Below are 72,089 nucleotides of genomic sequence, written 5' to 3'. Positions count from 1 at the left end.
CACGGTGTTTGGTTTATGGGTTTTAGGGAAACCAGGAGAAATATAAATTTAGATGGTCGGATGGGGTTAGATACGCAGCACTCCCGAATGCGAGTCAGTCCAGGGTATTAAGCAAATCTCGCTCGGTGTGCCGGACAGGGAATTTAATCACGGTTTCTGCATGTTGTAGGCAGTACAATTATTTGCTGCAGCCGTCCACCAATCACTATTGGTGCTTTGTGGACAAACTAAATGGAGAAAAAATTCTAGAACGTACATTATATGATCAAAAATTTCTGGATGCCTATCAATAGACATTAATATGGGATGTGTCCATCCTTCGCTTTTATAGCGACTTCAACTCTGCTGGCAGCACTTTCTATGAGGTGTGTGAATATCTGTGGAGGAATGGCAGCCCATCCTTCCTCAGGCCCCGAAACCATAGAAGGTAGTCATGTATGGTGCATTTGAATGCTCAAAATAATAATAATAAAAAAAAAGAAAAAAACAGTCATCGTCACCGAAAAATTCCTCTACTATGCGCAGTACACAAGTTTGTAAAATGTTCTTATCTTTCTGAAATTAGCGTTTTCTTAAGTGCAATAAGGGGACCGCAACCTAATTACGAAAACAGCCCCAAGTCATAACGCAACCTCCTCTGTATTTCATTGTTGGCACCTAACATAATAGCGGGTAATTTTCTCCAAGTGTTTACAAAACCAAAACCCTTCCATATGATTTCCACAGACATAGTGCTCACCGATAGATCTGTACCTACAGATTGGAAAATTGCGCAGGTCGCACCAGTGTTTATGAAGGGTAGTAGGAGTAATCCATCTAACTACAGACCTATATCATTGACGTCGGTTTGCAGTAGGCTTTTGGAGCATATACGGTATTCAAACATTATGAATCACCTCGAAGGGAACGATCTATTGATACGTAATCAGCATGGTTTCAGAAAACAACGTTCTTGTGCAACGCAGCTAGCTCTTTATTCGCACGAAGTAATGGCTGTTATCGACAGGGGATCTCAAGTTGATTCCGTATTTCTAGATTTCCGGAAAGCTTTTGACACCGTTCCTCACAACCGACTTCTAATCAAGCTGCGGGCCTATGGGGTATCGTCTCAGTTGTGCGACTGGATTCGTGATTTCCTGTCAGGAAGGTCGCAGTTCGTAGTAATAAACGGCAAATCATTGAGTAAAACTGAAGTGATATCAGGTGTTCCCCAGGGAAGCGTCCTGGGACCTCTGCTGTTCCTGATCTATATAAATGACCTGGGTGACAATCTGAGCAGTTCTCTTAGGTTGTTCGCAGATGATGCTGTAATTTACCGTCTAGTAAGGTCATCCGAAGACCAGTATCAGTTGCAAAGCGATTTAGAAAAGATTGCTGTATGGTGTGGCAGGTGACAGTAGACGCTAAATAACGAAAAGTGTGAGGTGATCCAGATGAGTTCCAAAAGAAATCAGTTGGAATTCGATTACTCGATAAATAGTGCAATTCTCAAGCTGTCAATTCAACTAAGTACCTGGGTGTAAGAATTACGAACAACTTCAGTTGGAAAGACCACATAGATAATATTGTGGGGAAGGCGAGCCAAAGGTTGCGTTTCATTGGCAGGACACTTAGAAGATGCAACAAGTCCACTAAAGAGACAGCTTACACTACACTCGTTCGTCCTCTGTTAGAATATTGCTGCGCGGTGTGGGATCCTTACCAGGTGGGATTGACGGAGGACATCGAAAGGGTGCAAAAAAGGGCAGCTCGTTTTGTATTATCACGTAGTAGGGGAGAGAGTGTAGCAGATATGATACGCGAATTGGGATGGAAGTCATTACAGCAAAGACGTTTTTCGTCGCGGCGAGATCTATTTACGAAATTTCAGTCACCAACTTTCTCTTCCGAATGCGAAAATATTTTGTTGAGCCAAACCTATATAGGTAGGAATGATCATCAAAATAAAATAAGAAAAATCAGAGCTCGAACAGAAAGGTTTAGGTGTTCGTTTTTCCCGCGCGCTGTTCGGGAGTATGATAGTATGATTGTGGTTCGATGAACCCTCTGCCAAGCACTTAAATGTGAATTGCAGAGTAGTCATGTAGATGTAGATGTAGATCACTCCAAATCGCTCATCTCCAGTCACTCGCCGCCCAGTAGCATCGCCCTTCACACCGCCTCATACGTGGCCTAGCACTGGCTACTGAAATGTGTCGCTTATGAGGAGCTGCTCGCCCACTGGACCCCATTCTTTTTAACTCCCTCTACGGACACTATGGCAAGACGACTGCTTGTACCTCTTTGGAACTCCTGCGATTTTTTGCAACAATCCGTCGAAATATTCGATAGTCCACTTCTGTATCTAGATATAAATCTATATATACACTCCATTGGTCACATGATGGAGGGTACTTTGTATCAGTGTAGTCATTTCCTTTAGTTTCCACTCACAAACAGAACTTGCGAAAAACGAGTGTCTATCTGTCTCCGTATGATCCCTAATTTCTCTTATTTTCGTTGTCCTTACTTGAAAACTACGCCAGTGGCAGCAGAACCGTTCTGCAGCCAGCTTCAAACGCCGGTTGCCTAAATTTTCTCAAGAGTGTTTCGCGAAAGAAACGTCGCGATTTTCAGCTAAGTTCACGAAAAATCTCCGTAGCAATCTCTTGTTGATTGAACCTTGGAGTAACAAATCAATTGGGTCGCCTCCGATTTGCTTTAATGTGTTCGTTTAATTCGGCGTTGTAGGGGCACCAAACACTCGACCACTACTGAAGAATGGGTCACTCTAGCATTCTATACGCAGTGTCCTTTATAAATGACCTACACTTTCTTAAAATTCTCCCATCAGACCGAAGTCAACCATACAGCTTCCCTATTACCGCCCGTGCGTGCACGTTCCATTTCAGACAGCAATGCAATGTCACACACAGATATTTACTCGACGGTGTGGTGTCAAGCAGCACAACAGGAATGCTGTATTCAAACATTACTGGATAGTGTTTCCGAACTCATCTGCACTAACTTACGTTTTTCTACATTTAGAGCAAGCTGCCATTCATGATGCTAACTAGAAATTTTGTGAAAGTCATCTAATCAGTACATCAATACATGAGAACTGTGTGGTCTGGTTTAGCTGTGCTTATTCCCTCGTGTTTCCGGTTCAATGACATCACCAATAGTCGACTTGAACAGTTTTATACGGAATGAAAGGTCCCTGAGGGATCTGTTACTCCACTGACACCCAATGACTAGTAAACGTTCGAAGTCGGAGTGTTCTCCTGGCCGATCCATTCTGCTGTTACTGCTCCTCCACTGACAACATAATATTCCCCCTCGCCCCACTTTATACTGGTGGGTCGGCCTCTCAAGACATCTGGCGGTCAAATCAGGCTTGCATGGGGATGTCCGGATGCTTTGATCAGGTAGTCTATACTAGAAGGAAATAAGTAAATAAACACACTAAGAGCCAACGAAACTGGTACACCTGCCTAATATCGTGTAGGGCCCCCATGAGCACGCAAAAATGCCGCAATACGGCGTGGCATGGGCTAGAATAATGCCTGAAATAGTGCTGGATGGAACTGACACCATGAATCCTTAAGGAAGAATGTGAGGGGGTGGAGGTCTCTTCTGAACAGCTCGTTGCAAGGCATTCCAGATATGCTCAATAATGTTAACGTATGGGGACTTTGGTGGCCACCGGATGTGTTTAAACTCAGAAAAGAGTTCCCGGACCCACTGTGTAGCAATTCTGGACGTGTGTGGTGTCGCATTGTCCTGATGGAATTGCCCAAGTCCCTCGAAATGCACAAAGGATGCAAGAGATAAGACAGGATGGTTACATACGTGCCACCTGTCAGTCGCATCTAAACGTATCAGGTGGCCATATCGCTCCTACTGCAACGCCCCGCACTAGCACAGAGCCTAGACCAGCTTGGACAGTCACCTGATGACATGCAGTGTCCATGGATTTATGAGGTTGTCTCCATAACCGTACACGCCCATCCGCTCGATACAGTTTAAACCTAGACTCTTCCGATCAGGCAAAATGTTTCCAACTCAATTTCGGTGTTGACGGGCCCAGGCGAGACGTAAGGCTTTGTGTCGTGCAGTCATCAAGGGAGCATGAGTATACCTTCGGTTCCGAAAGCTCATATCGATGAAGTCACGTTGAATGGTTCGCACGCAGTCACTTGTTGATGTCCCAGCATTGAAACCTGCAGCAGTTTGCGGAACGGTTGCACTTCGGTCACATAGAACGATTCACTTCAGTCGTCGTTGATCCCGTTCTTGCAGGATCGTTTTCCGGCCGCGGTGATGTCAGAGATTTGATTATTCCTGATATACACGCTATACTCGTGAAATGGTCGTACGGGAAAATCCCCACTTCATCGCTACCTCGGAGATGCTGTGTCCCATGGCTCGTGCGTCGACTGTAACACCACGTTCAGACCGAGTTTAATCTTGATAACCTGCTATTGTAGGAGCAGTAACGGATCTAACAACTGCGCCAGTCACTTGTTGTCTTATATAGGAGTTGCCAACCGCAGCTCCATATTCTGCCTGTTTAGATATTTGAATACACATGCGCTTCAGTGTATAGTGAATTAATAACTTATATCGGCAGTAACAATTCAGAGTAGGACATGTATTATGGAATGCCTATCCCATCTGTTGCGAGTGAAGGGTTCAAGATCGCCATTACATTTTTGGCGATTGATCCGCAAGGTAAAAGATGTTTTGGATGAACAGAAAAAAATTTGTAAGGACGAAATGTAGCTGCAAGAGGCCGATCAAGGCCTAACACTTGACAGAAGAAGAAGTAGAAGGAGAAGAGGAAGAAGAAGAAGAGGAAGAATCAATAATCGTGATAGGGAAAGGCATGAGTCAAGCAGCAGTGGCTACACGATACAGTTTAAATTTAGCTGCCAATACACGTCAGCATTCCACTTTCTGCTGGCGTTACTTACGAGATGCAGGAGCGTAGAAACTCCCAGTTGAGTTCTGCGTGCTCGAAATAGGCCGCAGCGCAGCCACTGCGCAGCAACAAGCGGCAGCCTCCTCGAAAACCGCACGCGCAGTGCGCTTCTGAAACTCTGCCTAGCGGATTAGCTGAGACGTAAAGCACTCGCCATTGAACGGAGTGGCTGCCTGCAAAAATGGCGAACGCCGGGACGGCACTCTGTGTAATAACCGCTTAAATTTTTAACACGCGTGAATGAATTTAAGAGCGGACACTAATTAACGCGGCGCGTAATGGGGTTAAACAGCGCGTCGGGCTGTGAGTCGCCCCCTAATAAAGCCAGGCCGCTTTGCACAACAAAACAAAGGGAGAGAGAGAGGCGTGTAAGCGCGGGAGTGCAGGGCGCGGCTGCGGGGATGCACACGGCGCCCGCCGATGCACTGCGGGACGGCCGCGCTACGGCAGTTCCAGGGGCAGACCTGGTGCAGTAGGAAGGTCGAACCTGACCTAAGAACACACGTTGTTAACGTCAGAGTTGTTAAACTACTACCATAAGTAAACGTTGACTACGGCAGTTTTCTAGTAGCCTTGGTCAGTTAAGATTGTAACCGCGTTACCTGTAAGTTAAGTGTGTTGCTTACCTATTGGGCAATTCTCATTTTGATCGCTTTGTCTGCGTATTTCCTCTAGAAAACAGGAGTAGTGAACCATCTGGAAACTGAGTGAGGATATCTAAACGTCTGCGAAACCTACAGAACGTTTTCGTTCCACATAATTATCTTAGTGTCTTACTTAAAACTGAACAGTGTTTATAGCAAAATTGTCCGCCCCTGATAGCTGAGTGGTCACAGCGACGGAATGTCATATCTAACGGCCCGGGTTCGATCCCCGGCTGGGTCGGAGATTTTCTCCGCTGCCGGCACGATAGCTCAGCGTGTTCGGTCAGAGGGTTCACTGCCCTCTGTAATAAAAAAAAACTGTGTTAACCGATCAACGACGATCTTAAACGGGCGACTTACGACGTCCGCCCCGAACAGATGCAACGAACGAAAGCGAACAAAATGAGGTTACAAAAAATTAAATAAATAAATAAATCATCAACCTTTCATCCCCATCGACACGCAAGTCGCCGAAATGGCGCCAACTCGGCGGATTTGCATCAGGCGAACGGTCTACCCGACGGGAGGCCCTATCCACACGGCATTTCCACTTCCATAGTAAAATTGAAACTCTCAATTTTTAATTCTGACTTTACTCGAAAATGATTCATTAGTAACGTGAAACCGAGAATGTTGTAGTAAAAATAATAAGAAACGGTACAGATTTATCATAAAACGCTAGAAAACACAATTGTCTCAAAAATAAATAAGTATGTAAAACGCAAACCGCAAACATCAAACATTGCTTCAACACTTCGTCGAGCTTATATAGAACTTAAAGAAAAATTTTGTTCTTATCAATAAGAACAGGGAAGTCTTGCTTTGGTCATGATGAATAACGTTCCATTGAGTAAAAAATAATAAAAATTATATCGATATTTTTTGATTGCAAATACAAACTGCATTGTAGTCAAAAGTAATTGCTTTGGTTACATAAAAGCGCAGCAGATGGACTAGCAAATATTTTTTATTATTTATAAAATGCAGTTCATATTGTGTAAGCATGTAAACACACAACGGACCGGAATTGAACGATATGCGCTTTTAATTATATGCAAAACAAACAAACAAACAAAAAACAAAGAGAAGTTTTAGAGTCCAAGACTCTCTTTCACACATTCATTTTTTTCTTTCCCTACCAGTGCTACGAATACTACCAATAATCGTACCATTTACTACGTCATATGTGAGTTTTAACAAAGCTACCGAACCGTAGTTTTGGTTGACCGCAGATTTAGTCGCGCGATATCACGGGAGATTTAAGTGGCGGGGCACTTGATTTGTAAAGCCAATGACGTAACGGTGGTATGTTTTCTCTTGCGACTGCAGGAAAAATAAGTATTTGTTTTTAATGTAACAACAACCTTGTTCTGACTGGGAGATCTGCCCATTACATTTATGCATTGTGAGGAAACACCACCCGTCTGCTGCAAGATTAACACTCAGAAATTAAGTGGTTTTGCGTTCTATGGTAAGGAAATTGATACTGGACTCGTCAAATTGAGGAAACCTTTGAGAAAAGTCAGTTCTCAAGGAACCAAGTTTAGTAGTTCGTATTTTCCGTGTTTGAACATATGCAGCTGTACAAAAAATACGTTGGTGATGCAGAGGGACTGCACAAAAACTTCAAGTCCTACGAGAGGTAAGGAGCTACAAGTGCTTACTATGGAGAGGTCGGTAAACGACAATCATGAGGAGACTACTGTGTCACTTCTCCGTCTTCCCCTGAGGCAGTCTTTCAGGTATGACGGATTACGAAGAGCACTGCGGAGCTGTCCAAAGTGCGCTCGTCTCTTTTCATGTGTTGCCGCGAGGGAAGGATCCTTGCATTTATTGGCACAAGTAATACTAAAAGTAAGTAGTCCCCTGTATGCGTATTGTATGTGGGCGGCTGGCATTACTTAATTCTCCTTTGTCGGCGTGTGTCCTCGCTTGAATTCCTTCGTGCAGCGTCCCCAACCCTAGGAGAATGCTGGGCTAGGAGTTCACACAAGTGGAAGATAGCATCCTCGGGGTATCAGCAGACCTGCTATGACTATCACTGAAAATGTAAATATAAATGAATGTTCGTTCTCTGGAGTAAATAGACATAAACACCTATTAAATGATTCAACACTGAGCTTTCAACAAAAAAACGACAATTGAATCAAAAACACTGTTTTATTGAGGAGTACAAGCGCTGACCACTGATTTCCCAAATATAAAACAGTTCCGTGTCTCCATTCTACCCCTTTCTCCTAATATACACGAATAGGTAACTATCAAACATGCCTGTATACTGTTGGGTACTATGTACAGACCTTTCTATCGTGAACTAGAGACTTTCAGTTGTATTGGTATGCGAAATTGTTTAGGATCTTCAATGTAACATTATGGTTTATACTCAGATGCTTGAAATCTCCAACTTTGAAGCAATTATACTAACTCAAGCAGTTTCTAATGACTGTTATCCCTCAAAACAAAAATTCCTTATTGATATGAAGTATTTGCACCACAGAGAACGATGCAGGCATTCGAAGTTGCGGGAAGCGAACTTCGCCTGAGAACCGTTTCAAAAATATCGTATCCGTGGGTGTAGCGACGCAAGAATTATTTCATCACAGATGAGCTGAGTCTATCGCTGCAAACTAGCGGCTGGAAAAGTTTGTTTAGAGAGCTGTGCACCCAAAAGGCCTTGCACATTCATCACTACATGTGACCCGACGTTGTTTTGCAAAATGTGGCAAGCGAATGTCCTCAGTGTGGGTCAGAACCTCTTGCTGTAAGACTTTCGTCACTTAGCCGTTACTGCTCTTATGTCCCCAGATCTGAGGGTATACTGCACCGCTTGTGGTACGCTATACACCCTCGTAACGTCACACTTGGCACTTGATCCCTATGGTGTCCAACTCTGCCAGACAGTGGCCACCACTTAACAGTCTAAAACATAAGACAGGCTGAAAAGGATTTCATTCGTAATTACTAGGTGCCGCCAAAGAGCAAGCAACCTACGACATTCTCTGCCCTTTGTGTTTGAAGAGTTTGTGATTCTAGACAACAGAAGCCGACTCAGCGATACATGGGCCATCATTCAAACCGAGAGTAAATAACGCGGCAAAGTTATCGTACACACGTCCAATCACGTTAAAAGTGTTGCAACCTCGAGCTAACATTGGATGAAGCTGTATAATTAATTGTGATTACATAACCGAGGTAGCAATAATGTATTTTACACATAGATGAAATGGGTGCAACTCTTGGAGGCAGCTTCCCTTTTAACGTTGCCAAACCTGTCTGCAACATAACTCGCAATTGAATATTTTCGGACCTGGTAGTTGGTCACGTAGAGTACCTCATCAATACAGTAGCTGTACTGATTAGGTAGGTATACCTACATATGAAAATCCGACTTACATTGGATAAAAAATCATAAAAGAAACGATGAAGACCCATCCTTGTGTGGAAGTGGACAAGCTCTCCAGTCTCTCGTACCAAGCAACAGTTTCCTACGTTGGAGACACCGCCACAAACACCCCGCAATGAATTGCAGTCCAGATGTGAGCTAAGGCTTACAGTCTTAGAGTCTGCTTTAAATTGAATGAGGTGCCCCCTCCTGTGCACTTAGACAGTTGGCCGACTCTAAATGCTGCAATGTCATGAGGCGGTGAGAGAATCGCTGGAAGTGAAGTGCTCGTTTGGTTTGTGGAAAATTTACCCTGTTTCCAGACAGACCACGACATAGCTGTTGTAACGTAGGTGTAAATCTTCCCTCGCCCATTTCCCCTCCACCCCTTCATGCATAATGAAAGAAGTCCTTCAGCAGGACAATGACATGAAGAAAATAAACTATTTGTTTGATTATTTCCGTTCTTTTTATTGTCTCGATACCTGTATGTCCATAATTTAATATATTTCTTTGACTCTCTGCCAACATGATAAATAATAAGTTTTCACATCGTAATGTTCTCCAGTCCTACAGTTCAAAAGCATCTTTATGAATTCAGTGTAAATAACTTATACCAGCAGAGATCTTTTTACCGAGGATGTAATTCATGTAAGTAGACACAATGACTACAAGGGACAGTGTTACGCCACGCCCATTTACTGACGAGCCACTAAACTGTGTCGAAAAGTAAGGTGAAGAAAGAAACAACTGAGGCCTAAGCCCCAGGGGCATGCACTGGATATACACCACAGTGATTAGAACTAGGATTTCCTATGGGGCCATAGTGTGGTGGAAGAAAGTAGAACAGCAGGTTGCTGCCAAAGAGCTTGCTAAGGTGCAGAGATTGGCCTGCTTAGTCATAACAGGCGGAATTAGCAGCATACCAACCGCTAGAACGGAAGCCATGCTGGATATGCCTCCACTTCATCTTTCGGTTAAGATGGAGGCAGCAGCTGGGGCATACAGACCTAAAACTGGCCAAAACTGGGTCTCATCCGGATATCCAGAATCACACACTAACATAGTGAGTGAGGTAAGTATAGCTATGGCTGGTGAAATGCCCGCCGACTATATAATAGTAGTGATTCTCCAACAGAAAGAGGTTCCTACTCAATGGTCTGAAGATGACCACAGTAGTGGTCGAAACCGGTCACCTTGATAAATAAATCGTGATCAAGACCGTTTTGATAGTAAATATATAATAACTCCCAACTGCTTCAACAAGCCTTACAACACAACAATTGGAAGTAGGGAGCAGTGGGAGAAAACAGTGGGACACCGTACGGGGGACATCGTTTGGTTCACCGACGGGTCGAAAACAGATCAAGGCGTTGGGGCAGGGTTGTACGGGGTTCAGCCAAGACTGGAGAGCAGCATCTCTCTGGGGAAACTGTCCTCTGTATTCCAAGCTGACATTACTGCAATCAGGGTATGCGTGGAGGAGAATATGAGTAGGTACTACAATGACAGTAGCATCTACTTCTATTTAGACAGCCAGGCAGCCCTGAAATCATTGGCAGCTCCTGCAACAAGATCTAAGATTGCTGCAGATTGCCAGAGGGCTCTGGTGGAACTAGGGGGAAGCAATAGGGTGTCCCTAGTGTGGGTCCCTAGCCACTCAGGGATCTGTGACAATGAACAAGCCGATAGATTGGCTAGGATGGGGGCAACAACTCGATTTATTGGACCCAAACCTGTCTTGACAATAACCAAGGCTATGATCAAATTAGAACTACGGAACTGGCTTAGGAAACAGCACGTAGGATATTGGACCAAGGCCCATAAACAAAAACATGGTAAGGTAATGATGCCCAAGCCATGTTTTAAAAGAAGCTCTGTAATTCTGGGACTGAACAGGAAAGAGATCAGACTCATGGCTGGACTGATGACCGGCCACGCGAACTTCAAAAAACAACTACACACAATGGGTATAATGGAAGAGGACCATAATGTAGGATCTGTGATGAGGGTGAAGAAACTGCATCACACCAAATCTTTGAATGCATGGGAATGGAGAGTAAAAGATACAGACTCTTGGCGACAACTAGACCTGAAGAAATTGTGTCTAACAAGAAACTGGTAGAGGGACTCCTTGCACTATTTAAGGGCACTGGTTGGCTTTGCTAGATACAGGGAGCGATACCGCACAATAAACCTAGTTTCATTGCGGGCAGTGGCGGGTCAGACCTAAGCTGTTTTAGCTCTCCTGTTAAAATCAATCAATCAATCAAGGTGAAGTAGCAATATGCCTCAGCAGTGATTAAGCCTGCAATATTAGCACGTAACTGAATTCTACCAGAACAAGTTTACAGTTCTCCAGTAAGGGGGACTGTCATCTCGTGTCATTGTATTTCTTACTGAGTACGCTTTACTCACAGTTGATGAGATACAGTATTTCAGGAGCCGCTAGAATAGAGCGAGACAGACGCTGTGATCATATGACATTCACCCCTACAACGGCACGACAATACCGGACCATCGTCACCTTGCCCAAGTAACTGCAATGAGTTGTAGAGCTTCGTCCAGTTTGGCTCAAGGTTGTATCACTTTACTGAAATCGAACATACCTACGTAAATTATTCTGTGCTGGTTGCTCTGGGCTGAATTGATGGTACAGGTACCACGGTGTCGGCTTGCATTGTCTAGAGATCACGAACGTCTCAGAACATTAACGACACGGAAAGTTGTCGGTTTCGTGCGCAGTGACAGCATCCAGTTATTCTGTATGAACTCAAATTGTCCTACGTATTACTCTCTACCACAGTGTCCATAGTCTGGCTGTGTTGTACACGACAGAGGTAAAGTTATCATGCGTGACGTATCAAAGGTGTCTTTTGGTACTACAAGCGATATCGACTCCCAATATCAAGGGCAAGGAGAGGTGTAATTGCAATGACTGACGACTGGGTTAGGCGGAGTGGAGCGGGTTTCTGAATCATCTAAAATATTTGAACTATTTGGTAAAATTCAGAAATACAAGTGCAGTTGATATCGGAAGGGAATGGCAGTTACGCCGGTTTCATGAAATTTAAGATGGTTTAACGGCGGAGCTCTTGATTTCAGTAACGTATATAATTTTTAGTATAATTTCCAGATCACTATACTCTCAGTATATAGGGCGACTGGTTTCAGTAGTTCCTCGCCGCCATTTTCAGACCATCTAATAGTTGCAGCAATAGCTCCTCACTAAATCGCCACCTGGGTTTAATTAACTTAATTTAGTGAACTGAACGGTTCCAGTGTTAACAATTACATGACCTGAAGATGGCCACGAAATGAAGTTCAAACTGATTTTTCTATTTAAAGAGAGTGTAGCGATCTCGGCAATATAATAAGCAGTGTTCCAAAATACGATGATGTTTGCAGGCCAGCTGAGAATCTACTGAGGAAAACGACCGGTCAGATGCTTTTCTACCACTACTGTTAAGCGAACCGTGCTGCATCTGAGACTCTTAAGCAGAGAGATGGAAAAGACGTGGAACGCCTAACAATCTGGAAGCGATGTTTCGACAGAGGATGACGTCACCCTTCCCAGTTACTCTGTATGCTTCGTAAGGTGTACTAAAGTGGGTATCTTCTTCGATTGGTATCCTAGAACAAATACTGTGCATTTGTTACAGGTGAATAATATTTTTCTGGCCTCACTCCATCCCAACATTTCAGAAAATAATTTCCAAATATCTGACCCTGCGCCTGACGACTGTTACGAGAACAACCGGTATCCCGGTATTTTATGTATGTGTGTATGTTCAAGAATACTAAGCAACATCTGTCTCTGGTGAAATTACAGTGTCGATCTGCTAGTGCATGGGGTATTTGATTGATCCTTTTTTGCAACCACATGTAAGGGGCTGTTATAAGGTGATGTCACGTGCTCCATTATTCCTTCATTCAGCGTATTGTCCTGTTCTTCACAAACCTTCTATATGCAAGAGGTATTACATATGGTATTGCACCAAATGACTTTGAATTTGTCTCGGATATTTCTTATTGCACATATTTCAGGAAGAATACCTTCGCATTACCCTGTAAAATACCATACAAGTCTTGGCTGTATTGGTCCTCAAAGTCATGCTTTGCCTCTACTCTTTCCTTAATCTTCTGATTTATGTCACACCGCATCTGTGTTTACTCTTCTCCGATTCGCCACAGATGGTCTCGATAACATTCTCCGCTTACTTTCACATTACTGATATTTGATATAAAAATTATTTAATGATATTTAGATCGAATCAATTTTATTTGAAAATAACGTATTCCTTTATTTTTATTAAAGATTATCCGGTAGCGATTACCAACACAGGAAGTAGTTGTAGGCGTTTTATTTCTTGAGAATTACGCTTGGTTGGGTAAGGAGTTTCACAGACAGCAGATTAAATCAGGTCAAAGGCTATAGTGCGTACCGGACAGAATGAGGGGACACGCGTCAAAATGTGTGTGAAATCTTACGGGACTTAAGGGTAAGGTCATCAGTCCCTAAGCTTACACACTACTTAACCTAAATTATCCTAAGGACAAACACACACACCCATACCCGAGGAAGGACTCGAACCTCCGCCGGGACCGGACACGCGTCGAGAGCCAACACAACGCGTACAAGCTGCCTGGATGGCCGCAGAGGAGTAGTTGGAATGCAGCATGAGATGACCTCCGCTTCCACGTTTCTAAAGCCTTTTTCTGCGGTGAGGGTGGTGTACAGCACAGTGAAGATCCTGGAAGCAGGCAACATTGGGCCTTGGGTGGAGAATGCAGAGAAGACGACGCCAGTCTGCCATTAGGAGAGCAATATACTTGTGGACACCATGCAGGTTCTGTGAAACCTACAGGCATTTATGGCTCTATGCTCATGGCAGAACATGACAGGCTAGCTGTGCGGATTTTATAAGTGTAAGACTGCGACCTTCTCATCCCAAAAGTACCCGTAGCTGTCCCCTCATATATACAAAACTGATAGGAATCTTAGGAGGGTCATAGAAAACAACACGCTGTAACACAGTAATGCGCTTCTTGTAGGCATGTACAGAACAGAGCCAAAAAAAAAAAAAAATTCCTTTCTTAAGTTGTAGGGCTCTGGGAGGGAAAATGTGGGAATTTCATTGGTCAGTCTGGTATGTCGTAGTAGATTTAGAAAATTATTCAGAAGTTGGAGGACACTCCAGGAGAATTGACCCTTGTCTTTGGATAACTGCTCATGAGAGGCTAGGACTGGCTCTCAAAGAAGGACTGAATGTTACGAGGGAAGACAGGAGGAAAAAAAGGCACTTGGTCTGATGCTAGTGAGAGAACCACTTCGAATTCTGCTAATAGAATTCGGTGTAAGAAATAGTTATTTCACTTTGCCGCTATAACTGGAGCATGATGTAAGGTCTGCATCAGACAGATTTCAGGATTCACGGGCATCGTCCAACACAGTGGCCACTAACAGCAACACTGGTGAACAACGCAACGACGCTGTTAAAAAATGGTAAGATCTGCAGTTGGCTTTGACGTGTATGGGTCGCAATGTACACAGTATACGTTAGAGCGTTAATGAGTTGGAGAAAGACACGCTGTCCGCAGCTCGTGGTCCTGCGGTAGCGTTATCGCTTCCCGCGCCCGGGTTCCCGGGTTCGATTCCCGGCGGGGTCAGGGATTTTCTCTGCCTCGTGATGACTGGGTGTCGTGTGATGTCCTTAGGTTAGTTAGGTTTAAGTAGTTCGAAGTTCTAGGGGACTGATGACCATAGATGTTAAGTCCCATAGTGCTCAGAGCCATTTGAACCATTTTGAGAAAGACACGCTACTGGCGTGCATAATTTTACAAACTCAAATTCTGGAATCACTGTCTTCAGATCGCGGAAATGGATCAGTGTGCTAATACTGCACTAACCTACCTATCGGTTCCTTACGTTAAATATCTGTCAACCTTACGTATTTGTAACTGTTTCACGTTCTTGTGATAATTTGTCAGTGAAAAGGATGATATTAAACATGTTCATGTTATATTTCACTGCAACTACAGCTCTCGTTCTGTATAAGGATTTATAAAACAATAGAAATTATGGTAACTTTCACTTTCATTACATATGTATCTCTCCTGGTCAAGAAACTAAATTACAGTGTCACTATTCCACAATCTTTATGAAGTCTGTAGGGCCATAACTTAGCGCTAATTAAAAATCCTTGTATTACGAATGACGGAATACAGTCTTCTTTTGGTGTCTACATACTGATACTGGTTAATTGCCTAAAGATGTAGGAGGTGGGGTAGTACAAGTAATGTGAATTTTCTTCCAGTTACATAATCATGAAATTTTTGAGGCCGAAGATGATGACCAGTTTTGCTATAGTTTCATTGACCAGGGGACTGAGTCTTTGGAGGCAAATAGTATGGGTCACTCCATCCTGCTGATAAGATAGGACAGAACTGCCTCCATTCCATAACCAGAGGGATTTGCCGCTATGATGAGTGGCTGGGATGGATCATGGGCAGCGTGACATGTGGAATGGAGGAGGTCATGCTTAAATTCCCTGGAAGTCCTTCACACACTGGCCTCAGATGCTACTTTGCGCATTTCCGAGGAGGCTATGAATAGGTTCAGTGATGGTTGATGGATGTGGTATGAATTTCCAGTAATAGTTCAGTCGCCCTAGTACTGACTTCAGTTGGCCAGTACCTTCTGGTATGGGAAGTTTTTGGGCCGCCTACACATATTGTCATGTGGGACGAATGCCTGTAGCTCCGAGAACACTTTCCAAACAATTCAACATGTGCAAGAAAAAAGCTACTCTTATCCTTACTCCACTGCGTTCTGGAAAACAGAAAACAACGTCTCTAAGTCGTTTGCCGGACAAAATTTCTGCCACTACAAGGACGTCATCTAGGTAGTTTTATGCATGTGGCATTTGATGAATGACATATCCGAAATATCTTTGGAAAATGGCTGGGGTATTATCCACTCCAAACGACAGGCAGTCGTACTGGTGAAGTCCGAATGGAGTATTCATTACTAGCATGTGCTGGGATTCGGCATCCAGGTGAAGCTGAAGGTACCCATCTTATAGGTCAGTTTTAGCAAAAACTCTTGTGCCTATTAAATGGGCAAACTTGTCCTCCACCTTCGGCATTTTGTAAGAGTCGATCATAGACCGGAAGTTTATTATGTTTCTGAAATGATCACATGAGCATAGGGCTCCATTAGGCTCTGCTAGTTTGACTGTAGTGGTGGCCCAATGACTGAGACAGGGACAAGGATTCATGCATCCTGCAGCCATTGTAATTCAAGCTACAGTTTGTCTCGAAAGGCAAAAGACAAATTTCATCCTTTAAAGAATTTTGGGGTGGCAGATGGGCGTAGGGTGGTATTTGCCTCAAACTGATGCCTGATCCTGGTTGGGAAAACACTGAGTTGAATTTTGCAAGCAATGTGTCAATGAATATGGGAATGCCGAGGGAGAGGACGGTGGGTGTAGAGTCACTGGTCTCCAGTCCCAAGCACTGAAGAGGTCAATTTCCAATAGGTTCACTTCTCCTGTAATATTCACTACGAGAGTGCAGGCAGTGCTGGTGTGAGTGCCGTTCTGGACCTTTCAGGTGAATTGTCACAAAAAACGCTTGATGCCATTGCTGTATATCTACACCTGAAAATCCATGGGTTCATGCGTTGGGGCTGCGACCCACTGGTAACGCTGACAGCCATTGGTGGTTGCTGAGGGACCTGTGCCTATTTGCAGTCTGAGCGGCACATAATCAATATAGTCAATGTAAATCGTCCAGGAGATATTGTTAGTGGTGATTGGAAACACTGCTTTGGTATATGCTATGTCTGGGGAAGATTCTTTTCTATCGCTGTTCCTCTTTCCAATGGACTGATCCTGTTGTAGTCTGACTTTTGTAGGCAATTGACGTACTTATACATGGTGTTCTGATTTCCCACATGCAATACGTTTTGCACTGTAATAATGACTTTTGGTGAGGAAGATATGATACAAAACACTGGCTGCACGATAGCAGCTGTCAGGGTGGGCGCTTTTGTGCCTGGTGGTTTTGTACTACCTGCCAATCCATCCTGACTGCCAGGGAAACTCTACGAGCTGCCTTGGTAGCAAAAACTTGACACAGGTCTCGCAGAGCTGCTACTGAGCACAGTGGTTATTCGAAAGCCGTAACGATGAGCAAATACGTTTCTAATGAAGGGTGTTTCAATTTCTAGAAGTCTGTTTGGAGATCGTCATCTGGATCGCGCACTGTATCATGTCCCCAACTAATGAAGCTGCTTATGACAATCCGCAGTCTGGATTATGGCACACAAATCTACAATCCCTTGATAGTGTTTGTAACTGTGCAATCAATTCTTTGTTTGACTGTCCATTGGGGTTGTGACAGATGAAGAACTTATGTCTGTCTGCCGCTGTATGTAGACGAGAATCAAAATATTCAAGCAAACAGGATTTGTCACTATCGTATGGGAGGGTGGTGGCCTGGCCTCCATGTTTAGTTGTTCTATGAGATGGTCTGCCTCTGGTACTGCATAATCGAGCACGTTACTGCTCTTTACCAGAGATGCCGTAGATCAGGTAGTGCTACTTCATCCTGGCGATGTGGTATGCATCGAGGCTGAACCTTAAAGTTGAATGGCTGGAACGTCAGCGCTCCTGAGTGGAACACCATCACTGGTGTCGGTTATGGAGAGATGACTGGATACCTTTGGTGATGAAGCTGAAATGCAGCTGCCCTTTACATCGCTTTATCAGAAAGAAAAGCAATGTCTGATATCCATTTTGGCTCTCAGACAAAGAGTTTCTTCCCTAGTCGTATCTAGAAAGAACGCAATTTCCACACGAACTGCAAGAAAACATCAAGAGCCTTTCTTCTACTGATCTATCGACAGTGTTGTACTGAATTCACACACATCACCACAATGACCATCACATGAACCTCCACTGCTTCAACACACGATTCCAATTGATGAATGAAACAATGTATACCGCAGATGTCCTTTCCAAAGCCATTCTTAATTTTATTTTTTAAGTGAGAGGCAAAACCTGGTTGATGAACAACCATTTGTGGGGCACCGTCTGTGGCCACAGAATGACGGACCACGGCAGGTTAATGCTGTCCAGAGACACACACACACGGCTTTGAAAATATCGAACACTTTTGTCGTGTAATCCAGTGGTACCATATTTAACAACGTCTCCCTAACAGCAGTTGCAGGTTCAAACCACGTACAAATAAAGCAATTTGATCACAATCAGATATATCTGGGCTCTCATCTAGTGCCAGGGAAAACTCAGTGAAAGTCTGGGCTTTATTCCTAATCTGTGCCTTCATATCAGTTCCAATATTAAGGACTCGGTGGGGCATCGTCTACTTTGAGAGCCAAACGCCTCCGAAAGTTGCTCATTCCCTCGGAGCTCTGAATTCCGCTACTAATACCAGGCATGATTTAACGTGAGATCCGAAAGAGAATGATTTGCCAGTCAGTATTATGATGTGAGCTACTTCGTAACTTTCACAAATTACAGCTTCATTTTTTTTTCTCCAGCAGCATTAAGCTGAAATTGATAAGTATATTACAGTAGTGCCAGAATATTTTTACATTATAAAAATCCTAAATCAAAATATTCTTTCTATATAAATGAATTCTAAGTTCAACACATTAATCTGTCAAAATAATAATCAATTAATATCAATAATATAAGAGTATTTTATCCATCTTCTTGTATGCTGCCCTTCAGATTGTTTGGAAGCATCCCCTTCCATTCGATCGTAGTCTACTACGTGAAGGCGATTGTAATGATACTGTAAACTGTATTTATCTGCAGAAACAAGTCTGTCACGCACCAGGCACTGTCACAGATGAGATACATTTCTTCCAAAGAAGCAGTCAGCGGGCTTCGGTGACAAGAATTCTTTCTTGCTGCCACAATTATTCATCCGAGAGAACTAAAACAGGCACAGAGCAATCTGTTTGCTTGTTATATGAATGCGCGGTGTCTATTCTTTCGGACATTCAAATCAAATGGTTCAAATGGCTCTGAGCACTATGAGACTTAACATCTGAGGTCATCAGTCCCCTAGAACTTAGAACTACTTAAACCTAACTAAGGACATCACACACATCCATGCCCAAGGCAGGATTCGAGCCTGCGACCATAGAGGCTGCGAGGTTCCAGACTGAAGCGCCTAGAACCGCTCATCCACACCGACCGGCCTTTCGGACATACCCGAAAGAATATACATCACGCATTCACACAAATGATTCACCACGATGGGCAATTAATCCACCACTTTCAGTTTGAATGCAAAATGACCTTCGACCTCCTTCGGGAGCATGGAGGACATGGGCGGCGGCTGCGGACATGGGGTGCTAGGTGGGGAAGTGGTTCAGTTGGAAGGCGCGCCGAGACAGTCCGTGCGATTCTGATAAACATTGTGTTTGGATAGCGCAGCGGTTAAGGTAGCTGCCTAACAAACAGGAGATCTGTAGATTTCCAATCCCAGTATGGCACATATTTTCACTCGTAGCCGCTTATTCGGCATAAAATCCCGATTCAGTTCACATCCACAGTTACTTCCTTACTAGTTCCTTCCCATCCCTTTCCTTTCTTCCCCCTCCACTTTCAAATGGCTCTGAGCACTATGCGACTAAACTTCTGAGGTCACCAGTCACCTAGAACTTAGAACTAATTAAACCTAAGTAACTTAAGGACATCAAGCACATCCATGCTCGAGGCAGGATTCGAACCAGCGACCGTAGCGGTCGCTCGGTTCCAGACTGTAGCGCCTAGAACCGCACGGCCACTCCGGCCGGCCCTCCACTTTCAACTACGTACTTGTGCGAGCACATTACTAGCGCGTATGACGTCAGCTCCCCTAACTACCGCAGCACCGAGCTGATACTGTGAGTGTTCCTGCCTGCTGAGCACTTTTTGGAGGAGACTGAAATGGGGCATTCAGAGATAAGCTCCGTTTATTTGAAACGCAAATGGCGAATGGAAATCTAACGATCTTCACTGGTCTAAGTTCTTTAAATGTAAATGTTGACATACCCTTCGTAAACTATCAACGTATAGTTCACCAGCTAATAAATAGTTTCGATTCGCTCTGGCCTAAGTTCTTTAAATGTAAATGTTGACATACCCTTCGTAAACTATCAACGTCTAGTTCTCCAGCTAATAAATAGTTTCGAGTCGCTCTTAGAAGAAATGAACATTGTAAAGAAGGGACTACAATTGTTCACTAGTCCTGTTTCAGATGTGTCTACCGATGTTCCGCCTGAAGTGCAATTAGAACTATTTAACTTAAAAAAATAAGCATTGTTCCATGAAAGGTACTGCAGTTGTTTGATTTGTCTCAGTAGTATCACTCGCTGGGCTACGCAGGAAGGTAGTTGTGATTACGTACATTCTCGAGTCAGCTTACCGTTGTGCGCAGCTGTTCTCTGGAGTGAAGAGGATAAAAAAAGAAAGAAAGGCAATTGTTTAAGGACCCTACAAGATAAGCCACCGTAGAAAAAGTTAGTCACAGCTAGAGAAATCGTTAAAGGCGTAATTTAATACAGTGCAGTTCCGCCCCTGGGTCTGATAACCAGCTGGATTCGCTTAGGAAGTGAGTCTGCAAGGTTGTGCATTTACGTCACGTCTCGGTTAAGCCACTTACTCAGGATTTGATTGCGGAATTCCACTAAACTGCAGGGATCTTAGCCGCTGTGCCAACATGTGAACACAGATTATCCCTAGGATTCAACTCAGGTGATTTTGCAGGCTAATCGAGATGTAATAGGCTGTGGGAGTGTTCAGAAAACCAGTCACATATTCTGGAGCCCGATGAACTCCGCTGTTGCCGTCTTTATGTGCCTGTGTGAGGAATGGTCTCTAGCGAGGTGAAAGACTTCAAATGTTCACTGTACCCGTTGCAACGCTCGTTAACAGATGCAGATGGAGTTTCGTTTCCTGCCTGAAGCAACTCCTGCCGGGTATGGAAGATACATTACTGGCCCCTAAAATTGCTACACCACGAAGATGACGTGCTACAGACGCGAAATTTAACCGACAGGAAGAAGATGCTGTGATATGCAAATCATTAGCTTCTCAGACCATTCACACAACGTTGGCGCCGGTGGCGACACCTACAACGTGCTAACATGAGGAAAGTTTCCAACCGATTTCTCTTACACAAATAGCAGTTGACCGGCGTTTCCTGGTGAAACGTTGTGATACCTCGTGTAAGGAGGAGAAATGCGTACCATCACGTTTCCGACTTTGATAAAGTCGGATTGTAGCCTATCGCGATTGCGGTTTATTGTATCGCGACATTGCTGCTCGGGTTGGTCGAGATCCAATGACTGTTAGCAGAATATGGAATCGGTGGGTTCAGGAGGGTAATACGGAACGCCGTGCAGGATCCCAACGACCTCGTATCACTAGCAGTCGAGATGACAAGCATCTTATCCGCATGGCTGTAACGGATCGTGCAGCCACATCTGGGTCCCCGAGTCAAAAGATGGGGACGTTTACAAGAAAACAACCATCTGCACGAACAGTTCGACGACGTTTGCAGCAGCATGGACTATCAGCTCGGAGACCATGCCTGCGGTTACCCTTGACGCTGCATCACAGACAGGAGCGCCTGCGATGGTGTACTCAGCGGCGAACCTGGGTGCACGAATGCAAAACGTCATTTTTTCGGATGAACCCAGGTTCTGTTTATAGAATCATAATGGTCGCATCCGTGTTTGGCGGCATCGCGTTGAACGCACGTTGGAAGCGTGTATTCGTCATCGCCATACTGGCGTATCACCCAGCGTGATGGTATGGTGTACCATTGGTTACACGTCTCGGTCACCTGTTGTTCGCATTGACGGCACTTTGAACAGTGGACGCTACATTTCAGATGTGTTACGACCCGTGGCTCTACCCTTCATTCGATCCCTGCGAAACCCTACATTTCAGCAGGATGATGCACGACCAAATGTTCGGGCCTTTATGGATACAGAAAATGTTCCACTGCTGCCCTGACCAGCATATTCTCCAGATCTCTCACCAATTGAAAACGTCTGGTCAATAGTGGCCGAGCCACTGGCTCGTCGTAATACACCAGTCACAACTCTTGATGAACTGTGGTATCGTGTTGAAGCTGCATGGGCAACTGTACCTGTACACGCCATCCAAGCTCTGTTTAACTGAATGCCCAGGCGTATCAAGGCCGTTATTACGGCCAGAGGTGGTTGTTCTGGGTACTGATTTCTCAGGATCTATGCACCCTAATTGAGTGAAAGTGTAATCACATGTCAGTTGGATAATATATTTGTCCAATGAATACCCGTTTATCATCTGCATTTCTTCTTGGTGTAGCAATTTTAATGGCCAGTAGTGTATTTTGATTCACAAACGTCTCACGATCTTTTTCCGTTGACAGTTCTGAACCTTGAACACTCCGCTGCGAATTGTAGGTATTGCCCCCTTTTTGCTAATCTGTCACGTCCTTACATTTAGCCACGTTCCTTAAAAAGTCCACTTGAAAATGTGTCACTGATTGCTACAGCCTTATGCTCATGCTGAGACAGGACGCGCGTGACTGAGCACGTGACTCAATCGCTGCGCCATCTGTAAAGGCTTAAAGATACGTCTGCGTGTGCCTACTGGAATGGCTAATTTTTTGACCGGTAAGCTTATTATCTGAGATAAGTCCTGCAAAGGAATCTGTGAAATAAAAATAAAAAAAAGATTAACCTTTCGTTATTTGTGCAGAGGTTGCTCGTTAATTTGTAGTGCTCTCTACATCCATACAGCCGGCTCCCCCCTTGTACAAACGACCGCCGCAGTCGTTTGCCCATACACCCAGTGTCCACGGCCGGTAGATTGTACCCCGCGTGCAATTGAGCGCTCTCCAGCTCACAGGCGAGGGCAGGAGCTATAACAGCCTGCTCTGCACTGAAGTAACAAAAGCCGTGGGATACCGTCTAATATCAGGTCGGGTTTCCCTTTACTCGGTATAGTGAAGCAAATCTCGTGGCATGGACTCAACAAGTCGTTGTAAGTCCCCTATAGAAATACTGAGCCATGCTGCCTATATACAGGGTGTTACAAAAAGGTACGGCCAAACTTTCAGGAAACATTCCTCGCACACAAAGAAAGAAAATATGTTATGTGGACATGTGTCCGGAAACGCTTACTTTCCATGTTTGAGCTCATTTTATTACTTCTCTTCAAATCACATTGATCATGGAATGAAAACACACAGCAACAGAACGTATCAGCGTATCTTCAATCACTTTGTTACAGGAAATGTTGAAAATGTCCTCCGTTAGCGAGGATACATGCATCCACCCTCCGTCCCTGATGCGTTGATACAGCCCTGGAGAATGGCGTATTGTATCACAGCCGTCCACAATTCGAGCACGAAGAGTCTCTACATTTGGTTCCGGGGTTGCGTAGGCAAGAGCTTTCAAATGCCACCATAAATGAAAGTCAAGAGAGTTGAGGGTAGGAGAGCGTGGACGCCATGGAATTGGTCCTCCTCTACCAATCCATCGGTCACCGAATCTGTTGTTGAGAAGCGTACGAACACTTCGATTGAAATGTGCAGGAGCTCCATCGTGCATGAACCACATGTTGTGTCGTACTTGTAAAGGCACATGTTCTAGCAGCACAGGTAGAGTATCCCGTATGAAATCATGATAACGTGCTCCATTGAGCGTAGGTGGAAGAAACTAAAATGAGCTATAACATGGAAATTCAGCGTTTCCGGACACGTGTCCACATAAGATCTTTTTTTTGTTCGCGTGTGAGGAATGTTTCCTGAATGTTTGGCCGTACCTTTCTGTAACACCCTGTAGACGTTCATAAGTGCGAAGGTCTTTCCCGTGTCCCAGCTGTTCGATGGGCTTCGTGTCGGACAATCTGGATGGCGTAATCATTCACTCGAGTTGTCCAGAATGATCCTGAAACCAGTCACAAACAGTTAGGGCCCGGTGACATGGCGTGTTGTCATCCATAAAATTAATGGTTCCAAGTAGCAGAACATAACATTTTCCAGTTAATGATCGGTTTACTTCCAAGTAAACGCAGCACACAACATTATGGAATGACCACCAGCTTGCACAGTGCCTTGTAGAGAACTTGGGTGCACGGCTTCGTGGAGTCCGCACCACATCTGAACCCTACCAACAGCTCTTACCAACTGAAATCGTGTCTCATCTGACGACGCTACGATTTTCTAGTCGTCTAGCGAGCAACCAATATGATCACGGGCCAAGGACAGGCGCTGTAGGCGATGTCATGCTGTTCGCAAAGGCACTCAGGTCGGTAGTCTGCTGCCATAGCCCATTAACGCCAAATGTTGCCGCATTGTCCTAACGGATACGTTAGTCATACGCCCGACGTCGACTTTTGTGGTTATTTCACGTAGTGTTGCTTGTCTGTTAGCACAGACAACTCTATGCTAGTACCACTGCTCTCGGTCGTTAAGTGAAAAGCGTCGGCCACAGCGTTGTCCGTGATTAGAGGTAGTTCCTGAAATTTGGTATTCACGGTACACTCCTGACACTGTGGATCTCTGAATATTGAATTTCCTAACGAGTTCCGAAATGGAATGTCCTATGTGTGTAGTTCCAACTACGATTCCGTTTCCAAAGTATGTTAATTCCCACCGTTCGGCCACAATCACGTCAGAAACTTTTTCACATGAATCACCTGAAACAAATAACAGCTCCTCCAATGCTGTGCCCTTTTATACCTTTTGTACGCGGTACTACCGTCATTTGTATTTGTGTATGTTACTATCCTATGACTTTTGTCACTTCAGTGTATACGGAACTTGAGCGAACGTTAATCCCTAGGTAAACTAATGTATAATGAGAAACTATTTTATGACCCATTGGTTACCTAGTCAAAGCGTAAAATGAGATGAATATTCACCTGCAAGAACGTCATACGATAGTACAGAAGTTACTAAACCCATCAAAATTGCCTTGTTTGACCATGGTGTAATAATCCATAGTCAGAAGAAAACACCAACACGAGAGCAACTTCCATCTTAGGTGATAACCATCATAATACAATGATGGTAATAACTCTTCGTTTAAAATGAAGGGACACTTAGAGTGGCAATATCATAGCTGAAAATATATACTACTCATGTAATTGAAAACAATCATTATAAAAGCGCGTGAACGTTATCCTACGAGGCCAACTGCTCTGTGGCCCCTGGGCTCTGTAGTCTTGTGATAAAAAGTACTAATTGGGAGAACATCAATAGTAGATTAATAGACACTAGACTAATGCACATACAGCATACCAGCATTTATCTTAAACTAATGACACAAATAGCGAAGCCCATAAGTCTTATGACTGGTGGGCTTGACAGCTTTGGGAATTTACTTTACGACAAATGATGGTATGTTGTATAAGCATGTAACGTAACATTTTGTAGTTTTTGCAGTGTGCACATGTGCATCTGAAGATTGAAATGAATTCCGGGAATCGACAGTGCAATAAAAAAGCTGTAAAACCATCATGCAGCCAAAGGGTGTTTTATTGATACCTGGGGTAACGCAATACACTTTCTTCCTGAAAGCAGGTTGGTTTTATTCAGGATTCGAATAAATCTTATTTTTCACACAAAACGCTATTTCTCAACATTGTCTCCGTTCAGTGCGACGGCCTTACTGAGAGGGTCTGTATGTACACTGTGGTGTCACCGCCAGACACCACACTTGCTAGTTGGTAGCCTTTAAATCGGACGCGGTCCGTTAGTATAGGTCGGACCCGCGTGTCGCCACTATCAGTGATTGCAGACCGAGCGCCGCCACACGGCAGGTCTAGTCTAGAGAGACTCACTAGCACTCGCCCCAGTTGTACAGCCGACTTTGTTAGCAATGGTTCACTGTCTACCTACGTTCTCATTTGTAGAGACGACAGTTTAGCATAGCCTTCAGCTACGTCATTTGCTACGACCTAGCAAGGCGCCATATTCAGTTACTATATGTCTTCTGAAAAGATAATATTGTGAATCATGTACCGTCAAGAGCGACGTTCATCATTAATGGATTAAAGTTAAGTATCAAACTAATTATGTCCGCTTTCTGAATTCTAATTCCTTGTCATGTTCCAGACAAACGTCAGTATATTCCTTCCCTCCTCACGCAAGCCAGCGTGAGCTAAAAAGCGTGCATTTCGGCCTCCTCTAGTAACACGGTATTAGCTCTTCTGCCAACACAACACCCACTCTACTGAACGACGTCGGAGCCAACAATCAGTAACCTCGCCATCATTCATGTTCTGCTTGCTGGGAAATGCGTCTTTCATTGGACCAGACAGATGAAAGACGGAAGGTGCGAGATTCAGGCTGTAGAGTGGATGAGGATGAACAATTCAATGATGTTTTGTGAGCACCTCTCGGGTGCGCATTCATGAGTTAGGCCTTGCTTTGTCGTGGAGAAGGAGAAGTCCGTTTACATCTTTGTGGTGACGGACATGCTGTTGTCATTTCTTCAATTTCCTTACGATAGCACGTTACACATCAGCGTTGATTGTTGCACCATGAGGGAGGACATGAAACAGAATAATCCCTACAGGATCCCAGAAGACCGTCGCCATGACTTTGTCGGCTGAGGATGTGGCTTTGAACTTCCCGTTTTGTTACCGGTTCGAAGGGATGAACCCAAGTTTCATCACCCGTAACGATGTTCGAAAAATGATTATCATTCCGCGCAGACGGTCGTTCGTCGTTCTCTGTGGTCTTCTGTTAGGCTGCGAGGAAACAGCGGGCACACACCTTTCTGTGTCCCAACTGGTGGACTAGTGTCTCAGCACTACCAATAGAGACGTCTAGTTGGGCAGCGAGGTGTTTGACTGTGATCTGAATGAGAGTGTTTGCAGGTTCCAGTACTGCAGGAAAAACAGCTGTGCGTGAGGTGGACGGGTTTGCTCGACCTCTTTAGGATGATGACACACATCGCCCAACCATTCACCGTGTTTCCGTTCACTGACAGGTCTCCGTGGCAATTATGCATGCCCCTACCAATATCGTTAATGTTCTGGTTTTCGCCAAAAGAAACCCGGTGTCAGCTCACTATTTGGAATGCACCTCCGTCACAGACGACTTTTTGCAGGCTACGTACAGTGTCGCCGCCCATTGGAATGTCATGAAACTTGTGAGCTAACTGGCGAGTTGTGGCGCCCTGAAAATATTCTAAGTTCTGAGTTGGTGTGGCCACACTGGCCGCTCGGCAAGCCGGGGCTCGTCGGCAACTGCGTGGTGCCGAAAATTGGCCGGAGCATGAGAGGTAGCCCCACCACATGGTCCAGCACGACTGTGTGGCTGAGAATCCCATGTTGACGCTGTGTCGAGGACTGTGCTTTGTGTCGGTGAAGGAGATTTGTACGCCGGGAGTGCCAAAGACGGCGGACATTGTGAAACCATAATGGCAGACATTTCACAGTTCATATAGAAATTAATAATAACCAGAGGAATCGTGATACCATAAAAAGAAACATGCACATTACCATTATCTGCATGACGATTCTGATGGTGTAATCAGATTTTCAATATCTTTATTAGTTTAAAGTTTAGTATCTGACTGTAAATTATACAAGTAACACCCAGCAACGAATTTCCAAAATCTAAACGGCATGTAACTTGATTAATACATGAGTTACTAGAGATCAAAGTGGCCGATTACTACCGATCGCGTCAGGCCTTAAGTACTCCACAGTTACACGAAAAAACGGTAGCAGCATGCTTAGAAATATATTTATTCGTCTATGTCTTTGTTTGTATCCGATATATACCATTCATTTACTGTGTTTTAGAAAGCACAGAGACATTAGGCTACTGGCCTAATTTTGTTTCTATTTCTTTGATATATCTTTATTTAATTTGTTTATGTATTTAAATAACGTGTGTTAGAGCGTGTTTATGGTCCAGCCATAGGAATATTTCTTTAATTTCAAGTTATTTAAATGCAAATCCGGTATTTCGTACGTGTTTAATTATGTTTGTGGTTGTGCGTTGCCTTGGAGACATGGTGGGAGCGTTTTAGCCAATCACAGCACTCGTTACTACGGTAGGCAAGTACAGAGCTCAATGGAAGTGTGGGGGGGGGGGGGGGGGGGGGGGTAGAGCACCGGGTCGCACAGGACACAGGGAAGCGCTGGACGGGAAGACACGACGGACAGTCGCAGGAAATACTTGGAGAGTGTGGAGAAGTTTGCGCATGGTCACAGGAGATAGAAGTATTTTGTAGTGCCGACTTGTGAGATTTCCGTGGCTTCTGCAGCGAAGACGTCGTATGCGTTCAGAAGTGAATATCTCGCGAGCTACGTTGTAGTTCATAACTAATTACGTGAAGTAGGAATCTATTGTTTCCTTGTTATTCAACTTATATTTTATTTAATTGCTGAACCATCGACGCCAATAAGTGTTTTGCAGTAATAAAACGGTTCAAATGGCTCTGAGCACGATGGAACTTAAAATCTCAGGTCATCAGTCCCCTAGAACTACTTAAACCTAACTAACCTAAGGACATCACACACATCCATGCCCGAGGCAGGATTCGAACCTGTGACCGTAGTGTTTTTGCAGTAATAAATGGCATTCTTAAAGGTACTTCTGCTATCGCACTCATCATTTAAAGTCGTTAAGGTAGTACTTGTAGATTTTGTGTAATTGCAATCTTTCCTCGTGGTCGTGCGGTAGCGTTCTCACTTCCCGCGCCCGGGTTCCCGGGTTCGATTCCTGGTGATGACTGGGTGTTGTGCGATGTCCTTAGGTTCGTTAGGTTTAAGTAGTTCGAAGTTCTAGGGGACTGGTAACCATAGATGTTAAGTCCCACAGTGCTCAGAGCCATTTGAACCATTTGCAATCTTAAATTTATAAATTTCTATGTTACACTCAAGATTCACGATTGCCGACTGATAGGAACCTTCGACCATTCGATTCATGAGTGTATTCATATTGTTACATTAAAAATTCGCAGTTGCCGAGTGGACCATTCGATTCATGTGTGTATTCATATTGTATACTGTAGACTAAGCAGTATTTGGCATGTAATGCGGTAACTACATATCCCAGCCCCTAGACAACGAAACCAGTCAAAACTTTTAATATTTCAACACTGAGTCTGAGGGTGCGTAGTTGAGGGCCACATTTTTTTTTTTTTTTTTTTTATTTGAAAGCCCACAAACTATAGAGGATGAAGCAGGAATTCTCCGTTATGTCTCACAACAAATTCCGTATTTCTTCAGCCGAAACTGATGGACAAAAAAATTGTTGCACTACTTATTCAATGCCTCTTGTGTTTGGTAATCGTATACGGCAGCCTTCTCGCAAACCACTTCAGCCGATAGTCAAGACATACGTTGTAACACATCCGAAGTGGGGAACTGCTCCAGCGTACAGCACGCAGAGAGGGTACCTGTGCAACTGAAGCCGCCGTATCTACGCAGCGCCTGGGGTTGTGTTGCCGCGAGTAAACACTGCACGCGTCAGACGTCACTCGCCTGTGCGTCGCACAGTGGCGGCGGAAGGTCGGCCGTGCATCAGCGCAGCCCAGCCGGCCGTGGGCAGAGCGGCGTGGCGCAGCGCGGGCCACGTCGCAGCCGCAGCCGCTCACTCACAGCCGGCCAGATTTATCGGCCAATTAGGAGCCGGCTCGCCGAGCTCGGCCTTATCGAACTGGGCCGGGTCGGGCTTCGCCACCAGCTGCTCGCAGGACTTAAGTTACGTCGTCGGGTGATGCACACCCGCTGCGCACCCACCGCTTGCTCTGCCTCCTGCTGCTCACTTTCGCTCTGCCTGTGCCCCACACAGCTACCCTCGACGAAAAATACCAAGCTAAGCAGAAATTTTAAGAAACCTAGCAGCATATACTTCTTCGGAACGCATATCATGATAGTACATTGTTCTACACCTACAAGTAATGTTCCGAAAGTAAGTTTTTGCAGAACGTATACTTGCGATCTCTTTACCAATGGAAGTGCGTGCTGTATTTTTTTCCTGGCTGGTTTGATGCAGCCAGCCACAAATTACTTTTCTGTGCCAACCTTTTCATCTCGGAGTAGTACTTGCAACCTTTTGTCGTCAGTTATTTGCTGAATGTATTCCAATCTCTGACTTCCTCTACAATTTTTCCCTCCACAGTTCCCTCTAGTACCATCAATGATCCCCAAAGGCTGCTCACAACTCTTATCAGTACATACTTGGCTACCACAGGGCTCCAGCCTTTGCAGTGTTACTTGCTTCTCTGTCCTGTAAGTCTACACTTCCACTAGCTCTTCCCTTCTGCCTTTCTGGTGTGGTCTTTCTGGTGTAGGCCCCGCTTGGACCTGTACTAGGTTTCCATTTCACTTACGGCGCTCTCTACACCTTTCGATTAATAAATACATGGTACCCGTTGTTGGACCTGACGTGTCACTACTTTTCCAAATTTTTCAGAAGTGTGGACTGTGCAGGAAAGGTCTCCCAATGTGGTGTCCGTTCCACCTTTGTGCCTTTTCATCTTAGCACCCTTCCTTTCCAGTGAGGTAATATGCCACAACAGTAGCCATCCTTTTGCATAACCTGCTTGGTTGTAGCTCCCTGACCACATGGGGATTGCACTCTTGGTGCCTGAGCTAAAACCTTCACATGTATGCCAAAGAGTACATGCCTGTTGTTCCTAGGTCACAGGGACTCTGAGCAATGGACTACTGACCAGGTAACTTGGGTGATGCCCATGGAGAGACACCCATTCAGAGTGGGTGGCACAATGGCAGATGAATCGCATAGGAAGTGGATGAAGCTTTGTCGTCCTGTTGCTCGTAAAATCCCAGCAGCCTACTCAGAAGGAAAGAACTCGTTCAACACAGAGACATACAACTCCAAAATGTTTTCTTCCCTGGCTATGCCGGGGGGATGAACACCGGGCTGGTTTGTACAAGGACAGCTGAGGATTCCTTTTGGGCTACACAGCTTTTGTCCTTTGCAGAGACTATGGAGGGCAAATTTGGGGGACAGCATCCACTGCCCAGTCAAAGGCTTAGCTTGCTTGTGACCAACTGTATAACGTTCTGGTGATTATCACTCTCCATAAGAGTCTAACCTGGTTCACAGCATCATTTTCCATCAATACCTCCTGTTGCAGTCTGATGATGAGCTGCATGCTGCCGGCCAGAGTGGCCGTGCGGTTCTGGGCGCTACAGTCTGGAACCGAGCGTCCGCTACGGTCGCAGGTTCGAATCCTGCCTCGGGCATGGATGTGTGTGATGTCCTTAGGTTAGTTAGGTTTAATTAGTTCAAAGTTCTAGGCGACTGATGACCTCAGAAGTTAAGTCGCATAGTGCTCAGAGCCATTTGAACCATTTTGAGCTGCATGCCAACTTCGAGTGACAAGGTTTACACTTCATCCACTGTGTCCTTAGGAACCCAAAGGACTGTAGGGTTACTACTGGGACCTTCACCTTGGCCTTTGACACTGATTCATTGCCCGAAAAGGTCAATGTGACAGTATACCAATGGTTCAAAATGGCTCTGAGCACTATGGGACTTAACATCTATGGTCATCAGTCCCCTAGAACTTAGAACTACTTAAACCTAACTAACCTAAGGACATCACACAACACCCAGCCATCACGAGGCAGAGAAAATCCCTGACCCCGCCGGGAATCGAACCCGGGAACCCGGGTGTGGGAAGCTAGAACGCTACCGCACGACCACGAGATGCGGGCTATACCAATGTGATGTGAAATCTTATGTCTTTGTCAATTGTGGAGAACACCATTCTCCCTGCACACCAGACGTCACTGTCTTTCAGGGAGAGAAAAAATACAAGATTCTTTACAGACAGACATACCAAAAGGTGAAAAAGAGATATGTGTGTCTACATGCTGCACACATGACAATGTCGTACATTACAGCTATAACGCTGCTGTTCCTTACCCTGTTCCTTCCCAAACACCCTCTTTGGGAGCGATGGCTCTCCACCCACCAGGGATGCTGGTCTTCACCCCACAGACATAGATGTTTCACCTTCATCTGGCTTCTCACACCAGAAAGGGGTGCCTCAGGAGGTGGCTGAAGGTGCCACAGGATGCTGTTCATAGGGATTCACAATATTTGTCAGTTCCTGAAACTAATTCAGAGAAGCCCTCCAAGTAATAAGTCATCCAAGCGCCCCCCCCCCCCCCCCCCCGCCACCTAAGGAAAAGAAAGAAATAAGTCTTCCAAGAGGAAAGAAATTCCAGTAGCCCCACTAGATCCCACATGTTTTGCTTCTATAGCTGTGGCAGTGATCCCAATGGTCCCTGAGGCTCCAGATTGCACCACAGACCGCTACTAAAAACCTATGTGTATTGATACCGTACCTTCTCAATCAGTGGCAACAGGTAACCCTGGAGTATAACCTGCCTCTCTGGTCCCTTCAAGTGCTCACAGGGTATCGACAGCATGATTCTCCATTGGAATTGTAGTGTTCTTTTTTCATCACCTGGCTGAGCTATGACAACTCTTAAGATCTTTCCCAGATTTCTGCATTGCCCTTCAGGAAACTGTTACCAGAAATGTGGATCCCTCCCCTTAATTTCCACCAGGGATATTTTAAGGATCATGCTGATTATGATAGGGCATCAGGCAGAGTTTGCACATACGTTCTGAACTCTGTGTATAGTGAACTTGTGCCTCTTGATACATTAGAGGCTGGGGCTCTTCATGTAAGAGCATTTCAGAATTTTAACGTCTGTTGTAACTCTCTCCTGATGGCGGAGTGCCTCAGAAAGTATTGCCTGCATTGGTTTCTCAGCTCCCCCCACCTTTCCTAATCTTGGGTGACTTCAGTTGGGTTGGGTTGAGTTAGGTTGTGGTTTGAAACCATAATCACTGGCCCTTGTAAAGACATTGAAAACTTACTGGCAGATCTCGGTCTCCATCTCTTGAATACTGGCTCCTCTACTTACTTAAATACGGGAGGTAGAGCTTACTTGGCCATTGATCTTTCTATAGGTAGCCTTGATTTTCTCCCATTTATCCACTGGAGGGCCCTTGATGACCTATGTGGTTGCGACCACGTCCCAGTCTTCCCATCCCTCCCTCAGAATCAACCCCTGGGTGTCCATCTAGATGGGCTCACCACAAGACTGATGCTTTCACCTCCACTATCTTTCTGAGTTCCAAATAAATGGAAGGACTGAAAAGGCTGTGCAGAATGCAACAGGAGCTGTTCTAACGGCAGATGATTTAATGATCCCCTATTCTATGGGATCACTCCATCCAAAGGAGACACCACATCCTCAGAAATAGCCAAGACCATCACAGATCGCAGGAGTGCTCACCAACGCCATAAGGAGCATCCATCAATCGGGCATCTCATAGCCTTTAAACAGCTACGTGCCCAGGTCCGCCATTTAATAAAATGATGGAAGCAAGAACGCTAGGAACAGTACATTTCAACCACTGGATCATGTACACCTCCTTAACATGTGAAGATCAGACGCCTCTACAGACGCCAATCCTCTGCAGGGATACTTGGTTTTTCGTTGAATGGTGCTGTTTTCACTGACCCAGATGCCATAGTCGCACATTTTGCTTAGAATTATGATTGACTCTCTGCATCTGAGAACTATCAATCTGCCTTTTGCTTTCTTAAACAATGTGTGGAGCTGTTGCATTTGTCTTTCACTACATGCCAACTGGAGCTCTATATTGCTCCAATCACTGAGTAGGAATCCTTCAGTGCCATAGCACTTAGCTCTAATACAGCGCCAGGACCAGACAACATCCACAACAAATGCTCAAATACCTATTTGTGAACTGTCAGTGTCATCTTCTTACCATCTTCAACCAGATCTGGACTGAGGGTGAGTTCTTCTCTCAGTGGCGAGAAAGCACAATTGAGCCAGTACTGAAGCCAGATAAGCATCGCCTAGCGATGGATAGCTATTTCCCAATTAGTCTCAACAATGTTCTCTGTAAGTTGCTCAAACACATTATGAGCTGGAGGTTCCTTGCGTCTTGGGGCTTTGTGGCTCTGTCCCAGGCCTGTTCTCCCAAGGCCAACACTGCTGATAATATGGTTTTCCTGGAGATCTGAACAGCTTTTGACCGATGTCGACATTTTATTGCTGTCGTTTTCGACCTAGAAAAAGCTTATGACATCACATAGCGACGCCACAGCCTTGAAACCTTACATGAATGGGTTCTCTCGGACCCACTTCCAATTTTTGTCCATAACTTTTTGTTACACCATACTTTTCGTATTCGAGTTGGTGCTTCTAACAATAACCCACATATCAACGAGTATGGGATCCTGTAGAGTTCTGTATTAAGTGTCCCTCTCCTTTTTGTGGCCATCAATGGTCTAGCAGCAGCTAGAGTGCCTCCAATTATGTGGTCCTTGTCTGCTGAAGATTCTTGCTTATACTAGTGCTCCTCTAGTATGCGCAGCCATGGCCCCTCACCCATAGCTTTCAGCTGTCCATCACCAAGACCTGCGTCATGCTCTTCTGTCGATGTTGTACTGTTCATCCACATCCAGAACTTCACCTCGACGCCAAATTACTCAATGTAGTAATCAGTTATTGCTTTTTGGGGCTGGTCGTCGATAGGTGGCTGATGTGGCTTCCAAATCTTCGCCAACTTAAGGAAAGGTGCTGGCTGTACATTCATACACTTCGCTGCCTCAGTAACACCAGCTGGGTTGTTGGCTGCGCTACCCTTCTGCAGCTTTACAAAGCCCTGATTCTGTCTTATCTTGATTATGGAAGTGTGGCATGTAGTTTGACATTGCCTTCAGCACTGCAGTCACTGGACCCGTTACATGACTGTGGGGTCTGACTTTCAACAGGAAACTTTGAAAACAGCCCTGTGAACAGCCTTGGGACCCTCCAACACAGATTAGGTGCCAACAGTAGCTACTAAAATAAGCTTTACTCATTTGAATCTCTTCTAAACATCCAAACTATCATGTCATTTTCCCTAGTAGGGAGGTCCAAAGAGCAATCACGTATGCCCCAATGATGTATACCCCGAGCTTGGATCTGTCTCGATTTACCTTTTGGACCGAAAGATTCAGTTGTCTCTGTCGTGTTCTACCACCTGTTCCAGGCTGTCCTCGATGCATTTTCAGATTGTGTGAAATCTTATGGAACTTAACTGCTAAGGTCATCTGTCCCTAAGCTTACACACTACTGAACCTAAATTATCCTAAGGACAAACACAGACACGTATGCCCGAGGGAGGACTCGAATCTCCACTGGGACCAGCGGCACAGTCCATGACTGCAGCGCCCAAGACCGCTCGGCTACTCCCGCGTGGCCACTTTCATATTCAGAAGTGGTATACACTGATGGCTCAAGGGATGATGGATGAACTAGTTTTGATACCAAATGCAAGGTGGAGTGATCTATGCTCCTTGCTAAACGGATGCAATGTCTTCACTGCTGAATTGGTGGCCATCAGACAAACTCTTAGCCATGCTCATTTCTGCACTGGCAAGATACTTCTAATCTGCAGCGACTCCCGGAACGGCCATCAGGTTATGGGCTATAGCACCCTCATACCTCATTAGTCACGACTATACAAGCTCTTCTTCCCTGTCTCCATCAAGCTGGACAGTTAGTCATCTTTGTTTGGACCACTGGACCTGTTGGAATCTCAGGGAATGAACATGCCAACCACTTGACAAAGTTGTTTATCATGATGCCGATTTTGGAAATACAGGTCCCAAAAGAGGAACTTTGATCAACCATATGCCATCAATTTTTATACATCTGGAACTCCGAATAGTTTGCCTTGGACTCTACAACTAATCTGAGGAGAAAAATGTGGCAGTGTTCCCTTGGCGCTTCTCACAGGGAATCAAATGTCCTTTTTTGGCTACACATTGGCCACAATTGGCTGACCCCACACAGACATTCTGCAGTGTGAAAACCCACCTTACTGCTGATATGGTGCCTGCCAAAATTTGGCTGCTTTGCTGCGATCTCTTAACCTTCTTGACAAGCTGCCTCTTGCGCTAGTGGACGATGCCGAAATGGCTGACCTGGTTTTATGTTTCACCTATGGAAGTGGTTTCGTCTCGTCTCTGTGAGGTGGGGCAGTAATGGCAACATTGACCGACTCAGGAGTTGGAGGGGCACCCCTCGCCTGCTCTAGCCCAGTAGTCTCCTGGGAGCCCTTTCTTGGTGGTCTGGCCTGGCCCCTGCCCTTCCCACCTTCTTAATCTCCTTGTTCTTTAGTGTCTGACGTTTTCAGTGTTCTCTCTTGCCTAAAATTTTATCATCTGCGCTGCTCGTTTTCTTGGAGTAATGGAAGGTGATGTCTGGTGGGATGCAGAGGATGCGTCTCCCACTGCATACCACTCTCCAGGGACTTCCAACTGCATTCCTGGGCATAGCGGCTCACCGACCCCCCCCCCCCCCCTCCTCTCTTACTTCTCCTTGATTTTATCCCTGCCTTATTGTATCTTGCCTACAGCTGGGCTTCACAGGATTTGCCTTTTGTATTTTTTTCCGAGGATTATTCCTACTTTGATAAATATAGAATGAAGGGACTGATGACGTCACAATTTCGTCCCTCGATCTCCAACAACCACAAAACAAACGAGCCGTGATGTCTTAACAGATGTCCAATCATCTTCGTTCTTCTTGCCAGTGGTTTCCATATATTCCTTTCTTCGATGATTCTCTGTAAAATCTCCTCATTCCTTGCATTTTTAGTTTACACGGTCTTCAACATTCTTCTTTGGCAGCACATCTAAAATACTCTGATTCTCTGCTGTTCTGGTATTCCTAGAGTCTACGTGTCACAAATGTACAATGCTGTGCTCCGAAAGCACAGGCTCAGAAATTTATTTCTCGAAATAAGGCCTATGTTTAATACTACCAAACTTGTCGTTTCCAGGAATATAGTTTTTGCCAGTGCTGGTCTGATTTTTATGTCCCCCTTGTGCCGTCCGCCATGTGTTACTTTGTTGCTTAGGGAACAGGTTCAAATGGTTCAAATGGCTCTGAGCACTATGGGACTTAACTTCTGAGGTCATCAGTCCCCTAGAGCGTAGAACTACTTAAACCTAACTAACCTAAGGACATCACACACATCCATGCCCAAGGCGGGATTCGAACCTGCGAACGTAGCGGCTGCGCGGTTCCAGACTGTAGCGCCTAGAACTGCTCGGCAACTCCGGCCGGCCGAGGGAAAAGAATTCCCTAAATTCGTCTGCTTTGTGATCAACATTTTTGATGTTAAGTTTCGCGGCATTTCTTATTAGGTTTACTCGCAGTCCATGTTCTCACTAGACTGTTCATCGCATTCAACAGATCCTTTAACTGTTGTTCGCTTTCATTCAGGATAGTGATTTCATTAGCAAATCTTATCACTGATATCCTTGGACCTTGAATTTTAATCCCATCTTTGTACCTTTTTTATATCCGTCATTACTTCTTCAAGGTATAGATTAAACAGCAGGAGTGAAACACTACATCCTTGTCTTCTTAATCCGAGCACTTCATTCTTGGTTCTTATTCATACTGTATACTACCCGTCTTTCCCTATTGCTTACCCCTGTTTCTCTCAGAATTTCTAACAACTTGCACCACTTGACATTGTCAAATGCTTTATCCAGATGACAAATCCTATGAACTATTTGCGTTTTTCGCCAGTCTTCCTTCCATTATCAGTCACAACGTCGTAACTGTTTTTCTATTTTCTTTGCATTTCCTTAAGATAAACTGAGCGTCATCTAACGGACTCACAAGTTTCTTTTCCATTCTTGTGTATATTATTAGCATAAGTAACTTGGATGCTTGAGCTGTTAAATTGATTGTCCGATAACGCTCGCACTTCTCGGCTCTTGCAATCTCCAGAGTTATGTGGCTGATGCTTTTCCGAAAGTCTAATGACATAGCGTCAGTGTCATACATCCTGCACATCAATGTGAACAGTCGTTTTGTTGTCACTTTCGTAAATTATTTAAAAAATTCATTCGGAATGTTATCCATCCCTTCTGCCTTGTGTGTTCTTAAACCTTCCAAAGCTCTTCCTAATTTCGATTTTAATACTGGATTCCCTACCATATCCCTGACGATTCCTGTTTCTTCTTCTGTAACGTCATCAGGCAAGACGTCGACCTCACACAGACCTTCAATGTGTTATTTCCATTATCTCTCTACTGAATTAAACAGTGGAATTCCCACTGAACTCTTAATGTTACTGCCCATGTTTTTCTGTATGCTGAGTGATTCCCTCCGACAAACATTTCTTTTTCGATTTCTTCACCTTTTCCCAGCAGACATTTCGCCATAGGTTTCCTGCAGTTCGTAATTATTTCGTTCCTAACTGACCCGCATTTCTGTATTCCTGGATTTCCCTGAATATTTTTGTACTTCCTTCTTTCGTCGAACAACTGAAGTATTTTTTCCGTTACCCATAATTTCTTCGCAGCTACGTTCCTTGTACCTAAGCTTTTCTTTACAACTTCTGTGATTGCTCTTCTTAAAGATGTCGATTCCTTTTTACCTGAACTTCCTAAGATATTCATAATTACAGTATAGCCTCAGAGTACTTCAAGCGTCTCTCTTCGTTCCTGGGTATTTGCGTGTCCCTATCTTTTTCCCTCACGGATTCTTCCTGTCTCTCAAACTTTAGCCCACTCTTCATCATTACTAAATTGTGATCATGGTCTATATCTACTGCTGGGTACGCCTCTGTGCTGTTATCGGGTATGAATGTGCACATGGGTCTAGTGTGTCCGTCATACACGAACGCCTATACGCCATGTGTAGTGAAGAGGTCACGTCTCGTCAAATGGTTGGGCGCTAATATTGCATGTTAAGGGAAGGAAGGCAGAGTGTGGGATGTGAAGGCCGAAGAGGGCGTTCTGCCACGTCCATGAATGAAAACAAGCAAACTGTTTGATTCTGACTTGCTTGGTGGCATAAGTTTATTGTGACAGTCGTCTGTGAACATGTTATAAAGCACGTATTGCCATTTTGATATTTGTTATTAAGATCAGGCACTTTCAATTCAGCCTGAGTCAGACAGGTTTGATAATGAACCAGATGATTTGAAACTAGCCGCCAAACATATGTACTGCAACTGTGACAGACTTTTAACAAACGCTTCATGAAATATTGAAGAGGTTGCTGCTCCCGTGTCAACGAAATGCTGAAAGTGAAAAGAAAAGAAAACAAAATTGCTGGAGTACGGGACGTGGTATTAGCGGACAGGCGCATAACTGTATCTGCATATTGGTCGTGCTCAAGCCCATCACATGCTTCAGAATGTGTTGGGTTTCCGAAAAGCGTCAGCAAGATGGGTGCGGAGAATTCTGATGCTGGATCAGGGAAGTACAAGAATGGAAATCAGCCTTGATCTCTTGATGCATTAAGCGCAAGAGGGAAATGAGTTTCTATTCAGAATAATCACAGACAATGAGACGTGGGGGTACCGCTTTACCCAGAGTAAAAGGCCGCCTTAGTGACGTGAAACCATCCCAGTTCTCCTGCGAGGGAAAAATTGTGTCACCCTCCGTGGGGAAGGTAACGGCCACATGGTTCTGAGACTCGACAGCTGTCACTCTCCTTGATACAGAAAGCAACCATCAATTTCGCACGCTACTGCGAATTCCCTTACCAAACTCAGGTTCTCTATCCGACAATAGTAACCAGTGATATTAAGTGAAGGTGTTGTGCTCTTGGATAACATCGCAAAACGACACACAACAGAGCTCACACAGTATGAGATTCGTAGATTCGTCACTTCGGAAGAGAGAGACTGGCTCACTCGGTCTACAGCCCCCATCTTCCCCGCTGGACTTTAATTTGTATAATCTGTACCCTTGATTGACAGTCGCTCTCGGAACGTCACTTCCAAACCAACGCTGAGGCGGCGTAGGTTGCCGAAAATTCCTTGCGTCGCAAGGCATCAGAGTGGTTTCTTCAGACTTACTGCACACTGCGATAAGTGTCTCAATGTCTGACAACTATTTCTAAAAGTAGTACAAAGTACAGTTCATGAGGCCATGGTGTACTTGTTTTTGGCAATGAAGTTTCCGTGTGAAAAACAATGTCGAACGTTACTTTCTGATCGTCCCTCGTATAATGCTATAGATTGATGTGACGAAAGTGATAGGATAGCGATATGTACATATGCAGATTGTTGTAGTATCGCTTACGTCAGGTATAAAAGGGCAGTGTGTTGGAGGAACTGTCCATTTGTATTCAGGTGATTCATGTGAAAAGATTTTCGATGCGACTTTGGCCGCACGACAGCAATTAACAGACTTTGAACGCAGAGTAGTATTTGGAGCTAGACACGTAGGACATTCCATTTCGGATTCCGTTAGGGAAGTCAGTATTCCGAAATTCGTAGTGTCAAGAGAATGCCGAAAATACCAGATTTCAGGCGTTACCTCTCACCACGGAAAACGAAGTGGTCGACGGCCTTCACTGAATCACCGAGAGCAGCGGCGTTTGCGTAGAGTTAACAGTGCTAAGAAACAAGCAACACTGCTTGAAATAACGGCAGAAATCAATGTGAGATGTACGACGAACTTATCCGTTAGGACAGTAGGATGAAATTTGGCGTTAATGGACTGTGGAAACAGATGACCGACGCAAATGCCTTTGCTAACGGCACGACATCGCCTGCAAAGCCTCCATTGGGTTCGTCACAATATCGGTTGGTCTTTAGACGACTGGAAAATCGTGGCCTAGTCTTATGACTTACTATGTCGGTTGGCAATGGACTGGGTACTCTGGTCCAACTGAACCGATCATTGACGGGCAATGGCTGTTTCCGGCTACTTGGAGACCATTTCAGCCATTTATGGACTTCACGTTTCCAAACAACGATGGAATTTTTATGGATGACTATGTGCCATGTCGCCGGGCCACAGTTGTTCGTGATTAGTTTGAAGAACATTCTAAACAGCTCGAGTGAATCATTAGACCTCTCAGATCGCCCGTCAATTATGGTTCAAATGGCTCTGAGCACTATGCGACTCAACTTCTGAGGTCATCAGTCGCCTAGAACTTAGAACTAGTTAAATCTAACTAACCTAAGGACATCACACACATCCATGCCCGAGGCAGGATTCGAACCTGCGACCGTAGCGGTCGCTCGGTTCCAGACTGCAGCGCCTTGAACCCCACGGCCACTCCGGCCGGCGCCCGTCATTTATCCCATCGAACTTTTATTGGACATAGTCGAAAGGTGAGTTGGGTCACAAAATACTCCTCGAGCAACACTTTCGCTACTATGAACGGTTATGGAAGCAGCATGGCTCATTATTTCTGGAGGGCCTTCCAATAACTTGTTGAGTCTATGCTACGTCGCGTTTCTGGACTAAACCGGGTGGAAGGAGGTCCGATACTATATTAAGAGGTATCCCATGACATTTATCATCTCATTGTATACAAACAATGATTAAGGTTGTTACCAAAAATCTGGTAAAGTTCTTGACCAATTTGTTTAAATTTTTTACGCGATAGACCGATAAACATTTGGTCAGACATACATTTTCATACGTATCTAATATATAATGGGGAAATGTTAGGAAAAATTTCGGAAAGTTCTTGATCGATTTACACACAATTTTAGGCTATATATTATTTTTAAACGGACCTATTGACGTTTCCAGTTAGGATCGACGGCGAGAAAGTAAATACTGTGCTAAATTATGTTGCGGAAAAGAGTGGTTTAGTTTTCTTGTTGGCAATCAGCTTTAGCTACGGATGCGACATTTAAGGCACTAGAAAATTATTTTCTCCCATGTATATTCTTTCTCATTCTACATAATTTTAAACAAAGGTTGAGTACGCAACCAAGAGCTGTCTTGTTTCCGTTCTCGCAGTCCGTATTTACGGAAGACAGAAAAGTTATATTTATGGCTTATCGGCTTGTGATTATAATAATATTATGTAAACTGAATCGTCCTACGCATTCACATACTGAAACTATGTGAAATACTGTCATTAAAGCTGCTATCCTCACGGATCCAGTAGCTCGAGAGGTCTCTCTGGTGTCCCGTGTACCAATGTTTCCCACCGACTGATCCATTTATTTTAAACGACCTCCGTTCCGAATCAAGATTTTGTTTGCAGTAACAAGAAACAAGTCTCAATGTCAGAGAGAGAGGGAGATGGTCAAGGTCGGGGGGGGGGGGGGAGGGGGAGGAGATGGACGAAGAGCATTTCCGCGTTGGCTAGTCCACATCCGCCGGCCGTTGTGGCCGAGCGGTTCTAGGCGCTTCAGTCCGGAACCGCGCTGCTGTTACGGTCGCAGATTCGAATCCTGCCTCGGGCATGGATGTGTGTGATATCTCGCTTGGTACCAGTTCTATACAACCTACAGCTCTGTCTGAAGCGACCGGTTTTAGTGTTTATTTCAAAACTCTCAATGATTAGGTGTTGGTCTTTCTTCTGCACTTTCATTCTGTGTAAGATGTGGATACTCCCGGCTGAGAAAACATTGTTCTCAAGGTTGCCTCATTTGACGAGCACTCAGGCGGCTATCACAGCTCGGAACGTGACAATCAACTTCCCAGCAATTCGGTAGCTCCATGGGATCTAGTCATTAATTAGTAGCTCTAGCTGGATGTTTGTGGACTTTTTTGTAGTTGATATAATCAGGTTTCAAAGTTTATGGTTCATCGTAATAGCTCTGTCCACATAGGAAGAATCCCAATTCCACAGCGTTCTAGACACACTGCTTTCTCGCTTCCGTGTGTTACCTCACACGACCGCACTGATTCTCTCGTTTACTGCCTATTGCAAAATTGGGCAATGTTGCCGGCAGAGGACAAACACTGTGTGGGATAGAGCGTCCCGAAACCGCTACTTGGCTTCCTAAGTACGGTAAACTCACACCTGCGAATTTTACGTTGTATCATAGTACAGACAGTTCAAGCGCAAATATTGTATATATTGTGAATTGTAACTATAATTCAATGGCTGACGGTCTTGTAATGACTTGTGTACATACAAATATCGAAAGAATGATACCTGCCCTCTCGTCACACTTGAGCCTATTTTCTCTCATGGTTGCAAGCAAGTTGCTACTTTCAGAGTAGGCAGGTCGACCTCTTAAGCGTGCTATCGCGTGCACTATCGCGGTGAGGTAATAAATTGGCGGCCTCGCATCCGGCAGCAGACCTCCGGCTGTTGTGAGGCGTCAGAGCGCCGGACGTGGGGCTAGGTTAGGTAGCCACCAGCCACTGCCGGCGATGACATGCAAAGGCCAGGCCGCCGAGGGCGCAGTCGTCAACCCAGCCATCACGTTTCATTGCCGCAGTTCGTGACGTACTGCGTCCGATGGTTTTGATGTCAGTACACGAAAGGTCAGACAAACAGATGGAAAAAATCAGATACAGATTGCATCGACACTCGCAACGGTAATGGCCTGTTTTTTCTGTGTAGCTGTACTCAAACAGACTGCTTGCGGAATGGTATCCAGGATGGTAATCTAAATACATAGAGGAAGTTGAGTGTAACAACATGAGGCAGAAGAGATATAGTTTTTCTTGGTTTTCTGACGGTGACTGGTTAGAATTTGTGGTGTTATTCAGGCAATATTTGAAGTTGTGTGATGCCAATCGTAGTAAACTTTTCCTACTGAACCGACAGTGCTAAACAACTATTCACTGTGCATGTCTGGAATTACGATGAATAACTCTTGCACTTTGAAGACTAAACCACTTGGAGCACCATCAGGTCAGTTGGAAAAGTTTCTTGTTCAGATAGCATAATTATTTTATGCAGACGGAAATATAACAAAATTTCACGGCGTTGAAATATGTGTTTTTGATCCCATCACATAGATATTCTGTTTCTGCGCGTTACCAAATTTTCTCTCGTAAATCTTGAGTAGATGATCACTGAAATGTCTGTCGAGGTACGAAGCGCAATTTTGTATGAGAATAGCTCATACCATTGTTTTCTGGCATGAGTGACTTACACTTTAAGCCAGTTTATAAACAATTCTGAGCGCCCAAGTTCACTCACTTTCCGTGTAAGAGTTTTGTTTCCCAGTGCAGGCATATCGTCAATAAAGTGTGAAAAACAAGAAATGAAGTTACAGTTAGTCGATGGACTCTTATTCATAAAATATACTTAATTAAGTATAGTTAATGACTATTATTATAAGCCAGTATTATTTAGTAGTAAGATGTTATTACCACAATATTTATCCAGCTACTAATTGTTCATCTGAGGAACTACATTTTATTAATATTTTATTAATCTTGGAATATAAATCTGTAGATCTCAAAGAATTAGTCACTACCTCTTACACGCGATTGGACAGACACCAGCGACGATCTGCATTTTGAGATGGATAATTCATTCTTCAGATAAAAACGTGAATTAATTTATTACTCAAATGAGTTAATACAAATCACGTCATCACACCGTTACTACTGTCACGTTTCTCAAGTTGTCCATATTTTTCGATCCTTGAAATTCTACCTCCATCGCAGCGGTGTGGTTTTTAAGTTAATTTTCAAGTAAATGTTAGATGTTAACGGAGGAAGGCAAGACACGCACATGATTTCAAGGAAATGATGTAAGCATACATGTGTATAGGATTCAGAAATTATCTGTGGTATACTTTAACATTCTATCCCTTGCTGGCCGACGGATTTCACAGCATGGAACACTTTCCTCACCATGAAGATATATGCTTCAGAGCCAGAAGACATCCTTTGTAATCAGGGAGCTGGGTGACACGAAACCATGATAATGCTGTTTTCATGTGAAGAAATGATGTGCACAGTAATAGTAATAATGATCGGTCCTCGTTAAAGACACAAACTGCAGGCTCGACTTATAAATATTAAGGTGGATAAGTGATAGTTGGTAATGGCATCCGATCGTTGCAGCGTCAAACTGACAGTTTCCAGCGTATTTAACTGGCTGAAAATTATAGAAATGGTTTAATCGTACTACGAAATATTTTTATCGCTGATATTAGCGAAATACAGAAGTTTGTTTCACAGTCTGCTTGCGTTGAGGAAGCAATGTCTATTACAGAATTTGGGCACACCGTTTAACATTGCTTCTCTTATGGACTCAACGTTTGACATATTACGGTAGTAATTACATCGTTATAGCTAAGAGAACATGAAGTGGCTTTGTTAAACAATTGTTATGTCCTGGATGAATGACAGTTTCTTGTAGTTCGTTTGATGAATATGAGAGAACTGAGATCCTTGTCAGTCTATTGACTACAACAGACTGATTGAAATTTTGAGATGAAATAGGAGGTATCATGATTTAGCGTTAAAATCTGGAATTATCTCAATGCTTACGACTATATAACTCAATATTCACACAATGTTCTCTTTTTATATTTCATTGGTTGCCACAGATGAGTGACATATAATATGTAGTATACGTGTAGTAAGATGACGATCTGACGATTTCGTCTGATAGCAGTACGTACTAGAAGTAAGGGAATTCTGAATTGTGTTGGTGGCTAGACAGTTTTTATGGCGATGACAATCAACAATGGACCCAATGAAAAGGTGTGGGCACCATTATCAGTTGTTTGTGTATGGCCAGGATTCGGACAGAGAGGCTGCTGATCGGGCAGCAGGCGAGATACGACAGCGCAAATTTGGATGCATCTCATGGTGGCATCAGGCAGTCTGCCTTTATCAGCTTAAAGTTGTACTGAAAAACAGTCCTTGTTAATATAATGAGTAACTTCCAACACAAACAGAAATGACAAATGATATAGTGACTTGAATTCAAGAAATGGATCCGTTTTTACCTTGAGAGAACAGTTATATTCATTCATTTTTAAAGCACTGCTCATCTTTCATATACTGCGACTGAAATAGATTTTCGTGTTGAATTAACTGGTCAGGATGAGGTCAATACGATTCTTGCATAGTAAATGTTTACAATGTGCACTGAGAGAGCGTCTCTGCCGGACAAATTTTTATCTATGCTTATTGTACAATTTTAAAATAATAATGACAACGCTCACAGCGCTCCACGACGACTGCCAGACAGTGTTGTCGGCTTCGCACCACCGAGGTCCAGCGCCCGTTACGCGTCCGTCCCACCTACCTAGTGAGCGTGAGTGCACAGAAAACTATTCCAAACCACTCAAAGAAAGCCTTCACACAGGATTTTGCGCCAAAAGTGAATCGCAGCTCGCTGGTTACAACACAGCACTTCACAGTGCTTCCACTGGTGATCTAGTTTCGGCTGTCCTTCTCAAAACGCACTGGCACCATATTTGCTCATCAGTGTCTCTTTTTTCTGTCCTGTACTCGCTCAATATTTTTAAAACTGAGTTCACTGTACCTCAGTCTATCAGAATATACTATTTACAGTACATGCTTTTGTGTCATCCCCATGGATCTCACTTCTTTGTTCAAATTGAATACAAGTGAAATACTCACAAGACAAATATGTATACGGTTCAATGGGACTCGTACCCATAATTCATAGCAAAACAGAACTAGTCTGAGCTAGTAAAACCAAAAAATTCTTTGCTATTTCATCTTTTATGAAGACCAAGACAGCATCGCCTATTCAATCTTGCCTGTGCATATTTACATTTAGTCAAATACAATACAAGGTGACTTGACAAAACACAAAGCAGGGGAAACAATAAGCTCAAACAGAGCAGAACACTACTTACAATTCGCAAACTGCCAAATCATAATCGCTCTAAGCCCATCTATACTTAGTACCATCATCATTCACATGGCTTTGAATTATATTAATGCAGACTCAAATGTCCTTCTTCACAGCATACACAAATTGCATGTATATTTACCAGTAATTAGAAATAACTGCATCTGATTTAGCTGCTAATCTCTGACTTCATCTGGCACAGACGTGCTATAAAAACAAATACATACTTCTTACAACTAAATACTTAGTACTACAAGAGAGGTATAATAAATAAATTGCATTGTAAAAGATCTGCCTTTATATACACAGGTGTCTTCCCTTCCTCTTAGGAAACAGGCACAGCAATTCTCATAGAAGATAGCATCACATCATTTCTGCTAAACTACTAGAGGCAGTGTAATTATTTATTCACGTAGAAATTTAGAACACAGAAATTGTTATCACCAGATTTAGCCTTTAATTCCATAGATCACTAGTATATATATGGTATACACTAATGATAAAATTATCCTTCGTACTGTAAGTCTAATAGTTGCTAAATACATATATACACTGCAGTCAGTCATTTTGTGAAGCAGCCAGTGCAGTGCCCACTATTCAGTTTCTCGAATAAATACGCATGATGTGGCAAAGGTTACTTAATCTAAGTACTAATTGTCTAAATTGTCAGTGGGTGAACATAATACTAACAACTTTCGTCAAGAGTCTCTAGTTATCCCAATTACTAATATGCAATAAATTATTTATTTACTGTTATTACAAAAGTTAAAACAAGACATCTAAATTCATCAATGTAGATACGTTTGAAGATCATGATACGAGTATAATCCTTATATTTTGTGGGTTCTACATCAGGCTAACAGGTTACTTCCTCCACGTCGAATCCTGATTATTTTGTAAGGACCTATGTAAAGCAGCTGATATTTACGTCTTTTGAGGTACAGGGTTGAAGACTTTGGAAAGTTTTCAGCGGTGTGTTTTCTACCACATAATATCTTTCTACACGACTTAATTTCTTGACATAACAGCCTTTCCTTAAACATGTTCTGTAAGAGTGATCAAGATTTACCTTACCTTATGATCTCAGTAACACTCTTCTCTGGAGAGGCCAGGAAGAGTGCCTATCAATTCATTTCGTTCTTTTACGTTGCATACAGGTTCATCTGGTGTGTATTGTTTGGTGTGGTGTACAGTGGTAGATTATTTTCTGTTTGTTCAAGTAGTTCCAGATGCTGAATTGAACTTGTTTGCCTGTTAGTCGCATGTGTACAGATAAAAATAACGCAAAATAAAAACAAAAAATAAGAATAAATCATAAAAATATAGAAATAATAAATCCACTAAATTCATTGAAAATCTTATCATGAGGTTAAATTCTGAAATGAGAATGTGTTTAATTAGATGACGTTGTAAAATGCCTTCCCCTTTCCGCTAGAAAAGTTTGATGTGCTGTCAAAAAGCGATTCTCTCAATGTCTCGACCTGCAATGGTACAGATCATTCAGTGCTAATACACATTTCAGACCACCTCTAACTAAAGGCAGAGGTCCAGAAATATCAGTAGTAATAATTTGTAATGGTGTTTTTGGCAGGATAGGATGTCGTTCTGTCCGACAAAATTGGTTTGAGCGTTTTGTTTCCTTTCGTATGGCACCTGTTTTAGTAGTTGTTTGACATGTCTCTGCATCTTTCGAAAATAGCAATAACGATTGACATTCCTTTACACAATCTGACAAGTATTTTGACAAGAAAGCTTTCTCAAATTGTTCATACATCTGACAGTTTTCACTGATATCATCTGTCTCAAGGGCAGCTTCAGCCTGAATAAACTCTGTAATCAAATGTGATTTTTCTTGATCAGTCCATGGTGTAGGTAACACCACTTCAAAAGATTTGATAAAGACAATAGGATAAATATTTTTCTTGTTATATGTGAAAACCTTAACCTTTTCAGACCTAAATTTCTTCCAGATGAAGGAATATTTTTACGTGGCAATGCTCCGAAGTGATTTTTTTCTATGATTTTAGATTCAAGATTTATACAAAAATATGTATCCACTCTCAAAACATACTTTGCACACTTGGCTCCATTTTATGGTCTAAAATAATTTATTACGAAAAATTCTCTATTGTAATAAATGGCAACATGGTCATTCAATAATCATGATGCAAATAGCAATAACAATATTCAGTTATACACTAGAATATAGAGAACCAATCACATCCGTGAATTCTGGTGGTCATGAGCTGCTACCGACTGCTCTGCACTGCTGCATTGACTTGCTGATATTTTTGTAGTGATGAGCAACAGTTGCCAGCACTTGCACATGATGAAAAGTTTGAACATTCACTAGTGTGTACCTCAGGTTCCCACTGGGAAAATATACTTCTCTTTCGGTGAAGACACAGTAGAAGTTATTGTACACAATTGTAACCATATGAGACGAAAGGATTAAATTATTTGTGTATCAATAAGCTTTCATTTACTAAAATGGATGATAAAGGAGGGGTTTTATATGCGATTTCAGTTTTTCTCGGCGTATTCCACTGATGAATTCTTCTCGGGTTATCAGCTGAGTGATGGCATCGTCTAGTCGCAACGTTTCAATGAGTTTTGTACCCATCATCTTCTGGTGAAGTCTGGCGACTTCGCCATAAGATGATGGGTTCGAAACTCATTGAAACATTGCGGCAAGACGCCACCACTACCCGGCTGATAACCTGAGAAGAATTCATCAAAGGAGTGGGAGTGGCTACCTGTTGGTAGGCATGTTGCGATTCATGTGTCAACGACATTTTGTACACAAAGGAGAATTTTTCTTACTGGATAAATATGAGCTTTGATGTTAAACATTTAAAAACGAATTTTCTTCAATATTTGAGGGCTCTATCCCACGGTGTACTAAAAACAATTATAACTGGTAATTCTATGTCAGTTCACATTGAATTGAAGAGCTCAGCTGTAAACTGTGGGAAGAAACAAGTTGGTTGTTTTCAGAAATTGTGCAGAAAAGATTCAAAAAATCCCATAAATAAGATATTTCAAGTACATCCACTGTGATTTTCTTACTGAGATAAATCATTGTTTTCATATATACCTAAAGTTACGATATACTTTTGAAATCGTAAATTCTATTTAAAATTTTATTCTTAAAAATGTCGGTAGGTGGTAAACATTGCTGACTGTCTAAGTGAGTCCATTCAACGTGGTTTAGCATTGATTTGTCACTGTTTAGTTGCTGGGAGCATTAACGAGACATTACACTGTAACCTCTCAAAAATACAAATTTACAAGGTCCGAATTGTTCCACTGTATGATACTAAGATTTAAATTACCAATTTTTGCAATATAAATTATAACAACCTCTAAAACTAATTTATGATTCAGCAGAATATAAGAATTAATTTTATTGTGGATTTATTGCACCATGTAATTAATGTTATTATTGGTATTAACATTTCTTCCATCACACTGTAATGTAAATGCACGTACAGTATGGTAAGATACGCTACAGTATTCAATTGCTTAAATAGTTATTGAATTTAACTTATTAGAAACATCGTTTGAACCACTTTATGTTCGTTGTTATCCACACCATCCTCATATTTGTACAAATCACAAATTATCCCTGAAATGCATTTTCGTGGCATGAATACTACACACGTTTCTACTGTTTGTAGCCATGTTTTCTTCCATTACCAATGTTAACAAGCACGTTATGACCAAGTTCTCATTAATGAGAAACCGAAAATTAGAAACAGGGGTGCAGTTTCTTGGTTTATCTAGCAACCATCAAGTAATATGAATAAAGAACAAACATTACCATGTTGTACGTGTAATATCGCTGTTCTTCAATTACTGTCCCTTATAAATGCTTATAGCTGAACTCTTCAGTTATGTTTCTAGTTATCTGTGCAATTAAATGTCTTCAATATTGACATGATATGTACTAAAAATGGAACAATTTTCTATAACACAAACATGAAGGAGGTTGTAAATGCCATCTATAATAAAGAGGTAGAAAGCGAAGAGAGGGAGTGGGGGAGGGAGAGAGGTGGGGAGAATTATGGGATGCATTATTGCTGGTAAAATAAGGAAAATATGTACTGAGAGAGGAAGATTCCGAAGGAAAAGAGTTGTGTTTCAAGCGCAGTTTCAGTAGATCAGTAGGAACTAAATGAGAAAAGAAACTGAAGAACGCACAAGAGTTGTGTATCTACAATTTAGCCATTTGGATGCCAACAGAACGAGAAAGCGTTGTAACGAGAACAAGTTATGGACCATGTATCAATGAAAACTGTAAGATCTCACAGGTTACGCATGCATATCACTAATACAAATTGAACATTCGAATTCCTTATATCTACTCTGAAGTATCTATCTCTAGTGAATGTATTTTGTGATGCTGAACCTCGCATCATGGCACTGGATCATTTCATGACCCATAACACGTCTTTTGTAACTTCTATCACAATATTTTGTTGAGAATATCCACGACTCTCTCACGTTTGCTAAATGAACCTTTGATGAAATACAGTGGTATTCTTTGGATAATCTATATCTTCTCTATCATCCCACTAATAGATAATCCAAACTGACAACCAACACATATAAGTTGGACGAACGAACGTTTTATAGCCTACTTCCTTCATGAATGAATAGTGTTGGCCAGGATTCTGCCAACGAATACCCGTTTGGCATCGACTATTCCTACAACCAACTTTATCTGTTCCATCCACTTTAAATCCGTGTTGATGCAGGTCCATGTACTTTTCACCACTGTTATTGTTACCAGTGGTTGCTCTTCAGTCGTATAACTAAACAATAGGATCTTCCGCGTGTTTAGCGCAGCGCATAACATTAATTTATGTGTACGTTTTAGGCTCTGGCCTTGATTTCTGCACATTACATGTTTTAGTTCGTATTGAGGTCAAGTGCTAGTCCCTGCCAGAAGAGTCGAGTGTCTACACCCCTCTCTTTCCACTTTACTGCAATCTTCTAGTATTTTACAATAGACTTTTGCTACATGCACCTGTCCGACGACCCTTCTTGCAAATGGGTGTTCTTACAATCGCCTGGAAGCTTCTTGAAATCGGTGACGTACGTACATAAACTGCTTCTAGGTGTACAAGAAATTCTTGCACATGGTCTCTGTATAGCAATACAGGTAGGTATCCCATCTAGTAGTATTTCCCGTGCTGACGACTGCAACTGGTTTTCTACTTCATGATGAATGCCTGTTAATTATTTTGGTTCCACAGCCGCTACGAATTTGTCAAAAGCTAGAAGACTGATTTTGTCGATTCTGTAAGTGTTGGTCAAAAATTAAAAACTGATTTGAACAACACGAATGACCTGACCTTAGAAGCCATTGTCAGATGATCCCTAGAGACAGCCAAACACATCAACTCCGATAATTCCTTGACAGGCCACAGCAAATGCCCCAAGCTCGCTTCGATGCTCCCGAACATGTTGCCATATTCCTATCATTAAAGGCACAGTACGCTTCCCAACCATACCCGTGTTTTTATTGAACTCAAAATGGATGATTTTTAGCTCTCTTTGCTTTGAGACAGTCAGCTGGCTCGTCTTCCGAAATGTCATAACTTTTCATGAATCAGTACCCAGTATCATTTAATTAAAAAGTGTTGCTCGTGTCAGTATCTGTTGATAATGGCATCATTTCTCTGAGATAGTATATTTCCCACGTGATAATGTGTTTGTCATACCATTCCTTATTGATAACGTAAATGAAGGGAAATTAATGGGGCGAGATACCGGTACGTCTCAAGCGTAAGCTACTGCCAAGTAGGTCGCATCCGTAAATCTTCAGAATCGGCCTGCACGATCTCTCAAGAGCTGTGCCAACATCTCCGACTTCCAAGTGTCTTAAATGAATACTGCTCGCAGACGTAGGATGTCGAAGCGAAGTTTTCGATCTTAACGACTGACAGTCGCCTGAATCAAGGAAATCGTAATCAAAGATATGGGCGTTGCGAGAGTTTTAATAAGCGTGGGAGCAGAAATGCACGCAGTGACATATAGACTCTCAATGCGATAATAGTAATCCGGTTATCGGTATTTGGAGTTCTAAAATGTCAGCAGTGCTTGTTGGCAGTAAAGTAACTCTAAAGAGTGCGACATCTAAGATTACGTGTCATAATTTCTTATACGGAGCAGTTAATGAAAGAAATACCTGCCGCGCGTGGTCCAGTGGAAGTTACATATTTATTTGTGAAAAGAGAGAACAAAGAAATATCTTCACATCTCGTGAAATTTAACATTGCTTAGTTGATTTTTCTGCGTGACGTGCAAAAGGTGTGAATGCCAAAACGCAGTATCTTTCAAGCTTTCATACCTCTATTTTAAAAATGTATTGCGCCTTTCAAATGATTCTTCACGAATGCAGCTGCTCTCTTTAATTCCTTTTCAATCAAGCTCGTAATTGTACGATGTAGATATGAAAGACGCTTCACCACGAGTTCCCCCAATCATGTCAGAAATGCTACATTTTAGGTGTACACTTGTTCAAAAATGGTTCAAATGGCTCTGAGCACTATGGGACTTAACATCTGTGATCATCAGTCCCCTAGAACTTAGAACTACTTAAACCTAACTAACCTAAGGACATCACACACATGCCCGAGGCAGGATTCGAACCTGCGACCGCAGCGGTCACGCGGTTCCAGACTGAAGCGCCTAGAACCGCACGGCTAGTACACTTGTTGTGAAAGGAGTAATATATTAGGCACATCACTCCAAAGCATGAGAACACCAGAAGTTCATGTTCTACGCAGGTGGCCATTCATTACACACGCCATGAAACTTATTGAATCAAATCACTTTGGGATGAGAAAAACGAGTAAGACGAAGAATAATATAGCCTTAGTTAATGTGTTGTACAGCAGTATTGTGTGTTAACAAATTAAGAGATGATACATTTCATTTACATATGCTAACAACTCTGAAAGCCCATTTTACATTTTTACAGTGACAATTATATTGTTTGCAGTGGTCCTAACCTGATGAAACAAACCTAGAATTTTCTTCGGTCTGAAGATAACCATGTCGGCTTTATCAGATAGACCCTTGTGAGTGAATTCAGATAACCCCCTACACACAGAGCAGCAATCGTAATCCACAAGCACTGTTTCACTCCAACGGCCCTTATATATTTATTCCATTACACAAATTTCCTAATGGAATTTTTCTCCACTTTCATCACTGAAAATTCCACAGCTATGAGCGAGAAAGGTGTGAGCGAGAAGTTACCAGCACGGATAGCCACACACGTCAGCATGCGGCTTCTACAATTAGGGGAGGCTCGCCGCAACAGATCGAATCCTTCCAACGGATTAACGACGTAGCATGGTATGCCGGTCAACCTGAATGTGGTTTTTAGCGTTTTCCCTCATCCGAATAGCTGAATACCGGGATGGTACCCACGTCCCGCCTCAGTTGCACGATTCTAGATGCAGACTGTGGGAGTACGTGTGAATTCCGTTTCGTCGTGAGCTTTGAGGGGGGGGGGGGGGGGGGGGGGGAGCCAAGGAAGGGAGGAGGGGCGGACAGGGGCGGCAGGAAAGGTATCGCGTCATCCTCTACCACTGCAATGCTAACTCCAGATAAATATGCAAAACCTGTGAAGACTCGTTATAAGGCCAGGAAGGAAAAGAAAAGAGTAGAATATGTTGCAGCGGAGTTGATGCTATTTTCGCAGAAGAACCGTCACCAACAGTTTTCATTTTTCTTGTTGCCCAAAAATTCATGAATTGCTCCCTTTAACGCTTCCTAGTCTTTTCTTTCCCCTCCTAAATTCAAAGGCAGGACGGATAAGAACTTGTTGAATTTGCAGCCCTAGTAAAAATAACATCCTGAACTTTTGGATCACTGAATGTACAAAATTTGTCTCTGATGAACTTGAAGGTCGTTCTTAGCTGTTAGTGCTTTTTACAAAAATTTTCACCAAACCCAGTTTTATATGGAGGGGTGGAAGAATAGTTTCTTTTGGGTCCACGAGAGGCTCGATTACGATATTTTCATCGCTAGACTTAAGATTTCCTATAGGTCAGTCTGCTCGAATATAATGTGATTTCGTAATACTACTGTGCCACATACATAAAGAGCAACAAAATGTATTGTACCGGAGTCGCATTTCCAAGCGTACAACGATGACTTTTAGATCGCCACTTAGCATATTTGATTGGATCGAGGATGACTCCTTCACGCGAACTGCATGACCAACAGGAATAGAAAGAAGACGTTTGATGTTGCGAAGTAATACGGCTTTGAAATTAAGTTTGTAGGCGATTCTGAATAGGAGCAGTCTCTAGTTGGATCATGATTCAAATTCAAATGTTTCATCAAGTAATTAACGTCACAGCAAAAAGTAAGATTGTATTTCTTCTCAAGACATGGAGTCAAATCTTTATGCCGATGTCTGTATTGCAAAAACATGACTTTAGTATGGAGAGTGTACTGTATCTCCTGGGGTGGTCATCAATCTGAAGTTTATGAACTCCATGTAGCGACAATTATTGTATGAATAGCTGGCGATTATGTCAGAGATTAAACAAATGCATCGTATTGCAATATATTCCATGGACATTCGAGATTCTGTGACTGAACTTTTTTTTTTTTTGTGTTCTCCTGTTGTTGGACTCGACGAGGAAAGAACGATTGTCTGAGGTTCATCTTGCTCTAACAATCTATGTAAGTTGTAAACGAAACTAAAATACAGTTGTTCATGACTTCAAATTTGTGTACGGTACACAATGATTTGTAAACCTAAACCTTTATTATCCTGAGTAGACGTGGCCTTAACGGAACAACGACCATTGTTAGGCGCCATAATAAAAACAATAAGTAATTTTCTTTCAGCTCACCATCGAGACGTGCCGCCGGTTAGGACTCTAAACTTTCTTTCAGATTCCACGAGCTATGCGGCCGCTACAAATAATTTAATATATTTCACTTTCAGATTTTCTCAAGGTTTCGAGATAACATCCCAGGCAGAGACGCCTGGTCGCAGGATTCGAGTTCTAGTATAAGATTTCATCAGCAAAAGATTATGCTTGTTATCTTATACTGGTATTCGAGAGGAAACCAGGACCTGAAGTTACGGGTTTTAATACTTCACATTGAACTCACCTAAGAAATATCATCTGGTGCTTAAGAACGTGAGCTTTAACTTTGCTTTTGATAGATGTTGAGGAATGTTTGTGATGATTCAAGAGAGAGACAGTTAATTATTGATAATCCCGTAACCACCCTGAGTACTGAGCCAGTTTGCTGATTGCTGATCCGCGTCGGGCAAAATTAAATTACATTACACTGTTATAGTATTATTAGATTTATTTACCTTTTGTCTTGACGTCGCTTTATTAAAAGCTCTCAAGGCATATATAAGTTAAATTAAATTACATTACAAGAGAATTCCATTGTTATTGTCTTGATTCTAAATGTTCTGCCTTATTCTTCGACGAATCAAGTACACAATGAGACCACTGAAGTCCGCTTGACTCAGCCTGTGCGGTTTATCGTCTTCTTCGCCAAAATCACGCTCATGGGATGTGGAAGGTTTATTGTGGCCTTCTTCCGCAGTGGTTTCATTTTCCATTTCAACCTCGTAATTCCGGTGTCGAGTGAGAAATACAAAGACTAAGCATCATATTGCATTCTGTGCACGAGCCAAACTACGTGGGATCCCATTGGAATCTTGTATCTATTACTGGTAACCAAGGATATGGAGTTGTTGGTGTGGTGTCACCACCAGACACCACACTTGCTAGGTGGTATACAATGAGACCACTGAATTCCGCTTGACTCAGCCTGTGCGGTTTATCGTCTTCTTCGCCAAAATCACGCTCCGCGGTCCGTTAGTATACGTCGGACCCGCGTGTCGCCACTATCAGTGATTGCAGACCGAGCGCCGCCACACGGCAGGTATAGAGAGACTTCCTAGCACTCGCCCCAGTTGTACAACCGACTTTGCTAGCGATGGTTCACTGACAAAATACGCTCTCATTTGCCGAGATGATAGTTAGCATAGCCTTCAGCTAAGCCATTTGCTACGACCTAGCAAGGCGCCAGTACCAGTTACTATTGATACTGTAACAATGTACCGTCAAGACCGACGTTCTTCATTAACGGATTAAAGTTAAGTATTCCACCATCTACGTCCGTTTTTCAAAATTCTAATTTCCTTGTCCTGTTCCAGACCTCACGCCAGCCTGCGTGAGGTAAAACGCGTACCTTTCGGCTTCCTCTAGTAACCCGGTGTTGGCTGTCCTGCCAACCCACAACAGTTGTTTTGTGTTTCACTGTATCCACAGTTACTTCAGTCGAAAGTAGGGCTGGCCGGACAATCGAGGTCCCGATATGGACGTAGTGTTATAGTAATATAGAAACCAATAGAGGAGCAGAATTGAATTAGAGAAGAAGTGTTTATAGTTTATGTTTACTGCTGAACCAATACTGCTGGTGTACTGATAAGAGGTCTACCAGAGTGAGGGAGTAAAATGGCGCGGACGCTAGAAAGTACTCCAAAGTTGAAGTACGCGGGATAGTACGATTGTACTGAACAAAACGTCTAAATTTCACACAGATTCACCCTGAAATTCTGACGGTGAATGAACCAAATGCAATGTCACATTCAGCTGCAGTAAGATGATGCTGACAATTTGACCAAAATCGCACGGACGTGGGTAACAATGATCGGGAAGGATGGCCATCGACAGTGCCCAAGATGTCGAGGTACTCAGTCCCAGAAATCGCAGATTTTCCGGCGACGAGGTTGCCACGACGAATTGAGTAGTTGTTAGAAAGTTCCGACCGTTATTTGTAGAGCCTTGGCCACTATGATGAGTCACGTATTTGTAGTGTCATGTATTTGTGTCAACTTGAAGTGTATTGCAGCATTATATCAAAGTGACTTGGCCTTTCGTTATAACCAACATTTCCTTTTTGACGTCCCCATGTGTAAATTAGATGGCAAGAAAATCAGCGTGCCTGGTTTTGTACACGCTTGAATGGTTCTTATGTACCAACGTGTACAGCTTTTATTAATTCACAATTAAACAACCACGGAATAAAATTAAAGCGCACTATCTCTGACGCAGAGAGTCTACCCCAGGAATTGGAACATCTGAGAACTGTATTTCGAAAAAATGGGTACTCAGAGTGGCAGATTCAACGTGCTCTCCGCCCAACCACTACAGCACAACTTGTGGAGATGGATGAAGTCACGAGGGAGGAGGTAGGCACTGCGCTTATTCCATATACAGGCGCACTCTCGGGGAAAATTGCCCGCATTTTGAAGAAACACCGGGTCGGAACTCTTTATTGTCCTCCGAATAAAACTCGTGCACTGGTGGGGAGTGCCAAAGATGACCTCGGTTTGAGGAAGGCCGGCATGTACGAGATTCCGTGTCAATGTGGCATGTCGTATATTGGTCAGACGATGCGTACCGTCGAGGATCGATGCCGTGAACACCATAGGCACACTCGACTGATGTGTCCGAGCAAGTCGGCGGTCGCTGAACATTGTTTGTCGGAAAATCACGCTATGGAGTATGAACGCACGAGGATTCAGACGTCGAGATACTGGGACAGCGTTGTTAGAGAGGCCATCGAAATTCACACCAATGACGACCTCATAAACCGTGACTGTGGCTATAATCTTAGCAAGGCTTGGGAACTAGCGATTGCGTTGATCAAGAGTAAATCGAGCAAACGTATAGTTGTGACGACCACGGCGGACAGAGCCATCACACCGACGTCATCTCAGACGCCGTCGAAATCTGTTCCACCGCGCGACCGTGGCGCGGGGCGCGGACGGCAGAAGGAGCGCGCCGCGGGCGGAGGGTATTTAAATCGGCCGCCGCCGCGACCGAACCCAGTTCCCTCTGAGCAGCCATAGCGTACGGATCTCCGTGCCGGCACGTTCACAGGAGCTCAGTCCGTCAGTTCACCTGATGATGGCGACATGTATGATCGCCGAAATGTTGTGCCCGTTGGACACAGTAGACCGGCAGTACACCAGTGGATATTTTGATTATTTAACATTATGGTTTGAGAGAGTAAGTGATTTTATACTGAAGCGCGAAAGATACTGGTATAGGCGTGCGTATTCAAATACACAAGTATTTAAACAGGCAGACTACGGCGCTGCGGTTGGCAACGCCTGTATAAGACAACAGGTGTCTGGCGCAGTTGTTAGATCGATTACTGCTGCTACAACGGCCAGTTATTAAGATTTAAGTGAGTTTGAACTTGGTGTTCTAGTCGGCGCACAAGCGATAGGACACAGCATCTCCGAGGTGGCGATGATGTGGGGATCTTCCCGTGCAACCTTTTCACGAGTGTACCGTGAATATAAGGAATCTAGCACAACATCAACTCTCCAACATCGCTGCGGCCGAAAAGGATCCAGCAAGAACGGGACCAACGACGACTGAAGAGAATTGTTCAACGTGACAGGAGTGCAACGCTTCTGCAAACTGGTGCAGATTTCAATGCTGAGCCATCAGCAAGTGTCAGCGTGCGAACCATTCAACGAAACAGCCGAAGTCCCACTAGTGTACCTTTGACGACTGCACGACACAACGCTTTAGGCCTTGCCTGTGCCCCTCAACACCGACACTGGACTGTTGATGAGTGGAAACATAATGCCTGGTCGGACGAGTCTCGTTTCACATTGTATCGAGCGGATGGACGTGTATGGATATGGAGACAACCTCATCAATCCATGGACCCTGCATATCAGCAGAGGACTGTTGAAGCTGGTGGAAGCTCTGCAATGGTGTGGGGCGTGTGCAGTTGGAGTGATATGGGACCCCTGATACGTGTAGATACGACTCTGACAGGCGAACGCACGTGAGCATCATGATTGATCACTTGCATCCATTCATGTCGATTGTGGATTTCGACGGACAAGGGCCGTTCCAGCAGGACAATGCGACACCCCACACGTCCAGAGCTACAGAGTGGCTCCAAGAACACTCTTTTGAATTTAAACACTTCTTCTAGCCACCATATTCCGCAGACATGAACGTTATTGAGGGTATCTGTGACGCCCTGCAACATGCTGTTCAGCCGGCCGAAGTGGCCGTGCGGTTAAAGGCGCTGCAGTCTGGAACCGCAAGACCGCTACGGTCGCAGGTTCGAATCCTGCCTTAGGCATGGATGTTTGTGATGTCCTTAGGTTAGTTAGGTTTAACTAGTTCTAAGTTCTAGGGGACTAATGACCTCAGTAGTTGAGTCCCATAGTGCTCAGAGCCATTTGAACCATTTGAACCATGCTGTTCAGAAGAGATCCCCATCCCCTCGTACTCTTACGGATTTATGGATAGCCCTGCAGGATTCAAGGTGTCATTTCCCTCCAGCACTATTTCAGACATTGGTCGAGTCCCTCCAGCACTATTTCAGACATCTGTAGTTGCGTCATTTCTGCGTGCTCGTTGGGGCCCTACACGATATTAGGCAGATATACCAGTTTTTTTGCTCTTCAGTGTATTTCAGTGATGACGAACTCGAGTGAAATTACAGTACTGACGGTATTAGTTCCCTTGTCAGTATGACACTGCACACTATCTGGCTTATATGCATCACTGTTTCAGTACCGAATGGTTTAGTAACACCATTTTGTCCTCTCCTGAGGCAAGCTATTCCATAAGCGTTGTAACTCGTCTTCGGTTTGTGGGTAATAATACTAGGACGGAGACGACGTCCGAGCTGGTTCCAACAAGTTCCATGGGAGACGGTTCTGGACAGCTTTCTGGCAAAGAGAGGACCTCAATCTCATGCAACAATAAATGGTTCAAATGGCTCTGAGCACTATGGGACTTAACATCTGAGGTCATCAGTCCACTAGAACTTAGAACTACTTAAACCTAACTAACATAAGGACATCAAACACATCCATGCCCGAGGCAGCATTAATTTCACCGAAGATTTTATAATTTTTTTTTTATCTGCTGAGTAGGTCCTTCCGACAACCATGTCTTTTTCAATTTTTTTCAGATTTTTCATGTAGACATTTCGCCTTCACTTCCCTCCACTTCATATTTATTTCATTTCTAAGTGATTTGTACTTCTGCATTCCTAAGTCTCCATGAACATTTTTGTACTCCGTTGTTGATGAAATTAAGTGCTTCTTCTGTTACCACTGGTTTCCTCGCATTTACCTTCCTTGTACCTGTATTTTTTAGTCCAATTTCTGTGAATGCTCTTTTTAGAGATGGCCATTCCACTTCAACTGACATATCGCAATATCTATACCTTCAAAGAATTTCAAGCTTATCTCTTACTTCTTTAATAGTTCTATATACCACTCCAGTACACATTGATTCCTTCTGACTAGTCTTTTAAACTTCAGCCTACTCCTCATCCCTAGTAAATTGTGATGTGAGTCTGTATCTGCTCCTAGGTACATCTTTCAATCCAATATCTGATTTCAGAGTCTCTGCCCGACAATGATGTAATCTAACTGAAATTTTCCCGTATCTCACTTCCTTTTTCCGAGTGTATCTGCTCTTATTGTTATTCTTCAACAGATTATTTGCTGTTACTACCTAAAATTTACTGCAGAAGTCAACTGGTCTATCTCTTCTGTCATTCCTACAACCACGCCCATTTTCTCCCGTAACCCTTCTTCTACTCCTTCCCCTACAACAGCGTTCCAATCCCCCATGCCTATTAAATTTTGATATTCGGTACTGTTAACGCCCGTTTTACATCCGGCCCCACAAACCCGATAACAACAACAAACACACACTAATGCACTCTGGTGGCCGTTCACCTCACAGATAATGCTGCTCTAATCGTTTACATACTCGCGGATGGTGTGTACGTGTACTAAGTTACATAGACATCCGACCTTTTATGCTTCTTTTTGTTAGATACTACGAGGGTCACTCCAAAAGAAATGCACACTATTTTTGTAAATATACAGTTTTCATTCTGCATGTGTGAAAGTTTTACAGTGTGTAGATACATCCATCCCGCTTGTTTTCAAACTTAGTTCAACCTGTTCCCGTGGGTGGCGCCGTCACAGCATGTCTTCAAGATGGCTGCTACACTTGACGTTCGTCAGAAGCAACGTGCTGTCATATAATTCCTGTACTGTGAAAACGAAACAGTGAGAAACATCCACAAGAGGTTGTAAAAGGTGTATGGAGATGCTGCTGTCGATCGCAGTACAGATAGTCGGTGGGCAAGCAGATTACGTATTGAAAGCGGGTACGGCAATATCGAGGATTGTCCTCGCAGCGGCAGGCCTCATACTGCACACACTCCAGACAATGTGCAGAGAGTTAATGAATTGGTGACTGCTGACAGACGCATCACAGTGAACGAATTTTCACGCTACGTTGGGCTAGGAGAGGGAAGTTTTTGCAGAATATTGAGAGTGTTGGCATTAAAAAAGGTTTGTGCCAGGCGGGTTTCCAGGATATTGACAGTGGCTCACAAAGAAACAAGAAAAACCGTGTGCAGCGAACTTTTGGAACAGTACGAGAATGGTGGAGATGAATTTCTTGGAAGAATTGTGACAGATGATGAAACATGGCTCCATCATTTTTCACCAGAGACGAAGAGGTAATCAATGGAGTGGCATCATGCAAATTCACCCAAGAAAAAAATTCAAAACCACACCTTCTGCTGGAAAAGTTATGGCTACAGTGTTTTTCGATTCCGAAGGACTCTTGCTTGTGGACATCATGCCAAGTGGGACCACCATAAATCCTGATGCATATGTGACGACACTGAAGACTCAGTCGTGTTCGACCACATCGGCAAAAGCTGGATGTTTTGCTGTTTCACGACAATGCATGGTCACATGTCAGTCAAAAAAACCATGGAAACTCGGATGGACAACGCTGAAACACCCACCTTACAGTCCTGACCTGGCTCCATGTGACTATCATCTCTTTGGGAAACTGAAAGACTCTCTTCGTGGAACAAGGTTTGAAGATGATGACTCCCTTGTGCACGCTGCCAAACAGTGGCTCCAACAGGTTGGTCCAGAATTTTACCGTGCGGGTATACAGGAGCTGGTTCCAAGATGGCGTAAGGCAGTTGAGAAGGATGGAAATTATGTGGAAAAATGAAAATATTGTTCCTAAAGGATGTAAGTACACACTGTAAAACTTTCAAACAAGTAGAATAAAAGATGGATTATAAAATAGTGTTCATTTCTTTTGGTATGACCCTCGTATATTTACTTCTGGATCTTTTGATGTTCATTATACTACACAATTTTTAATTTTGTAAATGAAATGTCTTCCGTTCTTTTCCAAGCAAAGAATTCGTAACAGGCTGGACAATAATTTGGACATATTTGCAACCATTCTTCACAAACTATCTGTACTTTACGTATTATTGATATATGACATACTTGATCAGACAAGTGTGTTAATTACTTGTGAGTCATTGTTGTTTCCATTAAAACGCCATAGAACGTATCTGTACACAATATAAATTAAAGTTATTTCGCGTATTTATGCCTTATGTGAAAACTAATCCCAGGAACCACTGTAAGTATTTTCGTACTGTTTTACTACTAGATGGGCTATGGAGTGGATCACAACGAAGGTTTTTCTGTGTATCCTGCCTCATCAAAAGTATCCCGAGATCCCTTTCTAATGCGGAACAGACCACCCGGCAGAGGCAGTCTCGACAGAAAAAAAGGAGATGAGGAGTACTGTGTTGGCAGCAGAGAAGCAGTAACTGCAGAATGGGTAGGCCAGTCCAGTGACCTCGAACGTGGACTGGTAAATGGATATCAGCTGATTAAAAAATTCATCAGAGACATTTCAATCCTTCTAAAGCTGCCCAGGTCGACTGTTGGTAGTGTGATTGTGAAGTGGACTTGCAAAGGAACAGCCACAGTTAAACCGACTGACACGGGAAATTCACACCCAGTAAGACGCCTAGGAAGGACCGAAACGCAAATTAAAAGCAACTTCACAAAAGCTTCAAAATACAAATAGCTCGGAGTCCTCAGGGGGCGTATATCATAGATTCAGTGAGATTTAAATGCTCGGAGCAGTAATAAACGTGCCTCCAGCTCACAGTTTGCCCAGCTCCCGCCAGCACACATCAGATAGGCAAAATAACACGTCCAGAACATCAAACGGTACGGCCGCAGACAACGAAGAACAGAGTTAAGTCTTACCGGAGCTCCGCAGGCAACACTAAAACGCAATAAGATGCAACAAGAGGCGAACCAGAGCATGGACTTTACATTCACTATGACAAGGAGCCGTTCCTTATGTAAAGAAAAAGTCCTTTAACAAGCAAATCAGTATTCTCATGCACGAGACTTAAGAAGCAATAACATAAAAACATATATTTACAAATATATCTGAGCGCATACCACTCACTGCAATTCAGAGGTTGCATTCTGGTTCAAATGGCTCTGAGCACTATGGAACTTAAAATTTGAGGTCATCAGTCCCCTAGAACTTAGAACTACTTAAACCTAACTAACCTGTGGACATCACACGCATCCATGCCCGAGGCAGCATTCGAACCTGCGACCGTAGCGGGCTCGCGGTTCCAGACTGATGCGCCTAGAACAGCTCGGACACACCGGCCGGCGGCGGCTTTCTATCTCACACAACCAACAAGTAGCAGTTCAGGCAGGAGCACCCACAAAGTACGCAGTAAAAGCATAGCTACGTTCGAATATAGTACTCCTACTTACAAACAGTAGAAATCTTCAACTCTACCCAAAAACACCATCGGGAAAATCGAAAAGAAACTAAGACACTTGCGGGTAAGGCAACGTGCGAAAAATCTAGTGCTGCAATATAAGGACGGCGACCATAGCAATCCACTCCCAGCCCCACAGAAAAACACGGCAGCAGTCGCCGCACTGCACGGCCCAGCACGCACCTTCCCGATCTGTCTTGTCCGAACTTCACTCCAGCGACTGCTGCCCACTTCCCTTTACGCGGCCCAGCTTACCTGGCTTCGGTCGAGCGCCACCTAGCTTCTTCGTTCGGCAGCCGAACGAAGATTGTCGTTTACGCGTATATCGGAGCGAGCCGCCACGGCTCACCAACAGCAGGCAAACCACATGTCTTGAGAGTACAACTGACTAGATCTCTCCCTAATATGTCTTTATTTATTGCAACGTTTCGGCCATTGCCAAAACAAAAGGTTCTGTGTCAATACGAAAAACTAAGCCTAATCCGACTTTATATACTGGTGAACTAAGATCTTCGACCATTGCGGAGGGTGGTTGTAAAAGTCACTCGTGAGTTCTAACGGGCTACCAGCAGTCCATCTTGCACAACTGCTATAAGGTCGGTTACTGCTGTTACAGTGGCAGGTTATCGAGATTTAAGTGAGTTTGAACGTGGTGTTATACTCGGCGCACAAGCGATGGGAAACAGCATCTACGGGGTAACAGTGATGTGGAGATTTTTTCGTATGAAGATTTCACGCGTGTATCGTGAATATCGGGAATCCGGTAAAACATCAAATCTCCAACATAAATGCGGCCAGAAAAGTTCCTGCAAGAACAGGACTAACGATGACTGAAGAAAATCGTTCAACATGACTGAAGATAATCGTTAAACAAAACAGAAGTGCAACCCTTCCACAAACTGCTGCAGATTTCAGTGCTTGGCCGTCAACAAGTGTGAGCGTGCGAATCATTTAACGAAACGTCATCGATATGGGCTTTCGGAGCCGAAGACCCACTCGTGTACCCTTGATGACCGCGCGACACAAAGCTTTCCGAATCGCCTGGACCGTTGAACATTGACATTGAACTGTCTAGTTTCAGATTGTATCAAGTGGATGGACGTGTACGGGTACTGAGACGACCTCATGAATCCTTGGACCCTGCATATCAGCAGGGACTGTTCAAACTAGTGGAGGCTCTGTAACGGTGTGGTGCGGATGCAGTTGGAGTGACATGGGACCCCTGATACGTCTAGATACGGCTCTGATAGGTGACACTAGGTGACACATACGTAAGCATCCTGTCTGATCACCTCCATTCATCCATGACCATTGTGCATTCAGACAGACTTGGACAATTTCAGCAGGACCATACGATACCCCTCACGTCCAGAATTGCTACAGATTGGCTGCAGGAAACTCTTGTGAGTTTAAACACTTCCGCTGGCCAACAAACTCGCCAAACATGAAGTTAATAGCAAAATAACTAATGATGGCCGTAGTAGAGAGGATATAAAATGTAGACAGGCCACGACAAGAAAAGAATTTGTAAAGAAATAAAATTTGTCAACATTGGATATAGATTTCAGTGTTAGGAAGACTTTCCTGAAATTATTTGTCTGGACTCTAGCGATGTACGGAAGCGAAACGAAGACGATAAATAGTTTAAACAAAATGTGACTAGAAGCTTTCGAAATGTGAGGCTATGGAAGATGGGTAGCTCAGGTAATGAGGAGGCATTCAATAGAATTGGGGATACAAGAAATTTGTGGCACGTGGTTGGTTGATGGGACACGTTCTGAGACGTCAAGGAATCACCAGTTTAGTATTTACCGTAGGTGCAACCACAACGGAGGAGTATCTGTTGAGAGGCCAGACAAACATGTGGTTCCTGAAGAGGGGCAGCAGCCTTTTCAGTAGTTGCAGGGGCAGCAGTCTGGATGATTGACTGATCTGGGCTTGCAACACTAACCAAAACGGCCTTGCTGATCTGGTACTGCAAACGGCTGAAAGCAAGGGGAAACTACAGCCGTAATTTTTCCCGAGGAGTAGGTTTAATAATGAATAAAAAAATAGGAGTGCGGGTAAGCTACTACCAACAGCATAGTGAACGCATTATTGTGGCCAAGATAGACAGGAAGCCCATGCCTACTACAGTAGTACAAGTTTATATGCCAAATAGCTCTGCAGATGATGAATAAATTGATGAAATGTATGATGAGATAAAAGAAATTATTCAGGTAGTGAAGGGAGACGAAAATTTAATAGTCATGGGTGACTTGAATTCGAGAGTAGGAAAAGGGAGAGAAGGAAACATAGTGGGTGGATATGGATTGGGGGAGAGAAATGAAAGAGGAAGCCGTATGGTAGAATTTTGCACAGAGCATAACTTAATCATAGCTAACACTTGGTTCAAGAATCATAAAAGAAGGTTGTATACATGAAAGAATCCTGGAGATACTAGAAGGTATCAGATAGATTATATAATAGTAAGACAGAGAGTTAGGAACAAGGTTTTAAATTGTAAGACATTTCCTGAGGCAGATGTGGATTCTGACCACAATCTATTGGTTATGAACTGCAGATTGAAACTGAAGAAACTGCAAAAAGGTGGGAATTTAAGGAGATGGGACCTGGATAAACTGACTAAACCAGAGGCTGTGCAGAGTTTCAGGGAGAGCATAAGAGAACAATTGACAGGAATGGGGGAAAGAAATACAGTAGAAGAAGAATGGGTAGCTCTGAGGGATGAAGTAGTGAAGGCAGTAGAGGATCAAGTAGGTAAAAAGATGATGGCTAGTAGAAATTCTTCGGTAACAGAAGAAATATTGAAGTCAATTGATGAAAGGAGAAAATATAAAAAGGCAGTAAATGAAGCAGGCAAAAGGGAATACAAAAGTTTCGAAAATGAGATCGACAGGAACTGCAAAATGGCTAAGCAGGAGTGGCTAGAGAACAATTGTAAGGATGTAGAGGCTTATCTCACTAGGGGTAAGATAGATACTGCCTACAGGAAAATTAAAGAGATCTTTGGAGAAAAGAGAGCCACCTGTATGAATATCAAGAGCTCAGATGGAAACCCAGTTCTAAGCAAAGAAGGGAAAGCAGAAAGGTGGAAGGAGTATATAGAGGGTCTATACAAGGGCGACGTACATGAGGACAGTATTATGGAAATGGAAGAGGAAGTAGATACGATACTGCGTAAAGAGTTTGACAGAGCACTGAAAGATCTAAGTCGAAACAAGGCCCCGGGAGTAGACAACATTCCATTGGAACTACTGACGGCTTTGGGAGAGCCAGTCCTCACAAAACTCTACCATCTGGTGAGCTAGATGCATTAGACAGGCGAAATACCATCAGACTTCAAGAAGAATATAATAATTCCAATCCCAAAGAAAGCAGGTGTTGACAGATGTGAAAATTACCGAACTATCAGTTTCATAAGTCACAGCTGCAAAATACTAACGCTGAATTCTTTACAGACGAATGGAAAAACTTGTAGAAGCCGACCTCGTCGAAGATCAGTTTGCATTCCGCAGAAATATTGGAACACGTGAGGCAATACTGACCCAACGACTTACCTTAGAAGAAAGAGTAAGGAAAGGCAAACCTACATTTCTAGCATTTGTAGACATAGAGAAACGCAAACTCGGGGTGAGGGAAGGATGGGGAAGGAAATCGGCCGTGCCCTTTCAAAGGAACCATCCCGGCATTTGCCTGAAGCGATTTAGGTAAATCACGGAAAACTTAAATCAGGATGGCCGGAGACGGGATTGAACCATCGTCCTCCCAAATGCGAGTCCAGTGTGCTAACCACTGCGCCACCTCGCTCGGTGGACTTAAAGAAAGCTTTTGACAATGTTGACTGGAATACTCTCTTTCAAATTCTAAAGGTGGCAGGGGTAAAATACAAGGAGCGAAAGGCTATTTACAATTTGTACAGAAACCAGATGGCAGTTATAAGAGCCGAGGGGTATGAAAGGGAAGCAGCGGTTGGGAATGGGGTGAGACAATGTTGTAGCCTGTCCCCGATGTTATTCAATCTGTATATCGAGCAAGCAGTAAAGGAAACAAAAGAAAAATTCGGAGTAGGTATTAAAGTCCATGGAGAAAAAATAAAAACGTTGAGGTTCGCCGATTACATTGTAATTCTGTCAGAGACAGCAAAGGACTTGGAAGAGCAGTTGAACGGAATGGACAGTGTCTTGAAAGGAGGATATAAGATGAACATCAACAAAAGCAGAACGAGGATAATGGAATGTAGTCGAATTAAGTCGGGTGATGCTGAGGGAATTAGATTAGGAAATGAGACACTTAAAGTAGTAAAGGAATTTTGCTATTTGGGGAGCAAAATAACTGATTATGGTCGAAGTAGAGAGGATATAAACTGTTGACTGGCAATGTCAAGGAAAGCGTTTCTCAAGAAGAGAAATTTGTTAACATCGAGTATAGATTTAAGTGTCAGGAAGTCGTTTCTGAAAGTATTTGTATGGAGTGTAGCCATGCATGGAAGTGAAACATGGACGACAAATAGTTTGGACATGAAGAGAATAGAAACTTTTGAAATGTTGTGCTACAGAAGAATGCTGAAGATTAGATGGGTAGATCACATAACTAATGAGGAGGTATTGAATAGAATTGGGGAGAAGAATTGTTTTTGGCACAACATGACAAGATGAAGGGACCGGTTGGTAGGACATGTTCTGAGGCATCAAGGGATCACAAATTTAGCATTGGAGGGCAGCGTGGAGGTTAAAAATCGTAGAGGGAGACCAAGAGATGAATACACTAAGCAGATTCAGAAGGGTGTAGGTTGCAGTAAGTACTGGGAGATGAAGAAGCTTGCACAGGATAGAGTATCATGGAGAGCTGCATCAAACCAGTCTCAGGACTGAAGACAACAACAACAACAACAACGTGGTGGGTAGAAATTGTAGAGGGAGACCGAGAGATGAATACAGTACGCAAATTCAGAAGGATGCAGGTCGCAGTAATTACTCAGAGACGAAGAGGCTCTCACAGTATAGAGTAGCATGGAGAACCGCATCAAATCAGTCATCGAACTGAAGACTACAACAGCAACATCGCACACAATTTAATACCGCAATGCCAGAGACGTCATCCGATTGTAGATGCTTAGTGCTACCTGTGCGAACATGGACCAAGCCGGTAGTATTATGCAAACTCAGGACACCATTAAGAATGGTAAATTATTTTCATCACAGCTGATTAATATTTTTTCCATTTTGCTACCCTTCTCTTCAGCGGTACTACGTTCATTATTGAAACTGAACGAAACAAAAGCAGTTTCACCAGTTTACCAGAAAGTGAGACTAGTGCAGCGGCTCTACATATGATCTTCATTCCGCATAGTTTTACACTATAGTTAGAACTCGTACACTACTGTTTGGTAAATGTGGACTGTAATTTAACATAACGAGAAGGTGTTTTAAAGGACTGCAGATCGAAATTCGTTTCACCTTCTAGTAAAAGACAGTTCCGTGGCACGTGCATTAGTAAGTAAATGTACGACGGAAAAATTTGACCATTTGTAAAAAATTGTCAAAATTACAGGAAGATTTATAAAAACGAGCGAGTTTGATTTTCTGAAACGTTTCATGTTTTATTTTGTCCTAAATGTACCTAAAAATTAATCTGAATGTCGTCTTAATCGGATCATAATTAACATTTTAGAATATCGCGAACAGATGAATATATTAGTTCATTTAACGAACTGTGTAAACATGTCTGATAATTAAAGACCGTAATTAACTGCAAACAATATTAGTTTATAGCCTCATGTTTGCCAATTGCAGACGAGTGGCTGACGCAAAATATATGATGTTTGCATCACCCCTTTATCAATAGTGTCACTGATTTCGGTTATAAAAAAGACACCTTGGCGCAAAAATAAAACAGTACAACAGCGATAAATGCTGCAATGGCGTGGGAATGGATCTACAGGTAAGGTACATTAGAACTCGTTCCAGTGAAAAACATAGACAAACATTTAGTGCAACTGAGATAGGAGTAACACGATGACACATGAACGAGCATTTGGTCGCTGATCGATGTTACCCAGGAAGGTTGCCCCAAGTCCAGTGGCTTCGACCTGAGGGGTAAGGTGGCGGTAATTGCCTTCCAATCATCTCTTGAACTTACTCAATATTTCACAGACATTTTTAAACAAGGTAACATGTTGAAATCTCGAAGGCACTACAAAAAAAAAAACCAGAAAAATTTCGCTTTTATTTCGTTACTACTTGATACTTTTTCTTTTGCAGCATAATAATTTTCTTTGAAGGAACGGTAGAAAAAGTCGCTTGCGTGTCACGACAAACCGAGCAAAGATCCATTTGACATCGTCCAATAAGCTCTAGTATTCCAAGAGGCGTAAAACTTTATCGCCTAAGATAGTACTAGCAAACAGGGGCCTGTAAATGTCGACGGAAGTTTCGGGAACTATGTTCATTCACATAAACAGAAGAGTAGTAGTCCATGAACGTTATACCTCATGTCAGTCGCTAGGGAACTATCGTCAGCAATTCATCTCCTTAAACAGGGATGAGGGATGCCGAGGGGAAAAGGGGACAGTGGATGAGACTGTGGAAGAGCCCAGAAGTTAGCTGTATTTAGTGAGTATACGCCTATGTATATTTGGTTTACAGACAATAATACAACATATGTATACAGTTATTGCAAAGGGAATGAAACATAATGACCAGAACACGAACTACCACAAACAGTTAGTTTCTTATACCAGATTATTCAAAGGACTTTTTAAAGCTCTCAAACAAAACTCTTAATGAGCTTGTGGTTGAGTATTAATACCATTAGAAAAAAATGGTTAGCCAGATATTTTACGACACAAAAAAGCTAATGAAGAAAGGACATTTTGAACCAATCAACTATTAATTTTGATCTCAGTTTAAACGATGAATACACACTTATATTTATAGATTCGTCAGAATGTAGGAAGTGCTATGTTTTTCCCACTTGTCTAATTCATGGTGCCTAGGAAAGCTGCTACACTATGTGATCAAAAATATCCGGACACCCCCAAAAATATACGTTTTTCATATGAGGTGCATTGTGCTGCCTCAATAGTTATTAAACATCGTGAGAGAGTAGAATGGCGGGCCGGGGTGGTCAGGCGGGTCTAGGCACTACATTTTGGAATCGCGCGACCGCTACGGTCGCAGGTTCGAATCCTGCCTTGGGCATGGATGTGTGTGATGTCCTTGGGTTAGTTAGGTTTAAGTAGTTCTTAGTTCTAGCGGACTGATGACCTCAGAAGTTAAGTTCCATAGTGCTCAAAGCCATTTGAACCATTTTTGAGAGCAGAATGGGGCGTTCCGCGGAACTCACGGACTTCATACGTAGTCAGGTAACTGGGTGTCACTTGCGTCATTAGTCTGTACGCAAGATTTCCACACTCTTAAACATCTCTAAGTCCACTGTTTCCGATGTGATAATGAAGTGGAAACTTGAAGGGACACGTACAGCACAAAAGCGTACAGACCGTTGAGAGGATCGTAATGTGTAAGAGGCAGACATCTATCCAGACCATCACACAGGAATTCCAAATGGTATCATGATCCTCTGCTAGTACTATGACAGTTAGGCGGGAGGTGAGAAAACTTGAATTTCACGGCCGAGCGGCTGCTCATAAGCCACATATCACGCCCGTAAATGCCAAATGACGCCTCACTATGTGTAAGGAGCGTAAACTTTGGACGACTGAACAACGGAAAAACGTT

The sequence above is a fragment of the Schistocerca americana genome, chromosome 2 (genome assembly GCF_021461395.2).
Source record: "Schistocerca americana isolate TAMUIC-IGC-003095 chromosome 2, iqSchAmer2.1, whole genome shotgun sequence".
In the NCBI taxonomy this organism is placed as follows: domain Eukaryota; kingdom Metazoa; phylum Arthropoda; class Insecta; order Orthoptera; family Acrididae; genus Schistocerca; species Schistocerca americana.
Note: the sequence above shows the minus strand (reverse complement) of the source record.